A 72,089-nucleotide genomic window follows, 5' to 3' on the forward strand; every position below is an offset into this window, starting at 1 on the left:
GAAAAGTGATGGGGACGACAGTTGCAATTCTAACATATATAGAATTTTAAACTTTTATAAGGACATATGTATGTATATCTCATGTACAGCTTGAGCAATTGAAAATCAGTCAATTTTTAATTAGTTGACTGAAATCACATTTATACTCAACACTTATGTCCAGAAGATAAGCATTTAAGATTTCTGTGCGTTATCTCATGTAGATGGAAGTAATTGAAGAGAAGCATTATATGTGAGTATTATTTAGGCAATTCATATTCTAGGTTTGGTTTACCGCTCTCTCTATCAAAGATTGTTGATTGTAATTTCAAGTTTGGCTTGATACCTTACGATATTGAACCATTTGTGCAGCGTGAAGGAAAGTAAAGTAAAATATTGTTAAGAAAGGCATGTGTTTGAACATGAAAACGACATCTATGCTAGGTAGTGTTAGAAATTCCTAAAAAATGGGAGAAGTAACAAAAGCTTATAATGGTTTATATGATAGTCTCATAAAATAAAAGCCTTTTACCAAGAAGGAATTAACAAACAACTTTTTGTGAAAGATTTTTAGTAGAAGCAAGCTACAAATACAACTTGTTTCTTCAATTCGTCCAGCAAGAGATATAAAACACATTAGGTATTGAAAAGGAAGCCCATATAAAAAGTCGTTTGAAAAAGAACAGAATAATATTAAAAGTCTATAATGGGAACATTAAGAAAATCAATTGGACAATTGGACGAAAGAAGAAAGAAGAAAAATTCCAAGCCAATATGTCAGTAATAAGAAAAATAAATTAGAAATTGAAAGAAAACAATGATGTATTCCTTTGAATTTATTACGCTTTTAATATGGTTTCAAATCTTTACTTTCATTTTTATTTTTTAAATATTATTAACGATTCGGATCGGGCCACTTTCTGACCTTTTTTCATTTAATGTCTAATTTTGAAAAATCGCAGACTCACTGCTAAGCACATACGCTCGATAATTGAAAATTATAAATCCACCGAGAACCGTTCAGTAGTGAGCGAACGCTAGTCAAAACTAACCAATGTTTCACAATAGCAAAGTAACAGGTTTCATGGGAATAAGTTGACCTATGCACTCTTACTTTGATAATGCTCGTTGAGAGCCATAATAAGTTACCGTACGAAAATTTGCATGACTTAATTCCATTTTTTCGCTGAGACACAGTTTCCAAGTCGCTGTGAACAACACCAAACGCACTCAAAGGATGAAATGTTCGGATAAAGGCTATGGTCGTAAATGTCAAGCTTCAAGTGGCAAAATGGCCAAGTGGTTGTTTTGTATTCTATGAAATGAAAAATAATTCGTTTACAGGTCTGTTATAATTGTTTGATTGTCTACTTTGTTATCTCAGCTTCCTCCTTTTTACATTTATTCTTATTTTTTTTTGGTCTTCTTCTACAATTCAGTGAAGCCGCAACCAGATTGTCCACTATGTTGATTACAAAATTCCTATTTATGTTACAAATAGTGCGTCGAGCAAGAAATGAATAAAAAACTTACTTCGATTCGAAAGCAATCGAATTCTATTAACTTGTAAAACTACTATCGACATTACGTCTCACGATAAGTTAGTGTATTCGATATCTAAAATGGTAAACTCTCTTGTTGTACAAACTTCTAAAACTGAGGACATGTGTATAAAGTTACAAACTTTCCGTATGCACTGGCTTTATGCGTAGTATTAGTGTTAGCACTGCATGTAGTAAGGGTGCTGGCAATAGCTAACCAAAGGGTTAGGTTATTAAATTTTCCAAAGTAATAAAGTGCTAAATAATAAATTAGTCCTGGAGGTGAGTTTGCGACACACAATACGTTATTCGTGTTTGAATATGAATTCATTCTCAATTTTAAAGAAATCAAAATAAATTCAATCTTTTATTACACTTTTTTATAAATGTGTTTACTCTATTGCGAAATTTTCTCATTCGTAATAGAATTTTAATAATGTGTACACATAATTTTCATGCCGTAACATAAGTTTGCATACACGCTGTTACTACTTGGTGAAGTGTGTACGTAAGTATACTTATGTACGTGTGATTGTTTGCACAGATTTTAACAACACATTAAAGAACTAAAGCATATTATACTCACTCACTTCTGCTCACTTACACAATCATAATATACAGAAATTGTATAATGTTACAAAGTGCATTATACATACATACATACATACACATGCACATGTACATGAATGTGCGGTTGTGTGCGTACATAAGCTGTAGGTGTAGGTGTAGTTCATGTAGATGCCTGTTTATATGGGCAACAAGCACGTACCAAACATAAATATTTTAATTTTAGTCAAATGTGTTGAAACTTTTTGGATGAACTGAAAGCATACTTACACGTATAAAAATATGCATGCATTTGTGTTTACTCGTAAGTATGCCTTATGCTTAGAAATTATGCGTATTTCGTTTTTTTTTTTTTTTATACGCTTATAAAATATTTTCTTATTCATTCCTTCTCAGTCTCGCTCGCAGCATGCATTAACTAACAACGTAAGGAAATTGCTTGCATCCATCCATTTATATATACATATATAAATTGACATAGGCATGCATGTAGGTATGTACAATAAATATATAATATATAAACATAGATGTACATATATATTTATCTATATATGCGGTTTGTTAAGGCCTGTAGTTATTATATACGTGAATGCAAAATATTAGAAAATATTAGTTTTCTATTTGTTCTTGCTGCTCACATGTTAGTACACGTGTATGTGACTACGAATAGCGAGTTGGTGGAGGGGGGTGTTGTGGCATGTTATTGCATGTATGTCTTAGCGATATTGTGTTGATTTTTGCGAAATCGTAAATAATTTAAGAAAAATACTCCCCGCCAACATATCGCGTTCAAACTTGCTTTATATTCATTATATGGAAACCCCTCATAACGCACGTTTCATGCATATTAAGCGCAAAAAATAGTCGAATGTACTTTCATCTGTGAAAAAATAAGGAAATTATTATTTTCAATTCTCTTACGCTCTCAGAGTCGACAAAATGTTGTTCTAAAAGTATAATGAACTCTTTATAAATAAACAGTTTATTTAGTTTGTAAAATTATCAGGCGAACCGCAAATGAAAGAGTTCCCCAATCTTCAATGAATTAAAAATTTTAATATTTTGTGAATTTAGGCACAATTTAATAAACATTTTATTGTGGGACTCTTACTGTTACACCTAAAACAGAAGACTGCGTTCAAAGGTTTCAGTGATACCTTGATCTGACCGTTCATGCATTCTACAGTGCGTTCATCTGATCGTTCATCCACCTGTTCGTCCATCGTTCCGTCCGTTGATCTTACCATCCTTCCATCTTGTACTCCAACCATTCTATCTTTGGTCGATGGCTATTCAAAGCTCGAACTCTCATTCACTAGTACTAGGGCAGCAAACTAAAATTTCGCGTATGTACTTCTACTTAATGGCCAAAGTATAAGTTAAAAAGTCACAACAGACGGCAAATTTCCTTAGAACTTATCGCTCATCGCTCTCCCTAATTTTGGACCAGTTCAGAGTAATACGGAGCGAGTGTAGTGATATAAGGCAAATATTTCCCAAAGTATCAAAAAGTACAGCGCGAAAATTACCATTTAACATAATATTTATCATACTTTTTTATTTTGAGGTCACCGTAGGGTTTTATTTTTTTTGAAGATTTCCTTTCAAGAAAGTTTGTAAGTTTCGTAAGTGTCTCTGAAGAGAAAAGTTAGGTAAACTTCAATATTTTCAAAATTGTGAATTGACAACTCAATAGGAAGAAGAATGTTGCCTTATTACTACAAAATTACTGCCAAGTACTGCAGTCATACTCTTCTAGTCAAAAGCCGAGATTTCTCGGTCATTCTTGCGTGATATGTTGCTTAATGTGCTTCTCTTAATAAATTTTCTTTGAGATCTTATTCGGTTCTTCCGTACTTAACCCATAATTCTAGTTTCCTTTCGTATTCACCAAAAGATTTGCAACAAATCGTTTATTAAAAGAACATTTTTCAAAAAGTTGAAATTAATTTTTTTTTTTTTTTTACGTTAATTTCTTGTTCATATTTTTTCTTTTGATCTTGTTTAAAATACTTTAACTAGAAGGCCCTTCATATTCCTTCGTTATCATTAATGTCATCGTTGACATATTTAATGTAGTTAAGGCTTCACAAAAAGAAATAAAAAACGACAACACAACGAGGATAAAAACAATCGGAATAAAAATAAATGCAGGAAAAAAAGTCAGCGAATGAAACGAATTCAGTGTTAAGTTTGAAATGTTGGCGCGTTTTTTATGCAAAGGATTTGCTATATAAGATTTAACTGAAATTATCCCCACTGTTATATAATTTGGTTATGTCATTGTAGAGTGCGTAGTTGGTGTTGCTCGTTATTCTTTGTTGTTTTTAGTTTTACATGTTTTGTGTTTCGTGTTTTTCTTTTCTTTTTTTTTTGTCTTCTTTTTTTATTTTTTATTTTTATTTTTACATCAACAACAACAATGAAAACAGAATCATTATACAGAAGTAATTACGTACGGAACAATACAATTGTGTTGTCAGCAGCTCTTAAGTAATCCACATAATATCCTCCGAATAATATATGATGATGTCATTTAACGTTATTTGTGTCTCTCCCTCTCTCCCTCTCTCTGTCGCTGCCTTTTTTTCTTTATTCGCGAACAAGCGATGCACGAGGGAAGAGTAGAAATGTGCATGTATGAGTTTTGTCGGTACGCTGTTTAATTGCATACACTAAACGTGCCAGTTAAGCAATGGCCTTAAAAGAGATAGAAAAAGAAGATGGAAAAATTATATTTTTAATTTTTCTCTTTTTTTTATCATGTTGTTCAGAAAATGTTGTTTCCAGTAAATGCATCCAAATGCAATTTTAATTGTTTCAATTACAATGATAACAAAGGACTGTGTATTCGATTTAGTGTAGATATGAATTATGTTATGAATTATTCATATTAACATGTTACTTAATTCTCTACTAAACAATTCTTCCTGGCAACAGATGTTTTTCTAAACGTATTAACGAGCATAGATTAGCGCACAAGAAAATATTATTTTTATTATTATTATTATTAAAAATAATTTAACCAAAGAAATAAATTCTAAAACTCAAGTTTCGAAGCGTTAAGGCCATCCCAGTTGGGATTTGAACCAACGACCATTTAAAGTAAATATTAGACTTTTAGTGACGTCTAATTTTATACGCATTACCCATCTTTTATAAGCTTTTATAGACTTTTTTTGCTGTCAGTACGGACACTTCATGTCGAGGTTTCGAGTGCAGTCAGTACAGCCGATCGCTTTTGTGTGGTGGGGAAGGGTGGGTGGGTTACGCGGCTTATTTTTGGTTGTGCCATTTGTTTGATGAAATCTCTTTTTATGCGATATACGAATGCGAGTGAAATAATCTGAACATATTTCACTATCAATGGAAAGTGGTCTTGTCTATGTGCTTAAGAACGAAACCGCAAATGAGTTTATTTGCGTTTAAAACCGGCCTTTTCAACCGGCCTTTCACACTCAGTGTTTACAGCACAGGGTATCCGTTAGTTCGATATGTAAGGCGTTTTCTCCTTTTTCTCTAGAGTGATTAGTGGTTTCGATAAGAACAGTGGCATTTCAAGAAACTAATAAGATGAAGTCTCAAAAATTTTACGAGGTATTCCTCGTATTACCTTTAAAATTGATTGTGATTATAATGACGGTTACAGTTCGTCACCAATTATTAGTAGTGTAGTATACATGTGCATGCAAATTTTGATGACATCAACAATTTTGGTTTCAACGAAGTAATTATATTGATATTGGTATTGAGGAAATGACTTAACGATATGTTTAGGATAAGCGATAAGCAAAATGGTGCGATTTAAGGACATTGAAATAATTCCCTTGGAGATAGAAAGCTTTGGAATTTAAAATAAGTTTGTGGCGCGCTATTGATAAAATGCGTATCCCATTACATGACAAAGCGACTACAAATTAGACTGAACGAACCAGCTGACTAAACTTTGGAAATTTAAAAAAAAAAAAGCGCATAAAGCTGTCTTGTGAATGGGAACGTAACTGACAATCCGCTGATTGGCAATGAAATTTTTTCAATGGAGGGTCCTTGCATTCCAAAAAAAAGTCGTCCTACCGCATAATGTACTACTTGTGTACGTCACATATCGGTCAGAAGACGTTTGTTCTTCTGGAGCAAACTTTGAGGTAGCAATCGTTTGAGTGATGTAAACAACAAAATTATATTTGATTTAAACGAAATCTTTCAATACCTGTCGTACATTTGGTAAAGTGGAGGGACGAAGTTGTCAACAAAGAGTGTAAATGCATAATTTTGATAAGTGCTCGCGCCAAAAAGTATGTTACCTCCATAATACGTAAGCTTTTACTGTAGCTACTTTCAAAGTATGAGAAAACATAGACAAAGTAAAATATTGAATAAATGATAGACATTCATGGAGTAGTGAGCTTGCAGTTGCCGACAGAGTATGCGTTTTCCTTACTGATGAGTGAAAAATCTTTTGATTGTGAAATTGCCATGAAGTAAAGTATTCAAATTACGATCAAGTTCGCTTGATATCGAGAGACATAAATCGGTTTTTTCGTTTCTGGGGTTTTGAAATCGGAATCTTAAGTTAAGTTAAAACGCTAAATCAAATGAATGGAGAAAGTTAGGTGAATTTTGCTTAACAAAATATCTAGTTCACCGCGCCACAACCAGATATTTGCGTTTCCTATATGCCTAGTTTAACCTTCGTTGGAATACCTACTGAAATGGACATATAGAAGGTGGTGAATAAATTCCGTTGTACTTAAGTCGAATGTAATGTGTCTCCACCTAAGAAGTAAGTTTGTTGTATATAAACAAATGAAAACACTACAGTGGGACACGGTCCATCCATTAAATATCCTACATCAGCCTAGAGTTACTCATACAACAATTCCTCAAAATAAGCCATTTTATATGAAATAGTCGAAAAAGTTGCCTGATCCGAAACATTCTTCGCGTCTATACTTAGCCCGTCCGGTTGTTGCAAACATCCGCGCAAACTTAATATACTCTTGCACCACAAGCGGTGTAGGTTGTCGAAACATTTAATAGAATCTCTTTAAAAAATGCAGACAAATCTTTTTATATGAAATGTTTTTTCTTTTCACTCTAAATTGGTTTATAATTTAGCTTATGTTCAATTATTCCAGAAAAAAATTATATATTTCCTGAACATATTAAAAACTTCACCAGACATAGCAATCATTTACTGTAAAGGGAGATTTCATATATATTTTTTCATTTTTTTTTTTTAGTACACTAAGATTTTCAAGGTCAATGGCTTTAAAAATTTGTTAGATTACATTTTCCCCCATAAGTTTCTAAAACTCGTTCTGGAACTCTGGAAAAGCATATCACATTCATACACTATTTCCGATTAATTTTTATGCGCATATATAGTCAAATATATGTGTTTTTGTAATCTACATACACAATCTATAAAAAAAAAAAAAAACTTTTTACGAGCACAGGAAATTTCTTCATATGTCCTGAATGTTTATTCCTCTAAAGGGAAGAATGCAGTTAGCAATGCACAGTGTTATGGGCAAAAGTGAGCATAAGAGATGAGAAGCGCAGTATCTGAGAGCAAAATAGGTGGAAAACAATTTTACAGACGATTGCCTTCGACATTAGTTATTTAAATACGCTCACACTTATGTATATTATACTCAACTTCAATTCTACGGATGGATGTGCTTGTTCAATAAGCTTACAGTCAGCTAAAGAGAATGAAAAATTTTATAACAAAATTAATATTTCACTTAATGCAAATTCTGTTGATGGTGATGTGTTAAGTTTTTAAAAAAAAACACAAAATAAGTTAAAGTAGACCGTTAAAATGTTTTATTTTCTAAAGATGTAAAAATTGTTTTTTTTTTTCTTTTGATAAAAAAACCAAAATGCAATTTGATTTAATTGAAATCTTTCTACGTGGCGTCGATAGATTTATTAAAATTTTTTCTCTATCTTTTTTTCTATCCTAAACGCAATTAAAAACATGAGTGTAGTTAACGCTTCGCTGCGGTAAATGGCTTTATACAAATCATTCTCAGTTTATTTAATCCTTTTTGCGGATTGTTAAAATTGCGGAAAGGAAGAAAAGAGATGGAGAATGAATCTGGTTTGTCCGCGTAAAGCAAATTTCCTATGAAGTCATTTACGTTTTTATCTACATTTAGAAGATAAATCGAGTCGTCCAGGAAGAGAATAAATCTAAGTGATTGCCTTTCGCTTGCGAAATCTTAATCGATATATTTTACTTTTTCAGTACGCTAGCTCCGATTAAGCTCCGATGGTTAACACGATACTTAGTAACGAAAGGGCTGTGATCGCGTTTTTAACAAATCTTGTGCAGAATATTTCAGAAGAGAGAGAAGTTTTTGCCAATACCGCGCCTCGCTGCATTAAACATGGAATTTATTTAGAAGAAAGTCATTATAAAGTTTTCGGTCCTATTCATACATAACTTTTACGCGAGTCCAACTGATTCAAAATCTACCTCACAAGACCTACAATTAGCAAAACAGGTCACAGCTCCTGAGACATCTTTTTCAGCTAAACCCGCAAAACTCCCACTCCTACTCCGGTTGCTTATAGAAACACATAAATACTACTCCGTCTTTTTCTCCCGCTCTGTTAACTATGTATATATAAAAACGCAATTTATTCATAGACGGTCCTAACATCGCGTGTGGAGACCATATATATTTGACGTTGTGTTTTTTGTGTTCTTTGCCCGAAAACTGCAAACGCACGTCTTTTTTGGTATCGTATCTTGGCTGTTAGCATTCCCTGCAAATTTGCCCATTTACTTGACTGAGCTTACTTGGTTTTGTGTATGACCCTGCAAGAATGTCGAATGAAATCGGATAAATGCTTTACTGCGAGATAGAGCAAAATTCCATTCACTCGATAAACCCATTGCATATCATCTTTGTTTCAAATGTTTTTTGCGTAACTTGGTGGTAGCAATTTTTATGTTACTTGACTAAGCAAAGCCATATTACGCATTTTTCTTAATTGTGAGAAAATTTTGAAATCCGTGTCGCAAAGCTAGAGGCTTGCTTCTAAAAGATTTGAACTTTGTATTTTATCTTTCTGCGCCCACCGCAATAGCGATGGTATATCCGTTTTATCAAAATGTTTGCAAGACAGCAGAAGATGCGACAATGTGTACATACTCTTCACTAATATCAAAATCAGAATCATCGCTAGTATAAAAATTTCGATTTAAGCATCTTTGCATGTCCATGTCTCTCTCCACTTGACAAACATTCTCTTACTTCCGCATTAGGGAGTATCGAATTTTAATCCTTTCCATTTGTTTGTACATTTTTGTAGGTTATTTGTTAGGTGGCGGATGAATGCAAAAGATTCGGCCACAGTTGACTATTTCAATTGTTGAACTCACAGCATTGTCGTCAGGTTAGCGCTTTTTTGCATAAATAGCTTAGAGACGGAAACTGAACAGTTTTTTAAATAAAATTTAAAATAATTAATGTTTTGAAATAAAACTCTAATCTCGAAATCCTTTATATCCACGCAATTTATTACCACTACCATTAGACAAGTAGTTTGTTTTGAAAAGTTTTGTAAAACCTTGATTTAAATTATATTTCCTCATAAATAAAGCATAAGAATGTCTGAGAATATATTTGTTTTGTGAGGTTGTAAAATATTTTATTATACTCATGTATATATATGTATTTAAATTTACTACGTTGCATGCAATGATTATTTTATCCACATGTTAGCAAAACCAAAAGAAGAAATTTGGTTATTAAATTTATCATGCTGAGAAGAAAATTATATGTCAGAAGGTTGGTCATTAAGTTCGTCATCATATTTTTATTTCGGAGTATAATAAACGCTACTGCGCTCGTGCTTTGGCTTTTGACAAATGAATGATGCCGTTTGAGCAGTCTGTATGACCCGAAAGCCCTTAAGTCATTTCAATCAAATTTATCATCAATTTACTGCTCTTTATACTCACTCACAAATCTCGACCTCAGGAATACCTCTGATGATGAATGCTAGTCGATATTTTCAAATGGAAAACAACGTTTCCATAAACAATTAGGTTTAGGATAGAAGGCATTTGTGTAGGTAAAGAGAAAGTCAAAACAATAATGCACACGAACACGCACGCGTTGCCCATTATTCACGTCGCACACTTGAAGTGCATCGTTAGCATTATACAGTGATAACAAAATTAAAGTTCATATAAAAAATCAATGAAATTATATTAGCAAACGTGTTGCTTTTAATTTTTTTATAGAAATTTAAAAAAAGAAAATAAATTGAACGCTAAGTATGAAGACAATATATATATTTGCATATATGTGCCTCTTAGTTTTATGCATGCAAACATATTTCCTAGGTGGAGAGGGGACGGGCAGTTAGCCGAGGTAAATGCCCTAATCCGGCTATGGCGATTATTAATTTACATATGGCGTAATCGTTTTCTATCACAGCACAAGGTTAACATTCATTTTTCTTTTTGCCTATGTTCTAAACTAATTGTAACATGTATTTTTCGCTTGGCTTAGTGCCTTAAAAATCTTGCCAATCTTCCCAAAGCGAAAGGTTGCTTGTCGTTAGTTTCAACATAAAATATGCCAGATTTTTGGATTGAAGGATCACCGCCCATCGGATATTCGCCGTATCTCATGTTTTTATCACATTCCCAGTTGTAATGCATGCTTCTGTTACATCTGATGCCCCAGAATCCCGCACTCGAAATAATGGATTCCGCAAAAAATTTATAGGATCGCGTGTGAGAACATGCCGGTTGCAAACAATTTTTTTGACTAAGACCAAAATTTGGATAGAAAGTCGCGTTGCCGGTGGGATCGACAAATCCTAAGCGGCTTGTCTGTATCGTTTCTACATAATTGGCGTCGGTGGGATCGATACGAAAGTTTATTGTGCGCCTGCGAAATTTGGGGCCGGCTGGATCTAAAGCAAATATCGTATTGTACCGATGTGGTTGTAGACGCTTGCCTGCAGCTCCTGCAATTTGTGCACCCAATGAATGCCCAATTAAATAGATGTCGTCGTAATCTATGCCAACTTTTTCATGCAATTTTCGCGTAAACTCGGCCACTTTAGTGCCAAACGTCTCAATTAAGTGAACCACATGAAAATAATTAATATTTGCCGCATGATTACTCCAGTCGCATATGATAATGTTGTAATCGCCGTGTGATAGATAAGCATTTTTAACGTCACGATTGAAAGAACCACGCGACTGGCTCATCCAGCCATGTATAAGAATTCTGAAAGAGGAAAGAGGAAAATATATTTATGACAATACTATGTGAGGAACTAAAATTCTCTAGCATGTTGTGAAAAGTTATGAGAATCTCACCGGCAATCCCACACAGAATTGCTTTTTAGTTACCTTGATTTCGAAAAAAAAAGATGCATCCGTTTTTATTAATAACCGATTCCTTCTAGGGTAGGAGAAGATACTTTTAATGATATAATCAAGTTGTGCTTCTTGCCACAACTACGGGTGTTGCATTGAGTTATCGTTATGATTTTCCCAAAGAATTTTTCATTTTGCACTCTGAACAACATCATAGAGACGTGATAAGTCACAGGCGTTATTCTTTCGAGTAGTTTTCGTTTTCACATCAATTTGAAAAGAATATCCCGTTGTGGCACGATTTCTCAACGTTTTCTATTGGAGTCAGCTATACGAATAAATCTATCAAGTCATTACCATTCCCAATTTGCGGCACGTTACCTGAACATTTGGAGCAGTTCAACGGCGAGCCGTGGGCTGCTGTCTTTGTTTGTTCGTGCTAAAGCAAAACTTAGAAACGACACCGATTCTAGCGTTTTTTCCACAAAACATTTCTTTCATTTACAACATATCACAACAAACTGCAGAGCACAAAGTGTTAATTGGATAGGAAACACGCGTACTTTGGTTTTCTTAGTTTACGATTGATACACATTTTTTTTTTTTGTTTACCTGGTAGGAATTGAATTATCCAAGTCTCTTGTGTAGAATGAATCATCTGTATGACCTATTTCCCGGCCGCAATCGCGAAAATCTTGTTTAAACAAGTAGAACTTCATGGTTAGTTCAGGTTTAGAAAATGGATTTAAATTTTTTAAAATTTTTTTAATGAACGGTACATCCACATATCTTCTAAAGCCTTTCGGCTGTCTAAGATCATTATCGCATTTTAGCCATTCACACCACTCATCATCATCATCTTCGTCTTTTAAAAAATTATTTATTGCTTCAATATCAACCTCATCGTCTTGATCGTAATCGGAATCACGATCAACTAATTCTGATAAGTTGTATTCATCATTCTTAGAAGGAAGAGCGTTAAGACCTATAAAATGAAATGCATATTAACTGAAGTTAAAACTGGTTTTTGTATAAATCAAGTTTTACTCACAACATTTGTTCAAGAAGAGTAATAAAGCGATTTGCAAGCCGTTTGAAAATCTCATTATACAGTATTATTATTGTTTAATGCAATTTTTTTTTTACTATTTGTTTTTTATTCTCGCCGAAACCGCAGATCACTGACAGGGTGTTTTGACTTGTGCACTTGACTAGAGGCTGGCTACTGAACCTCTGCGTTTTTACATTCGCTTATTGATTGCATTGCTTTTAAATAAACCTCGCTTTTACATACTTCAGAGCATTTGATTACGGTAGTTTTTAATAAGGAAATGCATGGTGTAAAAAAAAAACTCGTCAGCTGAATATTGTGGGAATTCCTGTTGAGCTTTGATTAATTGTTGTTCTTATTTTCCCACTTTATCAAAACAAATTAAAAACGCAATGTAGTAACGGAAAATGCTTAGCGATCAGGGCCTTAGTCTTAAAATAAAAGCAAAAAAAAAAAAAAAAAAATATGACAAAAAGTTTTGTTGGTTGTTGGACGAATCCTCGAATCATGTCATATAACTCAAAAGGCATCGCTTAAGGCTACCTGTCAACTTTGGCATAATGTTGTTTTAAACTTTTACTTCTGATAAATATTTTTGTTCAATTTAGTTTTATTAGTTGCCCAGTAGGCAGACGAAATATGGAAAGAAACAAGGGAAATAAAAGGAGATCATATTCATCTGTAAGTGCCCTTCTAGCTATTTATCTTTTTCTACGATGGGGGAATTCTTAGAAATTTCCCAAAAATTGGGTTAGCTCTGGCACGTTTATGTATATTTAATTTAAATTTAATTCTATTTAGAGGTATGGGTAGCCTACAGAATTCCAGACAATTTTTAGAAATACGCAACAGTAAACAAACTTACAGCTTCATGACCTAGTAGAAGGGAAAAGTTCAATGCATGATAACGCGCGGTAACGTAAACTGATAATCAATTGATAGTAAATAAATTTAAAAAACGAATAATTGATTGATTTAATGGAAATATTGATATTGTGAAGTTTTAAATGGTATAGATTTCGCAGCACACTACACGTTCACTTTATATTAAATGAACAGTTTACGTTATGTTTTTCTAGTCGTCGTTCTTAAGATCACTACAATATTTTTCAAAATTTATTGAAACATTGATTTAGTGATGCAATAAAGAAATAATGAGGAATTATTTGGTTGTACTTCTGTGGACAAGGTGCTACAAAATAAATACATTTTTGCTTTATTTGTTTGTTTTCATGTACTGTTTATTACAAACTGTAGTGGCGTCAGGGTCCACTAAGTTCGCGTGAATGTAAGCAACCCTACGCACACTTTGAAACGGATTCGTCTTTGATTATATTAATAAATTAATTCAGAATCATTTTCTGCATTAATATATACATTTCCCTGCATCTGCCTGATAAAGTGCTGGCCGATTATCTGTCTGCTTGTCCGTCTTCTTGATGTCTTTCCTTCAATTTTTGTATTCACCACACACAGGATAATTTTCCCGATATTTCGATCGATTACGATATGCTGACGAATAAAAGCATGATGCCTGGATTCGAACATAACGTGTAATAACCTATTTTGAAAAAGTCATTATATAAATAGATTTTCAGTCAGTTTTAATATCCATTAATAAAATTTTGCGAAAAAAGCGTTATTTTGGCAACGTAAATAAACGTGAAAACTTTGCCGGACATAAGAACACTTTTCGAATTTTTTCCCCTATTAATGTTTTTACAATTTCTAGTATTCTAAGATGAAAACTTGTCTAGAATATTGGTGGACTATAGAAATTTTTTAGGCTAATTATGGACTAGACGACCTATTTTTCAGACTTCTTTCTATATAAGGTTTCTTGTGAAAGCTGCGCCTTTGTATCGCAACATGAGCTAATTCTTAGTGTCTCACGAAGAACTACATAAGGTATTAGAGCGAAATGGTGAAGGGTTTTTTATTGTTGCGTCTTTGCTTTGCCTTTGGGACTCGTAAATCCATTAACACCTTCCCGTGCATAATGGCTGCGTAGCTAATTTAATTTACACACTTAGATGTATATGTGCTGAGTAATTATGTGCACTAGTAAATAATTTCTATAAAATGCACTAAGCAATATACAAAACGTGTAATGATCCAATCATTTGAAAAAAAAATCATTTGTCAAACATTATTCGTAAAATCAATTCAATTTAATAAAAAGATTTCTTGTGTACAGCGCTGCGTTGCGTGCGTACTGAATTCGATAAACGCAATTTGTGGCGAACTGTTGTTGTCTATGATTTTCTCTTTCCGTAGTCATAAAACAGAAATAGACAAAATTTGAGCAAGCATACAATGTTAGGAGGAAAGAACCGTCAGCATCTTTCGTAACAGTAACGCTATACATTTAAATCGTCTTATATATGCACGTTTTTTTTTACAATTTATTTATTTTTTCCATTTGTTGAGAGGATTTATCAGCTAGACAGTTAAAATTGGATTAAATCTGTTTGACAACCAAACGCCTATAAACCGTAAGCGGAAGGAAGGCGGCGATTGAACACTTGCATAAATGGTAACAAAAACAAACATCTTAATATTTGAAGTGCAAAATTTTCGAGTATATAAATACAATACAAAGTGAATCCTAATCGGACCAGTGATACGCCTGCAGTTATCAGTAAGCAAATTATATCATATCAACGTATAAGGAAATGGATGCATTAGATCTATTTCAAAAACTTTTGCAATGCTGTTAGCTTTCTGAGGGAAGAGTTTTTACTACCATTACGTTTGGGACACTGAGGATTACCTAGCATACACCGTATAGAGGATGCATGGTCTTAAGATGCACAGCGACTGGTTGAAACGTAGGCTCATCACACATAACACAACACTCAATAAATACAAGTAAACAATGACTATTGGCCATGGAATTTTTAGATAGCATCAACCTTAAAAAGAAATGTTTTAAAATTTCATGACGTTCCGACCATTAGTTACAAAAGCATTAGTAACAAGTTACAAAAGATTGATACTTTCGAAAATTCATATGGATTCGTGAATAGTGGCGACATCTATATATCATTTTACCATCTTATTGAGAGGCGTGTTATGTATATATATCTTATCCGAGACTAGTTTTCAACATCGCTTTCAATCGTTCACAACGTCAGAGACGTATCGAAAGTACCGAAGTGTCGTCGAACTTCCTGCGGGTTATTTCGCCAGCTATTTGTCGATTGGTAATGCTTGTTAGCTATGCCTGTTGATAGATAGATAAAGAGTCTGGCACTTTGAAAAAAACTTACGATGACTCCGTCAATCAAACTTTTTGAAACTGAAAATGCGTTTTCAGTTGTCTTCATGACTTGCCACAATATTACTTGTTTACGAAGCCGCTGAACCAAATACGGAACTCTTCGATAAATGTACTTTTGCTTACTAAAATATAATTTAAAAGGCAAAATTACGTAATGGGATGACATTAAGCGGATTCCGATTTTAAATCTATTTGTTTATTGTTTGATATGATTATTGGCAGACAGAAACTAAAAGTGGCACACATGACAATTCTTCATGTAGTTGCCGACGATGTATTATAAATAATAAAAATGGAAAAAAAGCTTCCTCCTTGTAGATTTCGTTTCTGTAAAAGGGGGAGAAAAACACTAAAACTGAAATAAAATAAAATTCTTTATATTAAATGATTTCGCTGTAAATTTATGATATGTCGTAACATTGTCGCCTTGCTTTGGGATTATGTTCTATTGAAAGAGAAATGAATGTAGGCGACTTTCTATCTCGATTATATCACTTCGTCCCTTATTGCAGACGTCATTTACTCCGCTTACAGTGAATTAAAAGCTTTATCAGGCATGCGGCCATTAGCTGATAAGCAGAATCGCATGTAAGCTTAGGGGAACCGAGGACAGTACTTTTTCGTTTATAAGACTATACGGTTACAATCGTTGCTAATGTAAACACAGTGAACAAGTTGTGATTTACAACTGAAGACGTGAAAATTTGCTGCTGTTATACTACCGCTCAGATGTAAATTCAATTCGCCGTTGAATTGCTTACGGCGACACAAATGCTTTATAGTTGTACGGACAGTATGTAACGATGTATCCTGAAAAGAATTTCTTATTATATCTTAAACTAGTTGCGGTAAACTTCTGTATTTAATTTGTGCGGATGCATGCATCACTAAGACGGACTTGAGATAGACCGATTGATTGAGAATTACTTTTTGAATCGATCTAACGTTGTCTGTTCGTCATGTGTTCTTTCGTTCGAGTGACTCTCTTAAGGGAGTCTATGTAGGATATTTGCCGATGGGTTCTGTGCCGCTGTAGTGTTTTTTTTTTTGTTTGTTTTCAATATATATTTTTCAGAAAACAATACCTTGCTTTAACCAGCTTTTCATTTATGTAATATTCGGGTTTCACAACGTGTTAGAGTTTACTACGCCAACATTAAGAATAGTTCTAGTCTTGTCTAGCAAATCTAAATTTCTATGATTCGTAAATCGGTAGATTAGGGTCTTACTAATATCTTTTGCCATCCTTTAAGATATACGAAGAACATGAGATGCGCTTCTATTTCTATATCTACAATATATTTCCGTAAATAAATAAGCGATATTGTTTTTGTATTCATCACCGCAGAATGGGTAAATATTCATCTTGTCAAAACACTGCCTTTACTGAAGGAAGCTTTAGCGACGCCACAAAGTGTTCTTCATCCGCATGAAGTTTTGAATGGACTTAAGCATGTTCATCTGTACGTCCTGGTAAACATCTTCTTAACATTGTAAATGGTTCAAATCAGTCAAAGCACATACACACAGTAGAACATAAACTACAGTTTTCAATAACAAAGAAGACGCAGTTTTTTCATAAAATTATCATCATATAAACCCTAGCAATAAAAATTGATATATTCTCTTTCAACATAAAGACCGCGGATACAAAACTACCGACCATACTTTGATTTCGTAATGGCTTTTTATGCATTTTTGTAAACACGCTTCTCCCGTTTATTTATTGTTTATATTTTCTATGTTTAATCAACTTTTTAAATGTTCAATTTACTTCTCTTGCTTAAGAGATCAATTGCGATGTCGTGGCCCCTTAGTTGTTGTGTAAATTTTTGGAACCTTTCGTGTGCATCTTAGGGTAATACAGGAAATTTTAAATTCCGTGGCCGAGTACGCGAAGGTGCGTTTCTTCGCCAGGGTTTTTATCCTAAACGCTGTTGATAGCGGTTTGCCAAGAGTCATCGTGTATAACAAGGTCGCAAGTAAGAAGTTTCATCAAAATTAGATTTTAGCCATTAATTTTTATTTACGGCCATTACACGCTTACTAATAGACTAACGCTGAAAATTTAAGTTGCAATTTGAGTACAACTGTCCCATGGCAACAAAGAAGCAATGATAGAAGAGAGAAATGTAAAAGGTGATCTTTGACTCGTAATTTCATAACACGAGAGGATTAGTACTTACCCATGCATAATTAAGAATAGCTTAGGATAGTTCTCTAGTGGAAGCAGAGCATTTTTATTTTTTTTATTTCATGCAGATATAATTGAGATATAATTTCTAAAAATTTTTATATCTTTCCTTTAAACGATTGCGTACGGTTTGCCTGCGTTGGTTTCAACATAAAATATACCACTCTTCCTAATCGAAGGGTCACCGCCCATTGGAAATGCGCCGTATAAGAGATTTTCATCACACTCCCAGTTATTAAGTGTGCTTCTATTACATCTAATGCCCAAAAACCCCACACGTGAAGTAATCGATTCAGCAAATAACTTATAGGAACGGATATGACAAACGCTCTTTGACCGTAAGTTTCCCTTTTTAAACGAATAGTTTGGATAGAAAGTGGAATTAACGTTGGAATACACAAATCCAAAACGACTCGTTTGTATAACTTCCACGTAACGAGCGGCATCTGAATTGATACGATGTATATCTTTAGGAATGTTAGGTCCGGCTGGATCTAAAGCAAATATTGTATTATACCGATGTGGCTTTAGGAGTTCCGCAGCTGCACCCGCAATTTGGGCACCCAATGAATGTCCAATTACATAGATGTCGTCGTAATTTATGCCAGCTTTCTCATGCAATTTCCGAGTAAAGTTGGCTACTTTAGAGCCAACAGTTTCAATTAAATGAATGATGTAATTATTACTAATATCGGCTGAGTGATTACTCCAATCACATATGATGATATTATATTTGCCATTAAATAAATATGCATTCTTAATGTCGCGATTAAAAGAGCCGAGCAACGGGCTCAACCAGCCGTGTATGAGAATTCTAAGAAATAGAAGAACGATTGAATAGTCGATCAATTTGCACAGTAAGATACAATTAATTTCATGTCTTCATATAATGTAAGACATTTTATGAAGATCCATAGGTAGATAACGATTGTCAATTAGATACACAAACGTTTTCAGATTGTTTAGTTTTAGTAGAAAAAGGTACACCTGTTTTTTCTGATCGCTATGGCACACACTTACCTAGTGGGGATCGATTCGTTTAAATTTCGATTATAGAAAGAGCAATCTGTGTGACCTATTTGCTGGCCACAATCACGAAAACCATGTTTGAATAAGTAAAACTTCACGCTATCATACTCGGATCCTGAATGTGGGTTGAGATTATGTGATATTAACCAACTATCAGCACATCCACAATCGGCAATACTCTTATGGCATTCATGCAGTTGACTCGTTTTGAAGTCGATGGCGTCTTCATCATTCAAATAATTTTTGAGATTTGGAACATCAATTTTATTGAAACCATTGCAATTCCCACCTTCGGCCGTATTGCATAAACTGTTTTCAGGTGTACTCTCGGAAGGAAGGGCGTTAAGATCTGCAAAAGGAAAAGATTACTAAACGCTTGAAGCGACTTTCAGTTGAAATGAATCTGTCTACAGGCGCTATGGAAGAAAATTGTCAAGCAGAGTTGGACCCGAACGTAAAATTCCATTGTATCGCTTCTATTTTACATTTATTTTTGAAGTTTTCTGTTTCTTATTTGTATACTGATAAATTGTGGCCTATTTCGATCTACACAATCTTACATAGTTTTCCGCCTCCTATAATTTAAACTTTTATTATACAATATGTAATATATACAACTGTACTTTACATAAACATAAAAGCAATGGGTTGTAATAGCGTTAAGTATGGTGATTTTGTGCCAAAAAAGAGCATTCGCCGACACCATTATGTTTTCCGCGAACAATATAAAGGGCGTTTTTGCATTGCACCGTCACTCGGCATGAAAGGTGGTGTTATTTTGAGAATCCGAAACAGGAAAATAGACCCAGGCGTACCATCCACATTTATCGCAAGACCGAAACGCAGTAGTACGAAGACGATAGTCCGTTTCTTGGCTTGGTGAGATTTCAAGGTCAATAGTCTCTCTGTTAACGTCTTGTGAATATGTTAATACTAAGCGTTATTAATAACAATTAATCGATTTGCAAGAATCGCTAAATTAAATCGAAAAAATAACGAGAACATCAAAAAAAGCAATGCAAGACGACTTTTTTACATATCCCACCATAGATCCATATTTCAAATACGTTTCGCACTCTACTGAGAAATTTTAGTCCTAGCGGCTTACTCGCCAGGATATCACTTGTTCCTATTGGTTAGTCCCGCAGAGGTCAAGCAACGATTCGGTTGGTAACGAAGATGTGAAAAAAACGACTCGATGAATGGTTCGCGACAAAAGAGAAAGACTTATAGAGGTCCCAGGGAGTTGAGAAACATGTATAGCTAGCAGTGGGCGACACTTCAGATGAATTTCTTTGTTACTATTTTCAATGGTGATGTTATAGTATGGGCATGCACTGGAGCCAATGCAATAGAAAAATTGATGTTTTATGGATAACATTCTTAGCAAGGAGGATTATTTAAGGATACTCAAGGGAAATTTCAGGGAAAGTGGGAACAAGTGGGTATTTTGAAAACGTTCAAATTCTACCAACATAATGACGCCATAAGGACCACTTAATTCAAGAATGGATCCCATATAGCTGCCCCAAAATTCTTATCCTCTTCTCCAACCGCCAGGCATGAACCCCATCAAAACTATGTGGGATAAATTAGACCTGCGTGTGCGAAAATGCTCAATCTCTTCCGTCCAAGATCTGAGATATAGACGACAAGAAGAATGGAGTAAGATCCCTGTTTCCTGCACAAGAAATATCATACAAAATATGTCAAAACATTCAACTGATGTTATCAACCAAAAAGGACACCTCAACGAATATTAATTTTTAATAATATGACGCTATGTTTTCTGTTGAAGTTATTCAATTTTCCTGTCCAATGGAATAATGTTTTGTTTGTTTTCCTTTATATTTTAATAACTATTTCCTAGCATTAAAAAAAAAAAAAATAAACAGAAAATTATGTTTGCACGATGGATGCTTAACAAGCGCTTGCTTTTTGTCGAGCGAAAAACCCAAAGTTAATGAGACACACTGTGCTTGCCTATGTATCCTCGTTTTTATTATTATTATTAAGTAAGTGTCTTCAATAGGCAATAGAAGCGACATTGGTGGATATCATTTCAGTTCATTTGAAATTTTTTTTGCCCGAAAATTGATTTAAAGTAACAGGTAGCAAAGTCTATAGATGTAAGATTTTCACGGCCAAAACACAGTTTGGAACTGTTGAAAAACTTAAGAATTTCAGTGCACATCTTGAGAGAGTTCATTTCGCTTTCCAACCATAAACCGCATTCTCTCTCTATTATACGCTGAAATTTCTGCTTCTTAAATAGTTTCTCTAATCCTCGATTTTTTAATTTATTTCCATTTTATTTTGATGGTTTTGTTGATCGTCTTACCCACTCGGTTTTGCGGTATCCCTTCACCATTTATGTCTTTTTTGTTAATTTCTTCATTAATCGCCAGCTGGATAAGGCGCCTCTATTTTTTGACGCCGGCGAATAAAGTATTGAAAATCTTTATTGGCTTCTATTAGTTGTCCATCATGTTGGGAAATTTCGTTTCCAACAGAAATAGGCAGTTTTCAAGTAGATATATCTCGTGAAATATGTGATTGTCGTCCCATTGCCCTCCACTTCAACTTTATAGATGTGAGAATAAAACCATTTTTTCATAAACAGTTTGCTTGCATGCACTACCTTGAGCTTTGCCCAACCTTAGGATATCTTGGCGTGCAGTGAATTCTGTTAAATATTCTTGGTCTTTTCCAACTTATCTACAGGTTTGGTGATAATTCGTCGTTATGCTATATAGCATCGCCAAGTTTTTTTTTTTCAAAAAACCTCCAATATTCGCTCTCAGATCGCGTCTTATTTTCAACTTATCACTTGCGATGTAAATTCGCTTTCTAAATAGATCCATCCTCTGTATTTATTCCAGCGGATTTGGTGCTATCGCACCGTTGCAAAAATCACGGATTAAATATTCATCAAGATGTCCTTCCCTTTGTAGAAGATATAGAAAAATTATTTTGTTTTGCGCCAGCTTAGTCGTTTCGTTATTAATAAGCGAACTTTTCGAATGCCCGAACATTATATATTGTTATCGATTTTGTTATTTGCATTCACATCCTATTCAAATTATTCCTTTTGCTCGCAACAATTTAAATATAAATACTTACCCATATTGTGATTGCTATGTAATAAACAAAAATTTTTCGAGTTATTCTGTCTTCGAAACAAAACTACTGGACACAAAACAAGAATACAACAAAAACTTCCAAAAAAAAAAAAGGAGAAGAAAAGCGGTCGTAACTTTATTGTATTTTAAAACAAAGTTTGTAAACAATTGTAATAGTTTTAGGGCTTGTTTTTTCTTTTCACTGTTTTCCCATTTCTGTTTTATGTTTTTAAATAAAGCAAGTGAACCATTCAGACGCGATGGAGAGAATATCCTGAATGCTTATCGCTTTAGGCAACACAGTTTTTGCAATGTAGAGCCGCACAAAACGCCTTCGATGTTTACCAAATTTGAGACCGTTGTCTGCCAAGATTTTATGTTTGAATCAGTAACACTATCTGATCTGTGATAAGAGAATTATTTCATTCCATCCTCCAGTAACGACTATGACAAGAAAGCAAGAGAAATCGACAAAGAAGCCACGGTCCAAATTACATTCCTGAAACGATTAGTTTATGCTTTTCAATTCCAGCTTTCTCGGAAGTATAATGTTGTACTGATTTTAAACTCTCCAATGATCAGTTTTATGTACGTCGCAAACATTATAATAAAACTATTTTACTTCCCAGGTTCGCTTGATAGATGCGGAGTATAAAACTTTGGGCTTAACTTTTTAAAGTAGAATTTCCAAAATAATGGATGCACATAGACCAAATAAAATGTTTCACAATGTACGGTAAGTTATGTGCGTTGAATGAGTGTAAATCCAAAAGGCAGACTTTGGATAATTGAAAACGTTTCCCATTTAATTTTATTGTGATAAAGCACAAATTGTTTATTTGTTATGTAACTTATAATAGAACGAAATAATTTTGCTAAACTTACGACGAGAAAAAAAAACTACAAACATTATGAAAACAAAAAATATATTTATAAGGAGTGGAGGAAGAGAAACACAAACTGCCCAAGGAAGTGTAGTTTTAAGTTAAGGTACACAATCAACGAATGGTGTTAACTCGATCGATCAACTTCACTATCCGCACTGCTAAGGGGCAATTTTCGGAATATACCCAACCTTTGATAATTTTATTACGTATGTAACGTGGTGGCCAAGTGGTGAAATATTACTCCGAGTTTCGCGCCACTAAAGGCGTGGTCACAAATGCACAGTGGCGGTGCGTCATGCAGCTGCCGGCCGAGGAAAACGAGTAGCGAAAAAGCGCGTTAACGGATTAAAAATGAAGCCATGAACTTAGGTAATAGTAATACGCTTGTAAAAGTGTATATAAATAAACTATTTGCGGATGGCAGAGTCAGTCGGACGAGAACATTTGAGTCGAAAAAGGATATTAGAGTTGAGAAGTCGAGAGCACTACTAAAGTAAAATAGTTCTACCCTAAAACAAATTGATTGTGACTAAAAGAGTCGTGCAGGGAAAACGTGACATGTATTTCTCTTGAAAAGAATATCCACGATCTAGTGGTACGAGTCCTATCGTAGAAAAGCGAATTTCATAAAAATATTATTATTATTATTGTTATCAATTTAGCCCGAGAAACAAATATGAAGACTAAGGTTTTAGAAGACTGGCATTGGCTTAATTGAAAAGTCTACAGCGCGTGAGATTCGAACCCAGGACCTTCGTGCTCACTTCAAGCGAGCATTTCATGTGGCACAAGACAAATATCCATTAAATGTTATTGCATGTATTTATAACAACATTACTGCAATTTAACTTTTGGTTGTTTTTTAGCGGTGTCCAAGTTGTGTGAAATGAATTCAAAGAATTTTTGGAATCGCGTTAACCGAATATTGGGTATTTAACGAGGACCCAAAGTATAGATTAGAACGACGTCTCCGGCTATTCGATCCGTGAAAGATGATAATCAAAGCGTCTTGTGGACTCCAAATCGAAACAGGGACTAACCTTTAAGCGCAAATCGGAAACGACCAACTACTTTCTAATCACTTATGAGCTGAAGTTAAGAGGTCTGATTTTTCTGTTTTCGTTGAAAATCCATTTTGAACTTTTGACGATATGCCTTAGGCTATCAGTTAGTTAATTCAATTTTCCATTTCCCAAGTAGACTCTTCTAAACGGTCATTGCAAACGATGGCGGGAGCGTGGTAGTGACTCCTTCTTTTGCAGCATCTGTTTAAATTTTTAAATTTTATCGTTGCGAATAAACCCCCAATAAGCCCACATTAGTAAGAATTGGTTCATTGCGTCAATTCCCCTTTCGCTGCCAGTTCTCTTTTCACTTTTAATAGTTTCAGCAGAAATTCCCGCGGAAGTTTCTTTTTTTTTTGATTTTTCCTCATCTACTCTTTTCTTATTTTTAAGGCGAGGAATCTGGTATAGCAACTCAATGGTCGTGGCTTCGAATCTCATGTGCGTTAGAGTTTCTAATAAAAGCCGATAGCCTTACATGCTAGTGATTTAAGAGATTAACCTTAGAATTTATTTCTCTGGCGAAGTTAAGTATAATAATATTTTTTTCTGACTTCCAACCGATATCGTAATTTGTGAACAACTCCATGTTTCTAAAACTTTCTGATTTTAGCAAAGTATTCTTTGTCCCAAGTTGAAATTATTTTCCATCCCGCCTTAACTTCATTTCTGAATTGACACAAAGAAACTTTTATTAGACTACTCTGCGGTCTGAAGCTTAGTCAAAATTGTTACCAGTAAATGCACATGTTTTCTCGCTCATTTAAAAATGCCATAAGTTGGGGATAAACGCATCAGTTACATTAGCTCAGACAGGTGATTGCAAAAAGCAAATCAAAATACCATTAAATATCTACAGAATTTTGCTAAATAAACCATTGAGGCAAGTTGAATACTTAATTAAGGAATTTATTTCTCGCGATCGACTCGGTAATACTAATTTGGTAGCTCTGAAACTCTTAAATAGTAAATATTTCTTCAGGCCCAGTAAGTTTCATGTACCGAAATATTAGAGCCTATCACTCAAAAATTTGTTCTACCTTCCTAAATTCAATGAGCGTGAAGTTTTCCTGTTTGGCTTTCATTGCATACAACCGGATTTATATTCGTCGGAACTTTTTCACAATACTTTCCAGGTTTTCAGAAAGAATCGATTGGATCGCACTGGTTGTTAGTGTCTTAATTGCCATATCTGCTGCAGTACCATCCTACTTAATTGAATTTCCTATTTCTACCGACCTTGCATTTATTGCCATTCAGGCAAAAATTTCCAATAAACAATTATGCTGTAGTGTGATTCCATACCATTGTTGCTATGTGTCCACCAGAAGTGTGTCATCAAATATAATTGCAAGCAAACTTTCTTTAACAAAAGAAAATAACGACACACACAGCGCTCCCATTGGCCAATTTCGCTGACTACAACATTCTTAGACGCATAAGATAAATGTTAAGCTAGAGAATAAATATAAATAGGGAAAAAAAAATAAAGACAACAAGATTCTAAATCAAGACTCTGATGCGTTTCATCCGCAAGCCTAATAGGAAGGGACTCCTCTAGCCGAATTTAATTTGGAACTTTGCAGAGGAGAGAAGATTTGGTGTACTGAAGCCGAGCAGTATAGCTGATCACACAGTTCTATAACTGCCGTCGCGGTCAGTGATTAACAGGATTCGTAGGGAATATCTGGTTTGACTTTTCGACACTTACACTTTTTCTTTACATGCCACAAGTCACTTGGTGTCATAGTGATAATTCTGGCTGTGTGGCCCCCAGTTCACCATCTGATAGAGCTGTTCATGGTTTTTCAATGAATTATTTGACCGCAATTTACTTCAATACACCCGTACTCCTAATTGTAATGGCAGACTGCTAGATCTTTGCTTTGCCAATTTCCCGAAGATAGCTGTAAATCGGTGTCCACGCTACGGAGTACTTCAATGAATTTTAACTACTTATTTATCATAGTTGGAATTTCGATTTTGTGAAGGCAATAAATGATTTTTCGCTTCCTTTATAATTTCTATATATGTGTATCTAATGGTAATGGAAGAAATTTAAGTCCACATACGAAAATTAGTGAATTATACTACTATAGTTCGGCCGTGTGACCAAACATCGTAAATTAGGTCAATTGAAAAACACAGTTTATAAATTTGTTTCCGAAAATCTCAAGTCAGCTTAATTTCTTAATTTAAATGCAATTATTTTGCGTGCTCTAGTTTTGCTTTGCTTTGCAATACTTTCAGCAAATGACATTAACGTTGAAAATTTATATGTCACTGATGTTCCGTTTTATTGTCAATTTTTTGTATCTACTAGTGAAGAAGAAAACGGCAGAAAATAAACAAAACCGCAAAAAAAGTGATTACTCTTTACTAAAGAACTAATTAAACTCGAGTCCAACATCAACATCAACATCAACATCAACCTTAACAACCCATTTTGTTAACCTATTTATTCATCGAACAAGGCAAACGCACATTTTGTTGTATTGCTGCGTACATACTGCTTGTGTGTGTATGTGTGTATCTGTGTACATGTGCAATAAGCTAGATGGTTAAAGGGGAAAGAAGGTTAACCGTTAGCCTCAAAAGGCAAACATTGTCACTAAAATAGTGCGGTGGTAACAAAATGGAACACACCATACGACACAACTCACTCACTACATTGGTAATCATTTTCATGCGTTGACATGTTAACTTCATTTACTTATTTTAATACAAGTTTAGTTAAGGAAAAAAGTTCGTATACACTCACAGACGTAAACCGAATGATATAAACAATTTCTTCTATATGTGCGTGAGTGCGATGTGGGTTTATACTCATTAAGAAACTTCCTTTATTTATATTTCTACGTACGCATATGCAATAACATACAATTGTGTGTATGTGTATACGTAAAGCAGCATTTAATTGATATGCTCCAATAAATCTCTATTGCTGCTTTCTCTCTTTCTCTCTCTCTCTCTCACTCATTTACATTCCTGATGACGTTATTATAGCCAATGTTGGTGTTATTGTTTTCCTTGTTGTATACATATTTGACATTCCACAAGTAAATCAACATAATCTAAAGCTAATTGTAAACAGTGTAAAGATCTAACAATAGTTTTACTACTACCGCATACATATGTATTCATGTGTGTTTATGTAAACGTGTTAGTTTTTCTAAAATGTAAATTTATCCCCTAAGGTGGTTTACTACACCTGTGATTTTACAGTAGAACACGGCAACAGCACTTTGAAGATTTACTTCAGGCAAGTGCTAAGTTCTTAATTAACGTCTGATTAATAGGCATTAATATATATATGCATATATTGGATAACACTAAATAACTCTAAAGTTTTGCAAGCACAAAATGAAATTAAAGGTAAATGTTTACTGTTTATATAATTCAGAATCATGTGAATGGTACCACTAAAGGGGCGAAGAGCTGCCCACTTCTTTAATGTGCATAGCTACTTGCATTAAAAGTAGTTAATTTGTCGGTACCTACCTTTTTGGGTTATGTTAAAATATGAATGCTATCTGCCTACAAGTCAGCCTGCAGTTGGGAGAAAATAAGATCAACTCTGAAAGAACCGAAGATTCGATCATAATTTTGACAATAGGTTCTGCTTTCTTGGCGATATTTGTCAAGCGGCATTTACGATACGATCCAAAGATAACGCCGACCGTCCTCCCAGCAAGCCGACAATTAACAATGCAATATCTGACTATTTGTATATATCTTACTTTATGTTTATTATATCTCATTCGTTGCACTAGATTTTCATGTCATTTGCATAATTATTTCAATTTAACAAAAGTAGATTTAATTGCATTTTCCGATTATAAACATAATTATGAAGCATATGCTTGCCAAACATATATGGCTTTAGATAAATATAATGTAAATATTGAAAACATATTTCTTACATTTATGGCACTTGTTTCGCTTCTGCTCTACGTACGTTAATACCTTTTACGTTGAAAGGAATTTATTTTAGTCATTTCTTGAAAAGGCTTTCCTTATTTTTTGTTGTTGTTCTACTCATTAATGTCAATGGTCGTGGGTTCGAATCTCAAATGTGACAGCGCCGATAGCCTCAGATACTAGTGCTTTAAGATTTTAGCCTCTGGCTAAATTGATCATAATAATAACAATAATAATATATTCATTAAAAATTGTTTTCTAATTATTGCATCCTGACATAAAATGAATGCATTCAAAATATTAACATCTAAACCACCGAAATGATTTTGCTTTTGCGTTGCTTTGCGAAGGAAAACAAAGATATAGAAAACAAGTAAACTTAAAGAGTTCAATTTGAAAGTGAGTTGTAAATACTTCGCTTGACAAATCATTTAGCACTGCAAAGCCCACAGTAGAGAAAAGTGATGAAATTTTTTATTTATATTTATATATATTTATACCGTGTGTTTACTAACGATAGAAAACGGTATTCATAAGTGTTTAACTCTTAGTTGCTTAGTTTGTTAAAAAGCCTTTTAACTATAATTTTATTACGACTGACATTAGATTATGAATTGGTTTCTAATAAAAACTCTTTCTCTATTTCTAGAATTCAGCAAATCAACAACAGATGCTGAGTAGAAAATTATTTGCAATTCAGCGGCACCCAACTCCGCGCTTAAAATCGTGCAAAAAAAATGTATGTGACATATGGGAAATTTGGTAATAAAGTCATGTGAGATGAAAAAATTCTACATATTTGTTCAAAAATCCGTGTAAAAAAAGGAAGAATCTCACTTTTCTCCAGTCCATAAGTACACACAACACGCAATTGAAGTTGGGAATAAAAATCATTTTCGCAACTATTTACTTGCTGCTCGGCGCGTTTATTACGAACTGGACCAAAAATGCTATCATCGGTAGATAAGTCTTGTATGTCTGATCTTGTATGTCTGATTCGGTTCAAAAGAAGAACGGCCAAGTAGCAGTAGTGCAGCTCACTAGCACAGGTGTGGGCACAAACCGACTTACCTTTGATCACAATGTTCCCTCAAGCTTATTTCTTCTTGATATATACGTAAGTTTCTGTGGGTCACTGTCAAAATTAGATTTAAAAAAAGAAAGTACAAATTCGTGTAAAAAAAGTGTATTTGCAAAATAAGTAAGAAAGGACGCTGGAAAAAAAAGAACTCAGTGTATTTGTTATTGGAGAGGGACGCTTAGATTACCATTTCTTTGCCTACTTTTAATGGTTATAATAAGTATTTTTATAAAGAATCCCAGGACGTGGGCAGGTAATGTTTCCTTGATTTACAGTAGGCACTGCATTGCGGGACTTTATTGTTAGTTATTATGTAAGTCAGAAGCGAAACTCGAATTTATTCGAATTTAAAAAAGGAAATAGATAAGGAAATGAAACCTTTATGATTGTAGATTGAAATATTTCTTCTCAAACACCAGAAGATTACGTTACACCAAGCCCACAGACGAACTAATCCCAGGCGTTCGCTCATAACATCCAAAATCGAATTCTCTGCAGTTTTAACAATATTTGTCTCTTTGGGAGGCAGGTTCTTGGCAAGTTAGATACCTGCAAACGAATTATTACAAGATTAGATAAGTTTCAATACACTACGAAAACATTTCGATGTGTTCCAGGTGACATAAATTCATTAAGTAAGAAAGTCTTCCTATAGCTTCTGATAATGTCTACATTCAACTAAAATTTTATTCTAAGCTTCTCTGGTCTTTACTTGTAAAAAGCGTGTTCACATTCGAGTAAAAAGTTAATTTTAAATGAACGCTGTCGGTAAACATGACATTAAATGGAGCCAAAGGTTTATCTTTAACAATCTATCGAATTGCGTGCAACAAATTAAATCTTGTACTCAAAGAAGAGATCTGAAAAACTTCTTATCCGATTTTGGCCCCGATAGCTGCTTTAAGGCTTTAAGCATCTTTGCACTGTACATGCTTAGCAACAACATCATCGTTGCCACACTCTATTTGCTCAAGATAAGAAAACATATTATCTACAATATCCTGCAAAGAAGTTCAACGTGAAACTAAATCACTTTGTCTTCATTTTGTGGAATTTTCCTGTCAAGCCTCTTAGTTCTTCTTTTACATGCGTTCTGCTGCCATAAAGCGCAGTCAAATTTCAGCGTTGAGTGCTAGTGTACTTCAATTTTTGTGTTCCTCGAATTGAATTCTATTCGAAATATTGAACTTTCAGTTTGTGTCGTACTGTGCTTCTTAAGTTAATCGCAATTAAGTCAAACAGTAAATGAAGTGCAAATTACTTTTAAATTTGTAAAATCGTTTGCCTAATGAGTTTGTCGGCACACTTCTACTTGGATTAGTTTGTCTTTAGTATTTTTTTCTTTCACGTTACAGTGACTGATAAGAAAAGAGGCACGTTTCGAATAGAAATCGCTAGAGCACAGCAGCCAAATACAAATTAATGTATTGTGTAACAATAAAATGAAGAAAAATGAATGCAACAAAATATTGTAAAGCATTGTTCTCTTTATATCTAGGTACAGTCTCTGTGAACGTGACCAAAACGCGGAAGCACCCAAGGTGGACACGTGTTTTGCTACGCCGATTAGTACGGATGCGTTACTTAACCAAAGCGATGAATGCGGTGGGAAAGCAGATTAAATATCGCTAACAGGTTTTTATAAATATGGAGGCGTTCAAGAAGCACACTAAAGCAAATTTCTCATATTTTTTACTTTGTATATGCACTGCATATTTTTTAAGGTAGGCTTTGAGGCTGCATGTCATCTCTCGCCTTCTTTTCAAACTATAACTTAATCATGAACAGATAATGTTTCAAGTAAACCCCTCGAATTGAGCGCATAGTTCAAACTCACTATATTTTGCAGAGCATCGTCGTTCATACTTCACTAGAAGCGAACTAAATGTGTATATAGATTAGGCATAATTGAAAAACTAGGCCATTGGGTCGTACCGCAATTCGCAAGCAAATAATTCGCAGATATCTTGCAAGGAAAATTTCCACCTTTTTTTTATGCGTTAAGTGAAGAGCAAAAAAGTTGGCCCCACAGTCGCCTGATGAAAGCGGCAACCTTCTTTACTATGAATAGTATGGAAGTAGAAATAGATAGGCTTGTGCAGACGTGGTTCATCAGGCCAGTTGATATCTCGTCATGAATCAAATCAAATTATTGCCATTAAAGAATATGTGCAGTGTTTTTGACGCGTTTAAATGAAGCGATTAAAGCTTCTTTACTTCCCTCATCAATTGATATTTATTGAAGCACTAGCATGAGGTAGAGTATTTTCTCAAATTGATCTTGCCAATGCTTATCTACACATTCAAAAGAAAACATTCATGTCAGGTTGTGTCAGCAATGCCGTTGACGTTCTTCGTATAATTTTTATATCTCATGCGATGTTTATTTGCAAGGTGATGGCATAACCATGCGTAACATGCAATTAATTCATTCATATAAAGATATCTATTTTTGGCATAAGTTAATATCTTTGTAAACTTCTTTCACTTTATTGTTGTTGTTGTCATTTGAAACGTGCTTTTGCGCTTTGATTAACCGCACAATACATTTCCTTATAGCCAACTTGTTTGGAATAATTGCAGTCGTTATGGTTGTGCGGACATTTTCGCACAAAATACATACAACCACAGCGTAAGCACGGTGGCTTACTTTGGCTTACGTTAGTTTAGATAATTGTTGCTGATGTTGTTGTGTTTGCTTATAACGTTTATTATTGTTAGTGGTTTATACCGTTCAATGATTTTCTTCTATCGAATGTGTGCCACGTTTAAGATTTGCTCAACATTCGCAATCTGCTTTGATGGTTTGCAATGAGATGGTCCATCTGCTCTGTGGCCGTTCATTTTTGTTTTTTGCTTAACAGGCGGAAAAGTTTCGAAATATTTTGACGAAATCTTTTGCACTCACATATTTTTGCCAAAGTACGGAGTTCGTTTGAAAGTTGATCGGACGCGATAATTGTTTTCGACCACACTCCGTAGTAATTTTTATTGTATTTTTTGACAAACATTAACAAGAAGCACAATTTGGCGTTTTGAGGGAGTGTGCAAACTTTTGACGCGATGTCACCATTTTCCATACCCTAAGAACGTGTGTACGTTATTAGAAAATCTAAGCGTTTATATAGCAACAATGTCAAATTTTTAGCATTTTAAATTGACGACTCGTCTACATTTCGAACCTCTTACCGAGTGTAAGAGTTCACATGAAAAAGCACCGCTTATACGAGTGCAAGTTTTCAATACTTGTGCAAATAAATGCCAGTGTTTTTCTGACAAAATTCAAATGCATTTAAAAGATACTCTTTACAAAGCCTACTGCCATTTGTCAGGTAGCTTATGGATGTCCTTGTTGACGAAACTTACGGGTGTGGCGAGAAAACTTCCGTGAAATGCGAGCGATCTTGAATAAACGGGGTGTGATAAAACTTCCTAAGCTAAGTTGACATATGCTAATTTTCTACCCGAAACCTCGCTAACTACTTTCTAACAGTTTTACGCTTTTTTCTTGGTTAATATGACCTACACTGACCGATAGCTTGTAAACAATTGAAGCTTACAATGTTCAATCATCAATATCTATGTTTTCTCTATCTGAAATTTCGTGAAAATTGAACGCGTCAGGTATGTTTTGCGAACCAAACAATTTTAGCGGTAAGAACTTATTTGTACACCTAACAATATTTTTAGAATAATGATTTGACTTCGATGAAATTGCCCTATGTTTTGAACCCTTTTCAAAAAAACAAATTTTTCTTATTTTTTATTATTATTTTATATTGGTATTGATATAATAATCTATTATATTTATATTTATTTTATTATTGCTGTTAGCAAAGAGTTTTCTGTTGTCTGAAAAAAGAAAACATTGCATTCTTTTCATGCGGTAAGCTTTCGCTCATTGGAAAGTTTGTGTTCGTCTTTCATTTTTCTCCGCCGCCACACTTCAGAAACTAATTTAACAACTTGTGCTATAGATGAAAAGTTTTTCTTTTGATTAATTGCTTCAACTCCTGACGTTCGAATGATGAAAATATTATTTATATAATTTGTATGGAGTTTGACTACCAAATTGTATTGCTCTTAAAAACATATGCACAGAATGTTGCTATGCTATGCATTTTAATGTGCTGTTTGTTTTGTGTGATATACATTTCCGCTCTAATGAATTGAAAACAAATGTGAAAAACCTTGAATTTAAATTAAAAACAAAGTACAAGTATTTACTCAATTTCTCTTTGTACTACTTTTGTTCTTCAATTTCCTTTTATGTTGTTACTAATCGTAACGATTCTAGTCTGTTTAAGAGTTAAGTATACACATATATGTATATGGATGTGTATTTCTGGTCCCATTTAATACGTCAGTGTGTCACACATAAAAATCTAAAAAGCTTAATACGTTTGGTCGGAAGCTCTATATATTTGCACAATGTTAAGTAAATAATAATAATAAACACAGTGACCAGAATTCATATGTTTATTGCAAGTTGTTACGGCGTCATTGTGATGACTTGATTTTCTATGGCTGCTCTGCGATTTACTTTTACAATTGCGGATGTACGTACACATATGTGCTTTTGAATGCATAAGGAAATGGCCAATGGGAATAGACGGAAAGTTGTGTACAGCAAAGACGTTGTTAATATAAATTTGATATCAGTTATAAATAATTAAATCATCGTTGCCAGAACACCTCCATCTACATTGGGTGGAAAATAAAAAATTGTTTATTTCGTGTTTGCTCGTAGACAGGGTAGAAATTATTTTAAAGTACTTCTGCTGGTTTCATGACTTGTTTCTGCTGACTTTCAATGCCCATCTTTGGGCGAAATTGATTACACAAAAAATTAGTTGTAATTAAACATGATAGGCAAGATTAAAAATTTTTGTTACATTTTACTTGCTTAATTTTTCATAGAATGGGATCCTTCCTATTGATTATATAATGTAGCACAAGTGAAAGAGTTGACATAAAAAATTCAATATTTAATTGAAACATAATGATAGTTGTGGTCAATCTAATAAAAAGGATGCTGGAGCATATTTACAACCCTACAATATGATTGCTCAATAGATTGCATATGTATTTTGTAAAACAATTGGAAATCACTTAATCCAGTGGATTGGTGCTGGGTTTTCTTGTGGTTAAAAGTAGTAACAGTATATATACTGCTGATAATTAGCAGAGCTGAAAGAAAATAACTACGGGAAAGCATTGAAGAACTGCCATTTTGTGAGAAGATTTTGTTTTATCACGACGACGCAACCTTTTATACTTCTTTTGTAGTTGATGATAGACTATCGGCGGTTTGCTGGATAGTGTTGTTGGCTGTCCAACGCAACTCTGACGTATTGTCATTGGCTTCAGCTATTCTTATCAGTTTTTAAAATCAAAAAGACTTTCGATGGTGAGAAAATGATCTATGTAGCTCATGCACATTCATTTAATGGTGACCATTAACTTGTATGTACCTTATTATATTTTTCTGATGTATGCAAAAAGTCGCATAATTTACTGTGTGTATCGTATGTTTACTATATATATCGTATGTAATTTATTACATGTTAGCAGCACTTCATACCTGATTGAGCAAACTAAACCGAAACTGCGTCTATGTATGATAAATAGTAGTAGCATGACAGAGAAAAGTTTTATTTACATGATATATTAGGCGCATCATTCATTCGTATTTTACTATAAGAGATATTTTAAGAAGTATTACAACTGGGTATATAACACTGAAACCGGAATTGGCTCATAGATGGCTCCACGTAGTCACTATCAAACTAGTGTCATTGGTGTCGTTTTCCCTTGTTGACATTTGACTAAGATTTCCAATTTAGATTAAAGGAAAATTCATTCAATAGCACAGCTTGTGATAGCGTTGAAAACGTCGAGTTCTATACCCAAGAAGAATATTCGCCGATCGTATTATTTTTTTCTCGAACGCTACAAAAGTAGTTAGCCCATCGCAAAACCGAATCGCTATTGTAAGAAGACATCAAACTCTTTCTATGTTCGGTGAGAGCAGAATACCTGTAATCTGTTCGTTAATCTCTTGTCAAACTATTAATAATAGATATTTTTAACAACAAATAATCGATTTGAATGTTCCGCTGTTCAAGAAACTGTCGAATACCAAAAAAAGCAACGCAAGTCGCATTCTTCCAACCACCCCTGTTGCAAAAATTTTAATTGTAGGCTAGAAATTATACAATTTTGAGGACGTAACTTAAGGAAGATGAAAAACTTATGGGTTTTCAGTAATTAAAAACCCATCAAACTGCTCCTCGAAATTGACCTAACAAGGATGATAAAAAAAAAAAACAATTTAGGTACAGCAAATCTGATTAAATCGGTTCGAGAGTGTACATAATTCACAACATAGCAGCCCATAATAGTCTTTTTGCTTTTGAGAATCTTGTTAAGTTTTGAGCTTAGCCTGATCGAAGCGATAAGGACAAAAGCAGATATTTTGCGTTTTTTAAACAAGTTTTGAGCTCATAGCCTTTATTTCAAGGAACGGTTGTAGAAGGCAAGGATACCTACGTCGATTGCCCTATATGTGGTAATTAAATACATACATATGCCGTTTTAGATCGCCTTTACACAATGCATCGTTTACACAATGCCTCTTACATGACTTACATATCTTTGGCAGTTTTTTTTTTTTCGAAAGTTTTTTTCATGCCAACTTCAGCATTGAGAACGGCATTAAGTTTAGTCAAATTGAAAATGAAAGCATTTTTGTGTACATGTTATATAACAAACAATAGCGCTTCAATGGAAGTGTATTAAGTTTCATAATATATTTCTTTTAACATCCTTGACTTCAATTTCGCTGAAATAGAATAACAACAAATGCATGCAAAGGCGGCATTCGCACTTATACGTATACGTATACAAAGCAAATAAATTTTTTATATTTAATTATTGTGTGTATTTAATATTTAACTCGAAAAAAATAGCTGGTAGATTAAAGCCAATTCATTCCAATCGGTCAACCTTCGCTTATTTGTTTTACGTTTTTGTTTTTCTGCAACTTTCATAATTGGCTTGACATAGAAATTATTTTCAAACGTTCTCGCGAACATATGCACGTATGCCTTGGCAAACATGCATTTGTTATATGGAGAACATGTACCGCATGTTTCAATTTACAATTTATGTCAATTGAAGCATATTTTGCGTTGCAGGGATACGAATGCAATAAACATTCTTTACATTTTCACAATTGAATGATTAGTATGCCGGTCTCAAATATTCAAAGCGCAGGATTAACTTACCGGAGTGCCAATTTATACGAAAATAGATTATTTATTGAATTTCGCACTAATTAAGTTCACGTCATATAAATCAATTGCTAATTAACATTTTTCTATTTGCCACTAAAGTAACAATAATGTTAGTTGAATAAATTATAATATTGTTTGATTTTCGTCGCCGCCCCGCGTGCGTGACCATAAATGATATTTATGTGTATATTTGTATAATAATTAAATAAATATTAAACATTTTAGTTCTACTTACGTTTCATTAATTATCGTTTGAATGCACGTACAAACAGACGAAGAGAGAGAGACGGAGCGAGGAGCAGGGAATGAAGTATTTAATTGAAAACTATCGCACTATATTGACTATTCAATTATAAAACAAACAATAGATTAAAAGTATAGTACTTAAGAGTTTTAAATGAACTCGTTGTCATAGGCTGAAATTTGTTTCCCTTACACAGAACCGCAGTAACCTAAAAAAGACGAATATTCGCGATTATCGTATAGCGTTATCAAACCGCTATAGTATTTTGGGGCGTGATAATGAGAATTTCTTGGTTAATTGAGTTGGATTCTCATTACAGCTACAGCGTACTTCAATGACATATTTTGAAAATTTCAATACTTTTTCAAGCCATAAACATCGACACGAGCTCAACGAAATAATAAGTGAGTGATGCCTAAACTAACTGTATGCAGTTATTAAAAGCAAATTTTGAAACGCGAATTTTGAAAGCCCCTTCAAGTCGGAATATCTCTTTTTGTAATACGTAAGTCCGATTTTCTTTCTATATTGACCTTGTAAATGTGTAATACTTTATGCAGATTCTGCACAAGACCAATTATCTTTCCCCAATTTGAGGCAAGATATCTTCTGTGAGGATGCTAGGGTATGTTGGTATAAGTTAGGTATAAGCTAATGTTAAGCTAAGATCGAAGGGATTGTGGCAATCTCGGCCGAAACAGTTGGTTTTTTTACTAAGAGCTTGGAAGTTTGATCACGCACTCTTTCTAAAGAAAGTTAACCGAGCGAATTTCCGTTGTACGTCTCACCTTTCCGTTTGCCTAGGAAGACGGCACGGCCAGACATGTTTGCCGCAGAGTTCCTTATTCAATGATTTCTGGATATAACATCCAAGTCAATATGTACAAATCCGACTTAAGTCAAGAATACTGAAGTAAAACCTAAGGCGGCGCAAATAAGGTGAAGTTTAAATTTGCGCTAGCCTTCGAAAGTAAAATCTAAATACAAGCTATTAAAGGCAATTCAGAATGAAATTTGGAAGAATAAAGGAGTCACATTGAGTTCGAATCTAGGCAAGCGCTAATAGGGTCAAATCAAAATGCAACCCATATTAAAGATCCTATAATGCCTAAGAGTAGCTGAGTACGTAAGAACAGCGATTATGAAGTCGATATTCGCGGATTCAATTTTCAATGCTATGGTCGCAGCTATAATGACTGTTCAGTCAGTAAAGAGATAGCACCTATCGACTGTGCACACAGACCCACTTCACTTTCTTCACTTGTTCTTCGTTCTGGCTGTCAATGTTTTACACGAACAAGCAAAACAAAGAAGAAGAAGAGGAAGAAGAAAAAAGACATAAATAAATTAAATCTACTATCCTTAATCCTTGTTCCTTATATATTCCGCAATGTTTCTTAAATATTGCGCAATTGTAAGACATTTTTAACGCACTGTCTTCATGTTGCCCTTCGGCCAATACAGAGAGGGTGTACCTGCCAAAATGGCGTAAACCAATAAAAATTTCTTGTCTGGAAGATATTTATGAACAAGAGCCTAGCTCTGAAAAACTTATCACAATACAAATGTATTTCCGTTGTCGTACCACGATAAATATTGATTATAATTTTTATGACGTGGAATAAATTACCGTAAAGGGTATTCTAAGGCACTCTACGTGTAAGACATATACACATTATTATTATATTATAAATTATATACATCATGTGGATTGCAATGCTAAATACATTTACACGAAAACAGAATTTTTAAATTTTTTATGAAAAGAAACCGCTACAGAAGTAGAGCAATAGGTATCTATCTGATCTATTCCCTATATATTTTTCGTTCCAAGTTTTTTTTATTTTTAATTATACTGGCTTCTTATAGAAAAATAATTGTGTATCAATATCTGAGATAGGTAAGCGAAGAAGCACTCCTACTGTTGACGAGTCGGGCCGGAGAGTATCCTAGCTTTATACCATAGCCAAACTTAAACCATTTCTAGATGTCGCGAAAGATTCATGTATTAAATCATTTACATTATCGTGAAGGCCATAATTAATTTAATATTTCTTTGAATATTTAGTAAATGCATAAAATGGAATTGACGGTAAGTAGTGGGTATAAAATATGAATATTAAATGCAAATCCAGCCACATTGCAATGGGATGAATAATAAATAAAATTAACAGTATACTTTGCCATACCATACCGCCAAGTAAATGCAAATGTGATGGTCATACTTCCATGCCACATTCTATCAGTCGCAATTTGAATGCTGAAGATTTTTTGCACGGTTTTTGTTTTTTTTTTTTAATATGCTATAATTTTTATGACTTTAATATTTAAAATTTTCCTTAATTGAAATCGCTTGCTTAGCAAAATAGAGAACGAAGAAAGACTACTGAAGAAGTGTAAGTTTACGGAGGCAAGAGAACACACGTTTGCATACATGCACGCATACACACAAATATACAAACCTTTATGTATATATATATATATGTAAATGTATGTATGGAAGTGCGTATGACGTTCTAGTTTATTCATTTATTTATTTATTTATTTTTTTTTTGTATAATATGCATACGAATACCACAACAATGACGTGAGTATATAGTACAACTGCTAGGCATAGAGTGCAGAAAGTTGTGGCGTAAGAAAATAACGGAAGCTATGAGATGCTAAAACATCAAAAGGAAGTGAAATGGAAACCTATTCAGAAAGGTTCAGAAATGCGGTAAATAAATGAATATAATGAAGAAAATGGGAAAGTTTTAAAAAAAGGGAAAGAAAGAACAGAAAACATAAAACGACAAACACACGCCGGTGTGACAGGTAGAAACTGCTATCGTATATAAACGCACATAAATCCATTTTTTTAACTCACAATTTATGCCTTGATAACAAGACGCTATTTTGAAAACAATAGTGGCGTACACTCGCGCATTCTTAAGAATATAGACGGTGGGTGTAATTGTGTCACAGATATTTTCTGCCATGATGCGGTAACTTGTACGAACCGCCCTCGTTTTGTTTATGGCCTAAAAAAAGAAGAAAAGAATATAATTTATCGTGAGCAAACATACATAGGTACAAACGTTAGCTTTTTTTTGTTTCTTACATACACCATCGAGTTATACTACTTTTCGTGTCGCTTTTATATACATTGTCGATGTGCACCACTCCTCTCCTTAAAAGCACCCCAACATTCGTATAAGCACGTATTGAAGAGCATATGTAACCAATTTATGTTCAAAGATTCTAATTATTCAGCTCAAAGAATACAAATATGTGACGATTCTTTGGGAAATTCTTGCTTAGAGAAAATAAAAGCTGTTTATAAATAAATGCACAAGCTTAAGGGGGTGGGAGGGGTTTGGGGATGTTTTGCATATCGTGCTAATTTCATGGGTAACTTTTGTGAACCTTCACTGTCGCAAAAATGCCCCATAGGAAGCCGAAGCTTAGCGGAAGTATTCCTCGATAGTGTTCCGCCTACGTACACGCCCGCAACGTGGAAGAAAATAAAACAGATATTTTCAAGCTTGGAATCATAAACCCGTATTCTAGTGGTAAGGTTATTTTACCTTTGACAAGACCTTAAGACAAGACTTGTGTTTATAAGTGATTTATTCCTATTCTTTTAAGAGGACTTGAAACGTAGGAAGCCCAAGATTCGCTCTAAGATTGAAAGATCGGTTTTTTTACATTAACCCTTATTTTTGTTTTTTAATCCCTCATTTTATATGCGACTGTATGTGATTGTGCCTTTTTCCAAACAAAAGGTTTTGTTTATCTAACCTAAAAAAAAAAAAAAAACAAAAAAAAAATACGGTTGCTTTTGCTTCCTCGTTGAAGCTTCCTTTTTGTTTTGTCTTGTTCTTTTTTTCTTCTTCAGACGATATTTCTAAAAATACGTATTTAGTACGTGAGCCATGCAATTGGTTTATTACCTTGGATAATAAATGATATTTTCTTTGTATTTGTATTGTGAAACCTTCAGAAAAAGAGTCTCTTTGTACCGTCTTTTTTTGTTCTATCTCGACGAATTTCCTTTTTTGGCGCTTTAATACCAATTGAAATTGTTTGCCAATTGCACAGCTTGCGCCAGCTTCGATATTCAAAATATGTAATGTGTGCATAATTGCACAGCTCTTGCTAAGTTTAATAATATATCATGCATTGGCTTCGCGGCTGCAAGTACGCTTTTTAAAATTGAAAAACTTCAACGCTTGTGGTGCGAAAAGGCTATCAAATATTTCTTCATTCTTTCTTTTGTAAGTTAACGGTTCGTTTGTTCAATATTTTTGATATTTGCCAACGACAGGTAGAAAGAGTATTACAACGAATTGAAGGAAATTTATTGTCAAATTACTCGTAGAAGCGATTCTTTAATCTTAGTTGGTCGTATAGCTGTCACACGAGTTCATTTACCATTTCCAAATTCCTCATGTTGACACGCGAAAAACTTCAACGAGATTTCAAACAAGCCTAGAGGAGCTGAACTTAAATTTGAAGAAAATCGAAAGCTTTACTATAGTTTATAATTGTTGTTGCACAAACAACGCGCGCAAATGTACTCAAATAACTATTTTTACAACCTCCACGTTCACAGCATCCCGAAGGAAGTTGGAGAGACCTTATAAGATTCTTGATCTGCACTAAATTCGAACTCAATCGAGATGCCTCAGTTCGTGCGTCTTTTCACCTGATTGTTCTTTTCTGTATTCGTCGATTGTAAACATATTCTGGGTCGCAAACTTTAAAACGTCGGCTTTAATTTCGGTAAATCTATTGAAATTGCTTGTGCGCAGCCTAGTGTTAAAAGTGGGCAAAGGGGCAAAAAGAGCAATTCAAAAACACAAGGCTACAACATAAATTGTGGACGTCTCCGCTTTCAAAGCAAAAAAAAAAAAACATATTCGGCGGAGAACGAATTTTTTATACCCGGAAAAGACAAGAAAAAAACGAAAAAATTGAATTTTCCTACATGGCATGGCTGATTATTTCCACCACACGCGGTCATCTTTATCCTCTGTCCATTGTAGTTCATGATAAGTGCACAAAAACTTCAGAAATCGGAGCTGTTCTTAGGTTATGCTGCACTTTTTGACTGTTTTCGATTTTCAACATAAATCGTAAGCATCCAATGTTTTTGAGAAACTTGAAAGCGATCGCTTCGTATACGCCATCAGACGCATGTTTACAATAAATATTGGATAGATGCATAGGTGCGCAGACATTTAGACGCACGTGCTTAAATTTTTAGCTGATCAAGATTATAGTAGACGTGTTAAAAAAAAAACAAACGCCTATTTTTCTCGAAAAGCGTTTATTTACTTATCAATATCTATTTTGTCCCTTAGGTGTAACACACTTTCGCCAACAGTTTTTTCAATCCTTAAACACCTTTCCCTGTTCGCTTTTTGTTATGGTCTTGGCCTTTTTCGGCGATACGGTCTTTACCACCTTCATCGTCGCAACATTCCATCCTTCATTGGGTTTTAATTACGGGAAAAAGCGGCATGGGGCCAAATCTGATGAATATGGTGGGTGACCCAGGATTACGATGTTGTTTTCGGTGAAAAAATTGTGAACAGTCAGCGACATGTGAGCTTGCGGGGCAATATTTATGACCGGTTGTTCCATAAACCATCCGAAAAATTTGCACGGCATTAGGCAACCGATGCGTTGACATTCTTAGCAAATGCTGTAATAGCATTCTGCTGTAATACTAGACTCGCCAAATGCCACAGCCAACATTTTGAGTGAGCTGGAACATTCTTGCCTTGCTTGGAACACATCTGGTGTATAGTTTTTAAGGTTTTGACAATGTGAATATGCCACCATGGGTCCGGATCTAGATCACTCACTTTCGTGAACTTTCATTACTCATAAACGGTAAAAGTTGATATCTACTTCTATAATACTCTATGGGCTTGCTAACGCGCCTTTACAAAATATTCTACGCCCACTTGTTATTATAAATTACCGAAATTTTATTTTTTTATTGTTAACTTTTGTAGTTATCTTTTTAAGATACTACGTATTTGTTACACTTGGATTCAATATAATGAATATCGAAAAGTCATACTGAATCGAACAAAAGTTTTTTATTTACTCATTTATTTCCATTATTGGTTGCATCATCGAGAAATTGGGGCTTGAGCTAAAAAGCCAAGATCACAGACTTGTTATATTCTGCCTAAGCGACTTCTCAGCGTACTTGTAGCACGTGCATCTAACCGCTTATCCTATTTCGTTGACTCCCAAGAGTTGAAATAGAAAATTAACTGAACCGGGAGTAAGACTATCTTAAGACTTACACGTGAGCGAAACCTATTGTTAAACCGATGTCGTTAGACGACTACTAGCTTACACGACCGTTGCCTATGTTTACACATAAGACAAAATGTAATGATTGACAAGAAAACATACAGTGTCATGTATTTTATCTCGTAATTATGATTTATTTTTATTCTTAGCTTCTTCTTATTATTTAATTTATTTTCTGTTTTCGAAACGAGTAAAAGCGTTATAGAGGGACACGGACTACCTTTAAATTCCCTACATAACCTTGCTTAAGGCAGTTATTCATATAACGGCTTTTCAAAATACATTGTTATAAGGGCCGTAGTTGAAATAGTGGGCCGACCCGAACAATTTTCAATAGAGTTCGTGATTGGGCCAAAACCAATGTACCAAATTTTATCAAAATATATCCACCTCTATGTTGAACACAAGAACACAAGATCGCCAGACAAACAGACGCCGTCCTTTTGGGCGTTGCATACATCCGCATAGGCTTAATATATTCATGTACCACAAGTTGTGTAGGGCATTAAAATCAAAGGTCCACAAACTATTAACTGAAAATTTTCTTTTGTATTCACACTTCTTAGGGGCATACCAGAAAACCAGTTATTACCGTCAACGTAAAATTTGTTATTATTTCATTTATAATGCATTCTAGACCACGAGCAATGCCTTCCTATTCCATATGATACGGTATAATTTGGCAAATAATGTTAATATTGATAAAAAAATAATGATAATTGTCGTTTACATTTACTGTTATTTATTATATTTGGTCGAAAATTTTTTTCCTTTTCTTTTTCATATATGTGAAAACCACTCGCCGATACCGCAATAAGTAATTTAAATATTAACACATATGATGTGCAGATATACATATGTACAAAACCTCATTTAACACACTTGTTCGAACCAATAAAAATTGATAATGTCTTGTGGGCATTATTGCATTAGTGAGTGTGTGTGCGTGTGTATATGTGCGTATGTGTGTTTGTTCTTTTTTCGTCCGTAATGTATATTCACGCATGCAAATAAACATAGTCTCGTACATATTTACATGCATTCAACATAAGCTCTGACGAGCAAATACAATTAAATATTCAACCATCAGATATCGTTTCATGTTCATTTCAATATAATTGTTGTTGCTTTTGTTACTGTTGCTAGTGTTATTGAACTTCATTTTGTCACATTTACGCCACACTTGTTAAAATTCACAATTAATTACTTCATCAGAAGATACATTTGGATGAATTAAACACTTTCCATCGTAATTACGATAAACATAAATGAATTAATAAATTTTTACTAATATTGTTACACATAATTTTTATACCCTATACCACTTGTGGTACACAAATGTATTAAGTTTGTGAGATCAATTCACAACGGCTTTTTGAATTGATCTACTCTCGTCTTTCAACGCGTCCGACAGTCCACCTTGCATTCCTTTGTTCAACCTACAAGTCGCAATTTGTGGGTTGTTTTGATAAAACCTATCACACCGACATTTTTTGGCCAAACAACGAACGCTATTCAAAATGGTCCCGATCGAGGCACTTGTCCGACCACTTCCCATGTAACACATCATTTTGAAAAGTTGTCATCATGTGAACAACTACGAGGTGGTCTAGGGCATTAAATGATATGCAGCGTTTTTATTTGTTTATAAGAGACAAGTCGAAAACATGGTTGTATTAGATTTATTGAACATTTGTACGAGTACGCATCAAAGGCCTAACTAACTCAATTTACTCTTATTGACTTAAATGATGCCTTAGATCATCGAGAGCGGTGTAAAAAGAAGATTGCATGGGTGGCAAAGTTTTAGAGCCTCTACAAATGTAATTTCCGGAACATAGGTGCACAGCGGTCTTAAGGACACTTGCATCATTCAAAGGATTTTTCTCGACGCACCATCTTGTATATTATAAGTACAGGGCAAGCGGCGTAGCTTCAATAGTTTTTATTCTTTGTAACAGTTTTGAAATAATATTCGCTGGCGGAACATGTAGAGAATTTACGATAAGTTAACTTAAAGGTTTTCAATAAATAATTTCTGCGGTCGAAAGTTGAACCGTCTCATTCAAACGCTCAACAATTGCAAAGAAGCCAACATTTTCGCGATCGTGCGCGCTTTTCACAATTTACAAGTGTTCATAGTAAGTGATTTTTGTGTTATTTTTATATTCAAACTTACACTAGTTAAACTGCGTGTTGTAGAGGCTCTTCAATTGAAAATTCCTTACAGGTATTGTTTCGGTGTTGCTATCTATCATCGTCATCATAATAATAATACAAATAACAATATTATATAAATAAACAATTAGAAAGATTACAACTGGCCACGCCCCACTATTAAATACCCTAAACCCCGTCGCTTAATACAATTATTCATATAACGACTTTCCAAATTGAGGCATTGTACGAGCAGTGGGCGAAAAGATGGTTCGACACTAAGTATTGTCAATAACGTTTGCTCTCGGGGCAAAATACGCAGGTGCAACAAATTTCACCAAACTATCTCAAAGCTTGTGACTTGTAGGCTGAAAACAAAAACGAATGGACAGATAACAGACACATACACGGAGAGGCAAGCGTAGATCGGTTCAGTAAATCAATCCGAACGAAGCTATCACAAGTTCTTCTGGGTGTTGTACACGTCCGCACAAATTTAATATACCCTATATAAGAAGAGCTCAAGCATTAATAATTATTTACCAGTTGAATTAATTTCTTTTCTTTCGCCAGGAATGATTAACGATAACGATAGACATTTCTTTGTCGCCTTCGAAGTCCAATCAATGTTTAAATCTTTTTTCATACATTCTTTCATACGTTCGTCGCAAGGCCAGTGACGTGCCCTGCGACTCTTACATCAAACCTCCTTCGATGCATGCAATTGACGCAAAACTCGCGTGCCATAGCCATGATTGTAGATTCGGAAACAGACACAAATCAAAAGTCTATTACCGATAGTCATAGCGTTGCTTGACCTTACAAATTAATTGAGTTTCTGACTAAAAACTCTTGCAGATGATGACATTATCGTGTTGTCTAAAATGCACTGAATACGAAACCAGAAGAAGTTCCTGATTTTTTCGGTATTTTTGCGTTTATACCGACTGAAGGGGCATCATTATCACGTAATTGCTATTATTAAGTGCTCCTGCAACATATGAAAAATTTTACCTTAAAAGACGAAACTTAAGATAAACTCTCTGCTCAATTAAATTTTTCATTACAAAAATCAAATGGCACTCGACAGAATAATTAACAAGAAGGAAAACTTTCTTCATTCTGAGTAACAGTATGTGCTTACGGTACATTGCTTTCAACTTAAACGAAAAAAATTGTGACCTTGTTGTGTACAAAATGGTATATGAAATGCGGACAAGCAGCGTTAATACAAAATTTTTCGTTATTTTGTTTAGACTCGTCATCGTATTGGATTCGACTGCTAAGTCTTCTGCTTATCTATGAGATATTAATTCCATTATAACTGTTCGCACTTACGCAAAATGTTTTTTCTATTTACCCTATGAAACTAATATATTCCGTTAAAAAACCGTGTGGACCAAAAACCTTTCCCCACATGATCTTTGATTCAAAAAAGAGATGTTAGAATAAGTTAAGATGCTTTCAGGCATTAAGTCCGGCTTTCATTAGATGTAAGCTGAGAATATCCGGTAGCAGGTTTAAGAAAAGATTGAGTGTGACAACCTATAACGAGTGTTCGTTTGTCGCCTTGTCACGCTTCTTGCATGGGCAGGCGATACAATCACATGTGTCGAAAAGGTGTTAGCCAAGCCATCGTGGAAAACTATTAAAGTTAACAAAGTCTAAGTAAAACTAAACTAAACGAAAATAACAAAGATTGAGTAAAGTAACCCGAAGCCAAAGCAAAACAATGTAAGTGAAGTGTGTCAAGATCCAAACATCAATATACCTTGTAAGTCAAAAGCCGAACGAAAAAGAATAAACTATTGTGTGAGTGATGACTGAAATCAGAAAAGTCGTAGCCGTTAAGCCACCCCAAACAAAGAAATTTGTGATGAGGAAACCCATGGCGGGTTAGAACCGGCTGTAGTTAACTTTCGCAAATCTTCGAATCTATGATTCATAGTCACGTCTAAATTGGTTAACGGCGTGAGTAGTTCACTGCCAGTGCTAAAAAGTTTAATCAGTGGAGACATATGGAGACGAGGACTCTGTTGCAACAACTTTAACAATACATGAAATTTTATTATATTGATGCTTCTTTAATGTTACCTTACATCGCGATTTCCATTTTTTGATCAATTGCCATGTGGACGGAGATTGCCTAATTGTACGCACCTAGGTCACCTATAGGGGATTGTAAACGCTATTTACGTGTGACACGCACACACATGCTCTTTTTCTGCTTCCTCTACCTTTCCGTTCTGTCCATTTCCTTTTCATAGGCACTATATTAATAAAAAAGACTTTGAAATTTTGCATTTTAATTGTATCTGACCGTCCAGATTGCCAGATATTGAATAACGTAATTCAACTCAACGATTTTGCAGCCTGTTTTTAGCAATTAATTAAATACATTGCATTAAAAATATGGACCTCTTAATTAACTATTAATTGATAAATACTTCAATAATATTAAGTTTCGTTTTTTTTGTTTTGTGATTTAATTATTTTTTTTTTAATTTTACGGTTCATCCCCGCATAGCTAAATTTCTACATATTACTGTGAATGACAACAGGTACAAACGCTATAGTGGCATACGGTGTAGCATTGAACATCCTACAACACCTCGTCTAATGCAGTTGTTCTTACTTACTGCTTATTTTGAAAAGGCGTTGAAATAATATACCATAGCGTTCGTCCTTGGTTTAAAGTGGGTCGATATATCAAAATTTCCCAAAAATTGTGACTTGAACGCAAGACAACAAGAGTTACGGATGGGCAGGTATTTCAAATCGATTGGTGTAGTAAAGGATGGATCTATCTCAAGTCATTCCGAGTGTTGCATATACCTCACAATTATTGTTGTAGGATATAAAAAAATTAACTCATAGTTAATTTATATAATAGATATGTCACTTGTCTTAAAAATGGCACAATATTCGCATAATTAGTTGGATAAAAAGAAAATTACAAAAAGTACGACTCATATCGTTTGTGTATTCAATTGGGGCTATGGGAGAAGTTGTAACGTTTCTTTAAATGTTTAAATGTTTTACTTTTAATTTTTCCTTTTTCTTTACACTCAAAACAAAAACATCCACAGATAGATAGATATTCACAAACATTTCCATAGCTGTTATGTGTTTAAAGGAAAAAATATATGCAATTGGCTTAATGCCAATATTTATAGCTTTTAACAAGTAAGAGCGTTATGTTCATCTTCAGACGAAGCTTGGGTGCACATTTCCTCAAACCAATAAATAAAAGAGCTACGGTAAGGTACGGCAGGATTGTTTGTTAGTTGGTTGGGTATATTTTTGCACTTACATTTTTTGTGATCCTGTTAAATATTCGTACAATGTCGACTATGTAAGTTCCAACTGTTACTTCTGGTAGTTTTAGTCGAATTACGCGCATTGTCAAACTTGTTCTTTGATTGTAAAATTTGCTCTTATTACCTCAGCTATTGTGTGTTCAACAACAGACGTCTGCGAAATGGAAAATCGGGCAATTGAGGGAACCGACGTCGAGAAACTGGCGAAGGTTGTTGTATTCATTAGGAGCATTTGCCCTGATGTCTGTGCTATGAACGCTACAAACAAAAGGACAAATCTAGTATATTTGTAAATTTTCTTTGACGGGTATAAAAATGATTGTCTGGCAATTTGCTAATCTTCACTTGCTTACTATGGCCTTCGCACACTCGCAAACACACAATATGGAAATGTATTTATACTGAGTGCTCTTTTGGCCAAAACTGATATTCAAGAAATATAAGAAAAAGTCACATCTTCTTCGATAGAAAAGGCATTTCAACAAAAAAATAAATAAATAAAATAAATACAAAAAGTGAAATTCGTAATAAATAAAGTGTCTTGATCCATTAGCAAAGAGTTAAAGAAATGGTTAAATCGAAAGTGTCATTAGCTGTTGATCAAACCTATTTGCATAAACGATTATTTGTGTATATATGTGTATATATGCACATTTGGTTTTTCTCTCCTTAAGTCAAATACAGCCACAAAGTGCAACATATCTGTATCTGTAAATATATAACTTATCAGCATATAACATATAAATATCAGGAAGTTCCTGCCTATGTACTAAGATTGGAGTAATTTTTTGAAAAAACATATGTTAAAGTAGAAGGATTAAAATCTGTGAATAGTCAATACCCTGAATGCATTTGAATTGCGGGCATCAGGTAACGTGGTTTGCAATTTACATATTAGTTAATTTGTCCACTTGTAGTCAAGGCCTTTGTAGCATGGCCTTTAGTTCGCTCTACTTTACTTCAGTTACTTTTAATTTTAACTTCAACATCATATATAGATTTTCAATTTCTGGTATAGTAATCTCAATTAGGCAGCCTGAACAGTGTCATTATTTGTGCTTACAGGACCACCTTAAATTCACCCGTACCTATTCTACCTCAACTGAACATTTCGTTTCGCTATACTGTTTATCGAACCTTTCTTAATTGCTTTATTTTTAGCTTCCAAGCCACTTTTAAAATTTAATCGCAGCACGAAATTCACTTTGTTACATTTCGAAAGACGATGCCAAAGTTGTTTACTTTCTGCGGCTGTCAATCAAGTGTTAGCCTAGCCAACGTCATGAAATTTGACATGTGGTCGGCTTGAAGATTCATTTTACTTGGCACTAAACGAATTTACTTCTTCTGCAGCTTCTTTTTCCGTTAGCTACCTAATGAACACCCTATTGTCTTTCTCTGGCCACACTTACTGAGCCAAATCAGGATCTTAGTTTAGTAAGTAGAATTTATCAGAAGGTTTTGTTTCCTAAATAAATAATAAATAAATAAGAACTAAAAACAGTTCGCTACAAACTGAACGTCATTTTTTCTTTTGCTGTGCCCTCTAACAAAAGGGGCTTTCATATTGGACTTTCCATTTCTATGGATAGGACTACGAATCGCGTTTGCATTTCACTCTAGGCGCTCATTTATCCATGATGTGTTGTTAAAATCCACACTATCCCGCAAATTGCGAGAGAAGATTGAATTTCATCGCACCGGTTCTTAATTAAAGATTAAGCATCTTTCGCTTCCTTCAAGTTGAACTTTTCTATTTGTTTTTTTTTATTATTTTATAATTAGTCTATGAAAGAAAATTAAACTGAAATATGATTCCACTATAAGTTTGAAAACTTATCTTTATTATTATTTTTAAAAATTTTCAAATGTTTAATTAATATTCGTCATAGCAACATGGATATGTGTGCATGTATAAGCGTTGAATGCATAATAATATTGCAGTTTTTCATATTAAGAGACTTTGTTTTTTATTGGTATACGCTGAACTGACTGTCTCCCTGTCAGACATAGGAGAAGACCAATAACAAGCATATGATCACAGAATTCTACCAAATCCTTATCTAGATCTAAGCCAGTTGTTAGTGAAACGTAGGGTACTTGACGGCAATACCTGTGCAACGGATAAAGAATTAATAGAGACGATAATAAATTCTTTATGTTAATAGCGGCCTTTTATTTAGGGCGGTATGTAACTTGAAGTAAGAATTCATTTACTCAGTCCTCACACCTAAAGATTCCAAGCGGAAGTTTAACTATTGCAAATAGGATAATAAGGTTTGCGCCCCGTCATCCAAGTACTTCCGCAGTTCGTGAGAATGAAAATAGAAAAATAACAAATCAACTGTAACTGCAGACAATAAAAGTTTTTTAACTTAATAATAGTGCACAAACACATAAGCATTGACAAGGACACAGTGTAAACAAGAAAAGATAAGAGTGCTACTGCTGTTAGAATTGCTCTTACTTCTGGTTGCGAGAGAATGAATAATACGTACATAAGCATAGACTGCAAATTGTGCAAAGCAAACAATTGAAATCGTTATGAAAATAATCAATCAATCTATGTCAAGAGATGAATACGTACCTAGCAATATGAATATAAAGAAAAAAAAAAAAAAAAATGAAATGAAAAAATGAAAAAAAAAAAACAAAGAAAAAAAGAAGATGAAAAATGCATTCTGTGTAATTGTTAATAAAAATTTTGATTATAAAACGGAAAACGGAATGTAATGAGTTGAAAGCAGATACCCTGTATGAAAATAACTAAGAAAGACGTGTTCACCTTGGGTCGCGAAACTTTATGATAGTTATGGACTGACGAGTCCATAACTGATGATGGCAATTCCAAGCAATTATAAAAGAATTCTTTGCGGCAAATATCGCACTTTTAAGGACATTACTCAGTTTGTTTATTGAGTCGATGAGTTTGCTTTTAATTTCCAGCTTGATCTTGAGCCATTAATTTGGACCACATATGCTATAATTGCGCAGCTTTCTATGTCACATCTTGTTGTGCACGCTGTGATGTCTCTAAAGTCTACAGCAAACTTAGTGTTACAAGGTTGATGAGTTAACTATAGGGAATTCTCTGATCGTAGGTATAAAAACAGCAAGATGCCAAGTATAAGAAATCATTCAAATTGCAATCGAAAAAAAAAAATTGAAATATCAATCAAAGATAAGTTATGCTCCAATTAGCTTAAGTGCCGATGAATTGAATTTCATACTTTACTTAACTTAAATGGATAAAGTTATTAAAAATTAATTTTATCTAAAAGGTTTTTAATAATTAATAGCACAGCAAACATATTTTTAACACTTCAAAGAGCTGTTCGCATTAAAATTGATAGGAAAGCAAAAAAAAGAAGAAGAAAAACTCTTCTTCTTACATTTCTTTTCTTTTTCTTATTTCGTTCCTTTTTTTGTTCGAATTTTATTTCTGTTACAAGCAATACCTCACATTTTACGCTCTAATTCAAGAACAAATACTATTAGCGATTGCTGCTGCGTGAATGCATGTGTGTGTCTATGTATGTTCACGAGAACATATATAAAGGCTTCTCAATGGTCATCGATAATGGTTATTGGTGGCTATAGAAACACATACATAAAATGTTTTAAAGCAATAGTAGTTGAGAACAACACTTGGCGATGAATACAGTTTGCCCTCAATATTAGGTTAAGCAATACGAATTTCAGAATTTATGGCGCTACGGAGGTCAAGCTAAGCAGTTAAATATGTTATTCAATAACAGAAATATGCAAACTTTATTAATTATACTCTACACCACTTGTAGTAGAAGGAAGTAGAAGGACTTGAGATGTGCCCATAATTGTTTTATTTCATCGATCGATCAAAATCACTTTCTCAGTCTATCCAATCTTGTCTGCTCGGCTGTAGGCGTGTCTACCAGCCCGACTTGTTTCCCTTTGTTCAACGTACATATGAGTAATGGCAGTGTGTTTAACGTTGGCACTGACCCACTATAGCCTTTTTAGTTGCTTTTTTGTTTGTTTATTTAAATGCGGTATTCAGCTAAAGTAAATTAATAGTCGGAATTCGATTAACTTCTGCAAATAAGTCTTAGGTTAAATGTTATTATGTAAGTATATTAAGGAGATTAAAAAATGAAAGAAAAATAAAAGGACAAAGTTCATGTAGAGGTAGGTATCCAAGAGAAAACTGAAAGAAAGAAACATCCATACATCGGGCGCAGCGGCGCACCCGCACCAGGTATAAATCCGAGTTGGGAGTGCCCGCATAGCCACTGCAAATAGGCAAAGTCTTGGCAACCGTTCATCATGAATATATTCATTTCAGCTTGCGGATCATGCGAAGGTTTAGGCAAGATACGTATTTTAAGGTGCATTGATTTTGATTGATTGAGTTAAAAGAGTCACATACTGAGATTAACATATTGAGATTAGATTTTTGTAAGTGACCCTGAACAGGTTGAAAAGCAGTTAATTATATCTACAGTGGTCCAATTTTGCAAAAACATCATTCCTAGAGGAAAGGTTAAGAACATCGAAGTCTTCTTTTCATTTCCTAGTAATAAAGAGGAAACCACCACTAAGGATAAACGCTTTTTGTTTAAAATTTAAGAAGCTTGCGCATCATAATATTGTTTAGGAAAATTCCGCGTTTCCATGTTAATAGAAGACTACTATTAAGGAGGTATGTAAAATGTAAATAAAAGATACTTCTTAAGTCCGTATGATATAGATTTCTGTTCCTCTATGTATATTAGTGACCTAAGTATTATAAAGATTCTGAAAGCTTTTTGGTATATTTTCAAACCTTAGTGATTCCTCGAACGTTAATTAATTAACATCGTTTCGGCTGCAGGAGCGAGGCTGAGATGTCGCGTCCATAGGGGGTTGTACAAATTGACAGGCAGTGCTCTCATATATATTTATGCGTCTATGTTTAGTAATTAGATAGATTATGCGTTAACATATAACATATAAGCAGAGGTGTAGATGCTATGTTCGCTTCCTTATGTTATCCTTATTCTTACTTTTATTCTTATCCTTATCCAAAGATTTCTTTCATCTTTGTGCTTGCCTTTATTCTTGTGCTTTTGGTTTTTCCTCAGTCTTATTCATGATATTTCTCTTAACCACATTCGCACTTGCAATTACAGTTTTTTTTTGCACTTGCACACGAGTTCCCGTTCGTATCAGTATTTGCGGTTAAACTCATATTCATATTTCTATTCCTAGTCGTGTTCATATTCATATTAGTGTTCGTGTTGGCGTTCGTATTGGTATTTGCATTCGTATTCATACCCATGTCCCTATTCGTATTCGTATCCATATTCGCATTCCTATACGCATTCGCATTCGTGTTACTGTTCATATCCATGTTAATAATCATGTCAGGATTCGTATTCGTATTCATATTCATACTCGTATTCATACTCGCATTCGCATTCGTGTTCCTATTTTTGCTCAAGCCGTCGAATACCGACTGCGTGATATTAAATATAATTTGCACCACTAGTGACCAGAGTATGTTAAATTTGTGCAGATTTATGCAACAGTCAGAAGATGGATCCATCCATGACATTTACTGTTGTGTCGATATTTTCTCCTCGGACCTTGAAAATTTATGGTGGGGTCACGCAAACTTCTCAACAGACCGTACCAATATCCGCAGCTGGTCTCCAAGGTGAAGAGTCTCTAGTCGATAGAATAATGTAGGTAAGGGAAGTCGGCAAATTAGATCCGTAACTTCGGGATAAGGATTGGCTCTGAAGATTGAGATAGTCGGGCTTGATTGGGAAGCAATAATATGGTTTATGTACTCGTTCTGGGTAAATGGAGATTTTCGGATCTTGTTCCTCGGATAGCAGTTACGTAACCAATTGTGGAACTTACACCAGTCCATTCGGAATAAGGGTCGCCTGAAGCATATGCTTTATATTGTCGCTGTGAAATCCTAACTTGGAAATATTTCTTTTGACATTAAATTACACATATGGACTTCATCGGGCCCGAGGTTATGTTGCTGAAATTTCTTCACTTTCACTTTTGGTCCCAGCTTGCTGTTAAGACCAATCCGGGGTTTCACTATTCTATCAGATTCCGATTTCATTATCGTCTTCACGTCGTTGTAATGCATATCTCGTGTTCTCATTTAATGAAAAAAATCTCGCAACTCGTTATGCTTAGTGGTAATCTCAAAGAGAAATTACACAATCATAGCATTCTTTGTATTTAACCCAAGAACATGCAAACGTATACTCAAAAGCATAAAAAGCATAAAAGCAAGTTTTCATAAGTTTAAGCATTTTTTTGAACGGTTTTAGTAATTTATTCCCTCCTTTTCATTTACAACCGATTTCACATTTAATTCTCTAATACTCACCTGCCTTTGAAGTAAAGTAAGCCCAAGTAAAAGTTTGTTTATTTGTAGATACTTTTGTTGTATTTTTTTTCTTCAACTTTTTACTCGTAAAATATTTTTTTTTTCTTTTTGCTCTATTACTTACTAAAAAACCCCTATTGAGATGTTTCTATGAACGAAAATCGATTTTTTAACACTTTTCAATTTTTCACTTCTTTCTTTTTTTTCTTATAGTTTCTCAATTCACACGAAAACACATATACTATCATAGAATCATAACAAATACACTCAATATACGCTTGGAGTAAGTAAGTACCACAAATCTCTTAGAGAATGCCAAGATATATTGTGTGTATAACTGTGTGTATCGCTACCTTCACATAAGACCACGCTCTACGGCAAGCTTGAAGAAAGCTGCGATTGTTTTCCTTTGTGATCATACTATCAAGCTGTCTTGGACACTAGCTGGTGTCGAGGAAATCTAGTAGAAAGGAGCGCCATTTCTCATTTGGCTTTGACCTGTTCATTTTGTTCTTTTACTTTAAAGCAAAAAGTTTTCTTTCGGCCTTAAATTGAAAGTTGAGCTAAGCCCTTTCATTGCTCACACTCAGAATGGAAAGAAAAGATCAAAATAATTGAAGATTACTATCCCAAAAGTAGCTTTAACTACAATGAAACTCGTTTCATAAGAGTATACAAGAAGGCTCAAACAATTCGGTGACTACCGTCTCGCCTCCCACAGCGTGTACGATGGTATATGAGAAATCACTTATCTTGAGATTGTTTGCGTTAAATATTTCATAACATAAACATTTGATTCCGTATTTTATATACTCTTATATATATCTTAAGAGTTATTTGCTTTTTACTTTGTTTATATGTTTGGTATTTAAATAAATAAACGGATATACGAACATAAATATGATTCTCATAGTAATCGCTTAAAAAATGCAGAGGTATGCACTCACTTTATCTTTGCGTTTGTTACCGAGAAACCTATCCGATACGCCTTTTAAACGCACCTCCATGTCTTGCAGCTCACCACCCATTTCCGCTCAGAGTAGTTTGCAAGAACCTAAATGACATCTATTACTTATTCTCGTTATCGGACTCTTTAAAGTCCATTAAAGCAACATTGCTTAATTCGCGCGATTTACCTATGTCGTACTTAAACTAGCTTTTATCCTTAAAAGTCGCTACGATTCGAAAATGAATTGTTGTTAAGTATTATCGGTTGCCAGGCTTATGCATGTTTGCGATGGTTTAGGGGTTCATTTGCAATTTTGTCCTGTACCGGTTGTAAGTGTGGCTCTATGCTGGTTGTGTACATGCTTTTTTCTTCTTATTTGTTTTATTGTACTACTTATACTAAGTTTTATTATTAATTAATATAAGTTTTGCTTTAAGAGCCAATTGAACTCGACTGTTATTTGTTTAGTTGAGTTTCATGTATAAGTAAAATTAAAATAAATAAATAAATAAATAAATAAATTTCTCTGTCCGTCTACATCAACATCCTCGATTAATCCATCTATTTTTACGTACCTCGGTCGGTCTATTTTGTCATCATTGCCGTTTTTGACACCACCAAGCGCATAAAATATTACCTAAAACGTAAACACTTGGCGCAAGGCTTGACACAACGCTTCGTAGTTATGATTGAATTCCTCAGATAAAGCTCCGAAAGGAATGCGATTAGATTCGCTACAGCTATAAAATTTAAATAATAATTTAGAGAAATGCCCAACGTTCGCCACTCACGAGTATGGTCTAAATATTATAGGCTCCCATTCCATCACAAAGATAAGTTAACAGCAGTAAATTGGATGGACTCTTACAAATGAATCATAAATACTCTGCGTAAACTTTTACGAATCCTAAACAAAAGAACATGTAGGACACTTATATTCGGTCGCGAACGAATCTTTTATATTTATCAACTGGATCCTAAGAAAAAAGAAAAACAATTACATTTTCATACTCTGTATAATACTCTATGATATTGACTGGGCGCGGCTGATTTTTTGTAATTTTAGTCCTGTAGAATAAATTTGGAAATGTATACGGTGCACATGCTGCACTTTATGAGGTTGCAAGCACAGTTTTCATTACATAGCCTTGTGGGCGTAAACTTTGATCAGCTTAGAACATTTTCAAAGCCTTTTGCAAGTTTGTAGACAATATACACATTTTTACGAATCGGAGAATGTTTATCACAAACTGTTGCGCAGACGGAAAGATGGAAAGATGGACGGGTAGACGTGGTCAGTTTTTCGCATCTTTGTACAGACAGTACAACATCGCTCACCGAAAATAAGTTGAAATTTTTGTAGGTTTATCTGCTGAAATTAATAGGTAATGGGAAAAAACCATGTTTTTAATTCATTTCAAAACCGAGTATTCTTAAGTAGTACAGTATTTATAAAGTAGTATAGTAAGGGTGTCCATCGGCCAATTAGGTCCACTTTCACTACTAATCTGCGTTCAAGAAATTGCAACTTTTCTACCATCAACAACAGACACTACACAGACAAACTGACGATCGGGCTTAAATCGAATCATCGAAGCATTCGATGGTGAACAAGGGTCTATATACTTTGAGGGATATCTGAAACACACTTTCAGGAGTTACGTCATGGTATACCCATCACCGAAGGACAACAGATGACACGAAAGAAAAATCTAGAAGAACAAAGTTCAAGCGCAGACGTCATAGATCCGAGTTGAGAGCAACCGATAAAAGCACAGATATTCTAGTTTAATTTACAAATCATACGAATATTTATAGTATAGAAGTTAACTTTGATACGAGAAAGAGAAAGCGCGCGCACTAAGGAAAGTTGATTTAAAAAATCTGGCATTGAGATTAAATTCGTTGAGATCGTATCGTTGAGATAATTGCAAAGAATCCTAAATGAGTTGGAAAGCTCCAAGCTCACTTGACTGTTTGTCTTTCCCGATAGAAATTAACAAAAAACGTTTCTTTTTACAGGAGTGTAAAGCTTCTAACGACACCACTAATTAATTTAACAAACAACATAATCAATGCTCACGAATATCTTAATCAAATATTTTTTACAACTTTTCGATATGAAAACGATTTTCGTACGTTTGGGGATTAATTTAGCAGTAGAAATTTTTTTGGTTCAAACATTTCAATATTTTTTCTATGCAATTTGAACTGTATTTTATAAATTTTAAATTTTATAAATTTTATAAATAAAAGTAAATTTTATGAATTTTTTTAAATTAATTTTTATGATTATTTCGACAATGACGTGTTGAGTAGCTTCGTTGCGTATCGCATACATCTATGCTACTGTCGGGAAAAGTGAAAACTAAGGAACACTACACTATTTGTTGTTATGTGCGGTAGTTTGCAAATACATACCCGTATGAAATCTTGAAGTAACAAAATGGTTGCTGAAGAGCAAAAGAGAAAAAGGGATGATGGAATTTCATTAGTGTTGGACGAATGTGGCGTGGAATTGGTCGAAATATTGGTTTTGTTCTGCTAACTGTCGATAACTTGGATTTGCCGCGAACCATACAAATCAGAAATGAAGATTCCGAGTGGCGGCTTTGGAAGTTTGACATATTGATTGTTGAGTAATGTAAAAAACGTAAATTAATTACATGACTAAAGCGAATACATAATAATAACTAAATTTAGCTAATATTTTTATTAAAAGTATTTTAACCTACGCTCTGCATTTTTATATAACTTTTTTTTCTACGATCGATATTATATTCTGAGCTGGCAGTGTGTGGCATAAGAAACTTACTATGTCTAGTGTAGTAGGATTCGCACAAAAACACGTCTCTAAGTTAACGTAAATTTACTGTGTCTTATAAACAAATTCAACCAACCTTGGCAGAGGTAACCAAGGACAGCTGAAGAACTTTGACCCAAAAACGGGAGTAATATTTCAAAAATCATATAATCGTGGTTTTGATTATGATCACATTCATCCTCGCATTAGAAAACTCACTCGGGGAAATCAACCAGCACTAAAAGGTGAAGTGTGCTACCTTTGCCGTTGTCTTCGTCAGAAAGCGTTCCTTCTGCTTAGCGCGAACTTCAACCGATCTTTTATCGTCTTTTTGATAAAAAATAAGGAAAATGAACCCATTCGTGCATAGCTTGAAAGGCAAGTTGTTCCCTTCGGTATAGGAAAATTATACTCTTCATGAAAGATGGGAAATCTTGTAGCTAGTAATGGACAATACTGTAAATGTGATATCTTCTATTATTCGCAAAACTTAGCAAACTTATATATTCAAATTTATTCATATACCTAAGCTTTTAATTTTACATATTATTTTAGTCCAGCTTAGTCCATTCCAAGAACATAGATAGATAGTTTGCCGCTATAATAAAATTTCGTTATCGGATCACGTGGAGTTTTCAATCAGTATATCCGTGACATATGGGTCGCAGGTAGTCGCGCTTTGTGCTAAGGACTTAAAGAACTTAAGATGGCACGTGCCGCTCACAGTTCGGTGATGCTGAAGAGTTTTTAGCTGATTGCTTAATGGCTAAAATCAATTGCGGTGTTAAAACTGTCTTAAAAATGGGGAACGAGTAACAAGTTGGGGAACTTAAAAATCAAGATAGCAGCATCAGATTCTCCTCTACGTTGCCTGGTTTAAACCTCTAAACGTGAAATATGTCTGCAGCAAGTAGGCTGATTCATAGATGGATTGAATGCAATCTCATATTTATATGCAGGCCACGGCGCATGAGAATGTTTCCTTTCCTTCAGATATGTATGGCAACAGAGAGAGAGAGAGAGAGAGAGAGAGAGAGAGAGAGAGAGAGACAGAGTGAGTGAAATCATTTGCTCATAGACGGCCAAGTAGTACAGTTCGCAATGCGTATTTCTTATAGTAAACACGTGTTTAAATAAACTTAGGATTTAGACGACGGCTTGGTAAATGGAAAATAGAATTAGAGAAGGTTGAATATAGTATCCATGCGATGAATTACTGGAAACTTTTAGCCAAATTTCATTGGGTAACTCAGGTGATTTTATATAGGCATTGTCGCTATCCTGTCTAATCTTTTACGTCCTCCAATGATCGATAAGATAGTCTGTACAAACACATATACATCTGAACTTTAACGATGAGAAGGGGTGTGGTATAACCAGCTAAATATGTTATGTATAGTAAAAAGTTTTCGGCAAAGATGCATTTTACAGTAAAGCACTTTACGTAAAAATTCATATATTGGGGCAAAAGGTTCCATTATTTTCATAATATTTAACTTTGTGGTTAACAAAAAGTTGCACTACTCTTGTGGAAATGTGTCACAAATGGCATTGCAGATCCGTAAGCGTACATTTGTTTTTTTTCTGATCTCACTTCTGTTTTGCGCGAAAACAACAATAAAAATGACTACAGCCTTGTAAATAAATATACACAGTTTGGATTCAAAGGCTTCCGGATAACTTAGATCATATGGCTGGCCTGTATTGAAAACTCTACCGCACTTGAGATTTGGATCGGCGACTACTGAGTTGTTAGTCGCGATCCTTTGCCTACTCGGCTAATCATTCTTATGCAAACATATTTCATATGACCTTAGGTAAAGAGTTTTAAGTGTCACTACAGAAATTGAGTAAACTCACCTTAGATCCCACCATGTCGTACTGTTCTAATAGAGCGGCATTGTAGCTTAAGTTTCAACACATTACATAAATATTGGCAAACGTTTTATCATTTGTATCAATTCATTTTGAGACTTTGTAGTTTTTCCAATTGTTTGTTGTTTCAATGTGAATTTCAATCTAAGGCTGTTTGCGAATTCAACACGTATTTTCCTTAAATTCGCAATTCGCACATACGGATTCGCTTTATCTTTTGTTACTCCTACTTCTCTCCTGCCCTACGAAGACGATGAAAAGTTTTGATTATCTCTTCTATAAAAGCCATTAGTGATGTTAAACGAAAAAATCTATGCAATTGTTGTTATTGGATCGAATCTCCATCGGGCTTATTAAGAAAATTATTCTTTCGATTCGAAGAACACGATTTAAGTAAAACATAATCATGTCAGAATCCAATCCTATATCGCCATGTCAGCTTGAACTTCTTTATTCGCTACGCTTTCAAAGCTAACCTATGAAACATTGATAAAAAAACCTAAACAATTGTTTTTGTATAAGGTGTCTATATACAGAGAGTCCGTGAAACGGCATTAATGATATCTTTTTTAATTGATTTTATCGTATTCTAGGTACACAGGGAGCATACCAGTAAAGTTCACATGGAGAGCGGAGCGAATTCGGAGAAGGGACTAACAATTTGATGTTTCGAGTATACAAACAATAAGGTCTAACCCACGATGCACAAACAGGTAACAAACGATATTATGTTTATATGAGACGAAAGGTTGAACTGATTGATAAATTGTGAGCTCATCCTTTTGAAGGTATGATTGGTAATGCGTTTATGTATCTTGGCGTATGACAAAGATACCACATATATCTATTTCGATGAGACTTTTAGCTGTTATTCGCCAGTGCTGATTATAAATTTCGAACACTACTCGACAATGTAAAATTTCATACCGAATATATTGTCAAAACATTTTCCTCCTCAGTCATATATCACTGAATGTTTTTAACTCAATGTACAATTTGGTTCTCTTCCGAATCCGTGTTAAGCAAAAATGTTTTTTCCTTTGAGATGAACTTCAACATTTTCATTTTTCACAAGAATAAATTTTATGACCATATGATGCTCATGAAAAGGAAAAATTCACAAAGAATTTTCTTCTTCTATGATAGTTTTTGCGGGAATTTTTGAAAATATTTGTTTTAATGGTTAGCCAAGTTTCTGTTACATCGACATAGACAACTGGTTAGATTTTGTAACTCATGCACCAATGTTGACGAATGGCAGATTTATATTCACCCCTTGCCCTAATTCTTAGGAGTTATCTCTATCTACTTATCTAAGCATTTTACGCTTAAAGTGATTCTCAGGAACTCAGCAGAACGCAGAAACTCGTTCTATTAGATTGCTCCTGTACAACTACCACCGAAAGAGAGATCGTAAAGTTGGTATATTTTTAATTGGTGTAAAACTTAATCTATTAAGCGTTTATTTAAACGAGTTGTCTGATACACAAGCGAAAACTCTTACGCTACGATCTTTGCAAAGTAACAGCACGAGTATTGAGCCACGAAAGTAATTGAAAATGTGTCGGCATCCAGCATGAACTTTAATTTTATTATTCAATATTTGCTCGCGGTGATAAAACGCGGTCAGAAATCAAGCCGCATATGGTCTTTGAATTTCATCCTTAGCTAATCCAAATAATTTTATAAAACTTTTTAACTGTAATCTTAGTTTTGTATATCATCAAGATATATAAGTAATTTTATATCTATCCCCGAGGGATGACCGATTTTGTTAGAACGTTCTCAGCATCGAAAAGGAAGCTTCAAAGATCCTATAAAGTATGTATATATTCCTGATGACCATGTCCGTTTGTCTGTCCGCTCGAACGTGTAACATCTGCGGTGCAGATTCTCCCCAAGCTATGTTGGTAAGTTGCTAAGTAAGTTGGTATCAAAATTAGAACAAATCGTCAAAAGATACGTACAGTTATTTCGTATTATACCCGAGACCAACTATGTTTTCCAAAATAAAACTATGTTTTTTTGCTCCTTACTTATAAACCACAATATGTATATCCACAACAGTTTGTACTTGTATTCTATATGTGGTGCTGCCCTACTTGTACAAAAATGAAAAAAATCCGCCCCCCCCCTACTCGATAGTATAGAATATTAAACTTTTATTGTTTTGTCAAATCGTTTGTCGCATCCAGAAAGAAGCTTCAGCGAATCGTTTTAGACATCTGTCTGCTAATTGCTCTGGTAAAGGTATTTATGGTCGCTAAAATGACGATATCTGATCCACATTCGGCGAAAACCTTGTGAAGGTGCACCTAAATTGATATTGAAAATTGGCTAAATCGATAGAAGGACACGCCCACTGTAAATTGAAAATAAAACGGTTTTCTGGGTTTTTCCGCGTGCTATGCGTACACAGTACTTAAGCTTCCACTTGTATTCTACGAAAAGACAAAATATCGGCTATACTCATATAATACTACAGAAGATGGAAATTTAGTTTTTTCCTTTTTTTCAGCCTCTTTTTGAAATAACGGTGATGGGTATAAAAAATTCGTTTGCAGTCGTGTATGATTTTCCTGCTTGTTAAATCTCTGTTACTGTTGTTACTGGAGAGCTTAACTGTTGAGAAGAGTTTTTTAAAGTGATTATTGTATGTTCACCCAATTTTCGGAGCAATCCATGAGGAGATGAAATTACTTTTCATTAACCACAAATGTATTGCACAAGTTGACAAACTGGGCAAATCAAGAGGTAACATTATGCAAATGAAAGTATATAAGCGCAATGGTGTTTGTGCCACTTTCATTCACATTGTTTTTCAAGTAACGAGTAAGGACGGGTTAGAGATTGAACATTAAAGAAGTTTTCTATTAGTCGAATGCCAAACTGAATGCATAAAAGTGTTGACTTTTATTTCGTCAGTCATTTCGAAATTAATTTACAGTTTGCGACCTTGACGTATTGCATTGCGTATATTCATTTAAAAATAAAAAAGGTGTAAAATAATTAAAATTTTATTTATCTACAAAATTAGTTTCTCAAATGCCAAACAATTCGCTTAAGTGAAATTTGATTATGAAATAATTAAAGCTTGTTGGGATTATTAATTTTTTTCGATTGTTTCAACGTTTTTTGTACAATTTTTTCATTACAATTTTACAATATTAATTAATATTGCGTTCGTTAAGTTACGTTCTATGAGCGTACTTAAAATGCAAAATAATAATAAAAGGTTAACTAAGTGAAGTAAATTTTTTTTTTTTTTGCTAATCACAAGCAGCAGTAAATAACTTAAACGTAGATGAAGAGATGTTTTTATATCTATGGCAGAGAGAGTTAACGAGCTTGGCTGATCTTCTTTCTCCATTCTAGATGGGCAAAAAGAAAATAATAATAAATTACGATATATGCAAGGCATGAAACTAATTTCTTCCGACTCAGTTTCGATGTAAGTTCTTGGATATAAAGCCTAAGATCTAACCTCTTCATGTCTTCTCTCGAGCACAAAGAAAAAACATTATTTTTAGATGTGAGCTAAAACTTTTGCGTGCACTTCAACGTGGCGTTCCCGTATATCCTTCTTTTCTTTTTAAACCCACCAGCAAAGGATGGGGTTACACTGGGGATGTATTTTGTCAGCACGTTTGCAACACTCAGAAGAAAGTTTCAGAGCCTCTATAATGTGTACATAATCGCGATCAATATGAAATTCTGATTTAATTTAGGCATGTCCGGCTGTTCGTCTGCGTAACATCTATGGTAAACACTCTCTTCGCCGCAAATAAGAATATTTCGTCTTCGAACTTGGCAAAAACACTGAAAGTTCTTGCACGCAGATTGGTATTAAAAACAGGCGAAATCGGTCAAAGGACTGGTCCACAGTACGGCTCAAATTAAGACAACCTTCGCGTTCAGAAGCTAAAACATTGTTGTTTTTGCTAATTAATTTTACCCTCACAACAAACACAGCAAAACATTTTCACGTACATTCTATAGTTGATCGTGTACCTGATTACCTATACAAAAATGAACATAATCGATCACGTCTACCCAATATAATATAAAATCAAACTTTTATTTCTTTATTTATATTTAATTTATTTTTATTTTTTAAAAAAGAGTGATGAGTGCAAAAAATTCATTTTTTTATGCAAAAAACTAAAACAGAAAACACATGGGTTATAAAAACGCGAAAACCTCAATTTATAAGCTCAAGAGAAATTCAGTACCAGATGTAATGAATGTAATGCTGTTTAATGATGGAGCGTAGTTTACCCCTAAGCTGCTCGGCTTCAGTGCGCCAAGTCTTTCCGTCTTTTATAATGCCAATAAGTCTCGGCATAAGACGGTCCCTAATCTTTATGTTTCAGGCGGATTGAACGCCTTGTATTCCCAGAGAGTTAAACGCTAGGTTGAATTGTTTGATAACAACTGAATTTCTTTATTTCCTTTGGCACTATTTATAACTTAATTTTTACACTAAATTATTCTTATCTAAACAGGATTGTAATTGTTTACTAAATTATCCTTATCACTCACTGAATTATTCTTATCTAGACAGAATTATAATTGTTTACATGCAATACTCACCCTAGTGAAGTGTGACATAAATTTTATTTTTATTTTGCAAAAAGGTTTATGCTGAAGTCGCATAATTCTGTCACAGTTTACGTGGATGAGTACGATAGTATGCGATCACATTACACGGAAATGCATCTCGAAATTTTTAGACCAAGAATTAGATTTCCATTCAATTTTTACATATAACGCAATCGGGTAGTTACCCTTTAGTAAAGAGACTCAAACGAACGTAACCTAACCTAACAAACGCATCCCTTGTGCCCCTTGGCTTTTTTACACCCGCACTTTGTATGGTCTCCCTCGCCTGATGATGGTCTATGGGCGACCCAGAAGTTGGGTCTGAAGGACCCTCTAATGTACTTTCCTCTTCCATATATTAAAATACTCTTTATTTCATTTCTGTTTTGTCTTACAATTTGTTATATTAAAATGTATAAGAGCCATCGGTTAATTTATTTATTTAAAAACATGTACGTATATGCGGATGTAACTATGTAAGTAAGTAAGTATGTATACGGAAATAGACTTTCATATGTAATAAGAATAAATTGTTGTACAAAAATTGTTAATATACAAAATACATTTAACACAAATGTAGCTAACCTCACTTACATGTTTTCATTATACTTAGCTAAGTAGAGATCATCAAGAGCATCGAATTAATTCATCCATTCGTTCACGTAATAGAAAGGAAGAATCAAAATAAATTGGCATAAATTAAATAGCACATCTCATCGAAAATAAGCGCTTTTCGTGAAAATGGCGTTACTTCCAGCAAGTGGAGTTTTAAGTAAATCCAAAGAATTCGAAATTAATGAGGAAATCATTCCATCAGAAATGTCCGCCACTAAGTGTTCATTTACTTGATAAGAGATATTTAACTCGGTTCGCTATTGGTATCCTTTGCCGAATTTGTCGAATGCATAGCAGATAATTTGCCGATTTTTTATTTATGAAAGCGTTATAAAGTACCGTCTGTGTATGCACGTAAGAAGCAGCTTTAGTTCGTTTTCGGAAAGCTTTCACGGCTGCTTAACATGTATAGTTCGTTTAATAATTGTTGTTGTTGGGCAGTTTCCGATCTCCTCCTCCATTACGACGAGATTTTCAGATACATACATGTATATACTGTCTGTACGCGTAACTTTACTGTATATATATATATATATATGTACTTTATCATCATTGCTCAGTGCTTTATTTTTATTTTTTCACATTAAGTAAATTAATTTCTTTGAAATCTTTCATCTTTTCCTTTTCTTTTGATTCACTTCAGAGGCGATTTTACTAATACCTTTATTTTCCTATTTACATAAGTACTTTTAACAAATAAATAAAAAAAAATGTGAATATTGTATTTTTATTGTTGTTTATTGATTTGTTGTTGACAATTTTACAAAGTAACTTTCTCACATTTTTCCTTTTGAATAAAAATTTCAAGCGAAATAAATTCTTCAAGCGGTTAATATGTATCCCGAGGAAGTAACGCTCTTCGGATTTACGGTGCGATTGCAATTGTAGGCTTTTAATATTTCAAAATTAATCGCACTAATTCCTTCCAAAACCTCTATTTTGTAACAATGTGCACACATCAACCGTATATACAAAAAAGTACTCTCTTCTTATCTACCCAGTAAGTCTTCGCTTTTACAATGGACGAAAAGTTGCTTAGGCCCCTACGCTAAAAATGAATGCTCAAAAACGAACTTTGTCCAAGCTCACAATCATTCAATATTCGTTTAATTGGTCAGGGAATTGGAACACCAAAGGAATCTATAGCAACGCTCAGGTCCTTTATATATTTTATTATTTAAAAAAACAAATCTTATAACCGTACAATCGATAGTAGAGAATGGGATCCTTATACGTAATATAAAATCGGTTCTCAAATTGATGCTATACGTAGTAGAATGGCGAGGGTTGTTATTTATTATGTATTCAGGATAAACGTACTCTTTATTTTATGGGACATTATACAGTTTATAAGAGGCTACGTATCTTCAAAGATTGCTTCTAAAAAAAAAAATGAATCGCTTTCAAAAGATGACAAGAAAGTCGAGCAAGGCCGACCTTAAAATACTTTACACTTCTTCGCTTAATACAGTTATGCACTCATACTTCGAAAACTACACACTTTTCTCTTACGAAAGCATTCCATTCAAGAAAGCCTGCATATAGGGGGATGCCCAGGTCTTGTACCACATGACGTGATTCAAATTTGGCAAACTCAATTTATTTCCAAAAAGTCTTACTATATTTCAGTTTAAATCATAAAAAACTATAAGTTAGAGTTTCTCTCCATATCAGGGCTTGCTCTTCCTGATAAGCCCTACATATGTTGTGGTCTAGAAAATAGATCTATGTGATCCAAACTGCCTACTATTAATTTTTGTAGTAAGTCCCGCAATAAATTTTAATAACTAGGGTACGCTTTGGCAATGCGTACGTATTATATTCCATAAATAATGGTATGTTCAAGAAAATTTTATCGAAATCTCAACCAAAAGTGTTTGATTTATTATACGTATAAGTTTGGAACTACAAAACGAACACCCTATACAGATAAAAGAAGTATGACTTCGAATAATAACATAAAGTGCGGAATTTTTTTAAGGGACCTCGTTATGCCTTTTGCAGGCAAACAGAAAGTACTTTTATGTCGCTTAGCATTTGCGAATGGAAGAGGACATCGAATAAGAAGAAGAGCACAATTTCGGATATCTTCCTTTAATTACTGAAAAGCATATCGGATGACAGCTTTTTAATCGTTACGTTTCTCGTCGTTAATTTCATCATATCGTGAGTATATCCTGTCCAAGTCCGCTTTTACTTTACCTTGCATATGAGTGCTTATTAGGTTCGTCCGTAACTCATCTACCGTTTGACTTAACAAAAAAAGTGGCAATTTTCAGTTTTTTCTCATATTTTTGTTAGCCTTTCACAGAACTACGCACTCACCGCGTGCTTAACACAAGTTTTAATGAACTTTAATTTCAAAATGTTAAAACTTGCAATGGTAGACGTAATGACAAAATTGAGCACATGAAGCCAACGTAAAAGGACGCCGACAATCGTTTATCTTGTCACCAGAGCATAATCTCAAGTCATTGTGGCAATATTTTGACATAAATTTACACTAAAATCAGTTAACACAAAAATATTTATTTTGTTTCACTTTTTGGTTTAATGTTTTTGTCCCCTTTTACACATTTTAATTCTACCGAAATAAAGAGTTCTACTAAATTCTTCGTATCATTTATACTTTTTAGATATTCCCATTGGAGTTTTTTTTTTTTTCATTTTTTTTCGATATGAAACCTCTTCCACATCGATTTAAACTTGTTTGTAACGTTTTTGGTTTGTTTTGTACGTATTTTTATCGCTTTTACTTGCTCTCGGCCAACAATCATTTCAAAACAAGGGGAAATGTTATAGTCGGTCAAAGTTGACCACTATGCATACCATACACTAGTCCGCTTAACAGAATTGTGATAAAATACCAAATATTACATCTTGTCGCCACTACCACTACTCCGCTTAACATAATTCTGACAAAATACCAAAAATTACATCTTGTTGCCATATAAAGACTTACTTTTCATGACAGCTTCTATTGTTGGGTGTTGGAAGGGACTGGGCGGAAGGGGGCAGGGAGCGGTAAGAGCCAACAAATTTTGCAAAATTTATTTTCTTCCCCTATTATTCTTTACCTCTTATTGTCTTAGACTTCATTACCATGTAAAGGCTTACAGAAAGCAGACCCATGTGTTCCACATTTAGCGCCATTAAGTTCTTTGTGATATTTTTATTATAGATAAATTTTTTACATAATATATTAAAAACTTGACCATTTTGCCACATGAAGGGTCACAGGCAAAGAGTTGAATGGAATATTATTTCCATATAACCTTTCCACGATATACACATCGTGAACGGTCGTATAAAAACGGTTACAGATACGACTATGCCACATATGTCGTTAAGATCTACTTGCGCTCTAGAGGCTGAACTGGGAAAATATGTTCCAACGACGACAAAACACACAGACACGCTTAAATCGATTCGGAAAATGATTCTCAGTAATAAATCGTAGTTATTCTTTAAGTCCTTAAGTTTCTTGGTGTTACAAAAATCTGCGCAAACTTAATATATCACACAATATATGCGCATAAAAGTACACATTTAAAAGGAAAAGCTCCTTAAGGGGTAATATCTCCTTATGTGCACTAAAAATAGGGCAATTTTTCTAGATTTATACAAAAAAAATGAAAAGGTTTATTAACATGACCGCTTCTATCTGCGAACGTAGAAGTCTTAAAGCGTATAGTAAAGTGTGTTCAAGAATTTTGATAAATGGAATAAAGGCATGACAGTCTCCGAAAAACAATGCGTGTTTTCTCTTTTACCTTACGCAATATAGATAAAAGAATTTTTTCGAAAAGTTAATTTCAAAAAAAAAAGAGAGAACTATTTTTAATTATTCAAAAAATTCTAAAGAGGCCAATGGGAAATCTTATTCAATTCCGGCGTTACGGCCGTTAGCAAGTCATAAGGGAGAACGACATGTGTCCTTGGCATAGTTTATGCAACTTTATAGCAAAATATATTATATCAAAGCAATAATCGCAACAAAATTCTGCAATTTGAATTTTGTTACCTTAGGTGCTTGCATGTATTCTGATTGTGTTTTCGCTTGTGGACGGCATTTATTGAGAAAACTTAATGAAACATGTATCAATCAAAGTATTTTCCATCACTTTCTACAACTTTTTCTCATCTTTCTGGCAACATGACGATACGATATTGATTCGAATCACCTTCAGCTTTCCAAAACTGCGTGCCAGTCAAGCAATGCTGCTTGCGACAGATTCGTTTCTCATCGCTAGTCAAAACAGGTCATGGAAAACTCCTCTTTTCTTGCCAGGCAAGCAGTGAAAGCGCGACCTTGAAACGGTTCGAAATGGCTGTTTAAGTCAATTCGTATTTATTGATTTATTTTAATTCTACTTATACGTGAAACTCAACTAAGCAAATAACAGTCGAGTTCAATTGGCACTTAAAGCAAAACTTATATTAATTAACAATAAAACTTAGTATAAGAAGCAAAAAAAAAAAAAGAAAAAAAGCATGTACACAATCAGCATAGAGCCACACTTACAACCGGTACAGGACCCAATGGCAAATGAACCTCTTAGCCATCGCAAATATGCATAAGCCTGGCAACCAATAACACTTAACAACAATTCATTTTCCAATCGTAACGACTCTTAAGGATAAAAGCTAGTGTAAGTAAGACATAGTTAAATCGCGCGTATTAAGCAATGTTGCTTTAATGGACCTTAAAGAGTCCGATGAAGAAAATAAATGATAGATAGATAAAGTGCCTAGAGAAGCGGTTAGGGGCATTAAAGCTTATTTCACCAAGTAATGAAGGCGCGGCAATAGCGCCATTTTTTACTTGGTTACAAAGGAAACGCCAAGAACAAACCTACGTTTCTCAAGAGACGGTAAGGACAACAGAAGCAACTTACTTTCGTAGGGAGGAAGAGAGGCAATCGGATCCCAACCCAAATTTCTAAGGGCACACAGCAAGAACTGCTTTTGAACAGATTCAATTGAATCTACATAGCACCTATATGGAGGAGACCACACAACAGAGGCATACTCAGGTACAGGTCTAACCAAACACATGTACAGCCTTTTCGAAATGTAGGGATCAACAAGCTCTTTGGGCCACCCTTTTATAAAACCAAGCGCGGACCTAGCTTTGCTTATGACAGCCATTTTCTCCGTTCATCGACTGCACAGCTGTTCGAAAGTTGTTTGAGAGTGTGAACTAGTTCAATAAGTCTTGCAATTTATTGTCTTTGAACGTTTTTGGTCCTCCAGGCCATCACCACTTGTCATCAGCACTTTTAAACAGTTGAAATGAAAGCCAGCAATCGGGATATGATGGAGCAGCATCACCATAAGCTTCAAAAAGTGTTTAATGGGTTTCGGTAGCAGATTACTTCAAATCAAAGAACAATAGTAATGAATGTCGGATATGCAATTTTAAGCCTTCCATAATTAGCGCCTTAACAACTGAACTGCACAGCTCAATAATACTAAATAGAAAAATGTTATTCTTTGTAAAGATGGGCAAAATCATCGCATTTAACCGTTGCGTACATTGGCCACTATATATTTTGACCGATTCATATTTCTGATCAAAATACATGCAAGCACCTACTAAAACAAGGTGATTAAGTCAGGAAAACCACAAACAAAAAAATGTCGTACGATTCGTTACGTCGCTGCGATCTTGCTCAGAATACAGCGGTAAATGACATAAAAAATTGAAGGACGAACTAGAAAGCTGAGCTCGAAAAGTGCTCCTAATACCCACAAAGTAATAGTGTACTTCAGGTGACATTTAGGTCATAAGAAATCCGCTTGAGTGGCTGAATAGGCAAGAGTCTCGACTAGCAGCTCAATGGTCGCGGGTTCAAATCTCAAGTGCGATAGAGTTTTTAATAAAGCCGAAAGCCTTAGATGCTAGAGAGACTTTGGTCTTAGAATTTATTCTCTGGCTAAATTTATAATAATAATAATAATAATAACAAGTCGTAAAAAAAAAAAAACTAGTGGTACCATCCTTTATACGTAGCATTTTTGGTAAGTGATATTATGCGTTACGCTAAATCTGGTATAAAATTGTTGTTTTCCAGAAAGCGTTGCTTCAAGTAATTATCGCGTAAAAAAAAAGCTGCAGACATTGTAACAAATCATCGACAAATGCAAACAGAATAAATTTATATTTCATTTTGGCTACTCTTGCGCATTGTTTGGGCCAATTTGAGAGGGAACTTTTCAGGTGACTTTAGTAAACGATCCTTTTATTGAAATTTTCAATTTTTGAAACTTGCCTTGATGTTACAACCTGAAATGTCGCTTCTCTCATTTGAACAGTGAACTTGTCGGATTCTGTGACGTAATCGTGAATAGTATCGCTTCTTTGCACTTCTTAGTTCTCGAAATTTATTATTAAAGTTTCACTTTAGCGTAGGATTCATTTACTTTTATTTTCGTTATTTGAATTATATGAA

General features: G+C 34.3%; 2 protein-coding genes across 2 annotated transcripts; both read right to left on the bottom strand.

The window, feature by feature from the left end:
• Positions 1-9,740: 9,740 nt before the first annotated feature.
• On the bottom strand, positions 9,741-12,709 carry LOC119634054 (phospholipase A1-like). The gene is made up of 3 exons (XM_038027969.1): positions 12,497-12,709; positions 12,058-12,430; positions 9,741-11,353 (listed from the first exon to the last, which is right to left on the bottom strand). The coding sequence occupies exons 1-3, from the start codon at positions 12,549-12,551 to the stop codon at positions 10,621-10,623; spliced, it is 1,161 nt and encodes a 386-aa protein (XP_037883897.1). The 5' UTR covers positions 12,552-12,709; the 3' UTR covers positions 9,741-10,620.
• A 5,375-nt stretch (positions 12,710-18,084) lies between these two features.
• On the bottom strand, positions 18,085-55,818 carry LOC119632974 (pancreatic triacylglycerol lipase-like). The gene is made up of 4 exons (XM_038026145.1): positions 55,738-55,818; positions 53,563-53,890; positions 18,994-19,351; positions 18,085-18,787 (listed from the first exon to the last, which is right to left on the bottom strand). The coding sequence occupies exons 1-4, from the start codon at positions 55,816-55,818 to the stop codon at positions 18,085-18,087; spliced, it is 1,470 nt and encodes a 489-aa protein (XP_037882073.1).
• Between the last annotated feature and the right edge of the window lie 16,271 nt (positions 55,819-72,089).

This window comes from Glossina fuscipes, unplaced genomic scaffold (genome assembly GCF_014805625.2).
Source record: "Glossina fuscipes isolate IAEA_lab_2018 unplaced genomic scaffold, Yale_Gfus_2 2, whole genome shotgun sequence".
In the NCBI taxonomy this organism is placed as follows: domain Eukaryota; kingdom Metazoa; phylum Arthropoda; class Insecta; order Diptera; family Glossinidae; genus Glossina; species Glossina fuscipes.

What these genes read in the sequence shown, in the direction of transcription:
- LOC119632974 (XM_038026145.1), bottom strand. Translation starts at nt 55,818, where the DNA reads ATGGGTGGTGAGCTGCAAGACATGGAGGTGCGTTTAAAAGGCGTATCG. An exon ending in TGCAAGTGCAAAAAAAAACT is followed by an intron (nt 19,352 to 53,562) that starts GTAATTGCAAGT and finishes TTCCTTTTGCAG; the next exon opens with ATCTTAACGCCCTTCCTTCC. An exon ending in AACGAATCGATCCCCACTAG is followed by an intron (nt 18,788 to 18,993) that starts GTAAGTGTGTGC and finishes TCTATTTCTTAG; the next exon opens with AATTCTCATACACGGCTGGT.
- LOC119634054 (XM_038027969.1), bottom strand. Translation starts at nt 12,551, where the DNA reads ATGAGATTTTCAAACGGCTTGCAAATCGCTTTATTACTCTTCTTGAAC. An exon ending in ACTCTTCTTGAACAAATGTT is followed by an intron (nt 12,431 to 12,496) that starts GTGAGTAAAACT and finishes TTCATTTTATAG; the next exon opens with GTCTTAACGCTCTTCCTTCT. An exon ending in GATAATTCAATTCCTACCAG is followed by an intron (nt 11,354 to 12,057) that starts GTAAACAAAAAA and finishes TTCCTCTTTCAG; the next exon opens with AATTCTTATACATGGCTGGA.